At 33.3% G+C, this 72,089-nt stretch overlaps 4 protein-coding genes across 10 annotated transcripts; 2 read left to right on the top strand and 2 right to left on the bottom strand.

Moving 5' to 3' along the window:
• Positions 1–12,888: 12,888 nt before the first annotated feature.
• On the bottom strand, positions 12,889–15,205 carry LOC125056416 (tRNA-dihydrouridine(20) synthase [NAD(P)+]-like). Of its 3 annotated transcripts, XM_047659486.1 has the most exons (7): positions 15,073–15,205; positions 14,535–14,734; positions 14,326–14,464; positions 13,919–14,251; positions 13,479–13,766; positions 13,247–13,406; positions 12,889–13,176 (listed from the first exon to the last, which is right to left on the bottom strand). In XM_047659486.1, the coding sequence occupies exons 2-7, from the start codon at positions 14,686–14,688 to the stop codon at positions 12,895–12,897; spliced, it is 1,356 nt and encodes a 451-aa protein (XP_047515442.1). In that variant the 5' UTR covers positions 14,689–14,734; positions 15,073–15,205; the 3' UTR covers positions 12,889–12,894. The 3 variants fall into 3 exon arrangements, with proteins under 3 accessions (XP_047515442.1, XP_047515441.1, XP_047515444.1); XM_047659485.1 differs by lacking the exon at positions 15,073–15,205 and having other exon boundaries at positions 14,535–15,066; XM_047659488.1 differs by lacking the exons at positions 12,889–13,176; positions 13,247–13,406; positions 15,073–15,205 and having other exon boundaries at positions 13,578–13,716; positions 14,535–15,066.
• Positions 15,206–15,282: 77 nt separating this feature from the next.
• Positions 15,283–16,776, top strand: LOC125056418 (COP9 signalosome complex subunit 9). Of its 3 annotated transcripts, none has more exons than XM_047659494.1 (4): positions 15,283–15,389; positions 15,600–15,733; positions 16,312–16,384; positions 16,463–16,776. In XM_047659494.1, exons 2-4 carry the CDS (start codon positions 15,665–15,667, stop codon positions 16,498–16,500), a joined length of 180 nt encoding a protein of 59 aa, XP_047515450.1. In that variant the 5' UTR covers positions 15,283–15,389; positions 15,600–15,664; the 3' UTR covers positions 16,501–16,776. The 3 variants fall into 3 exon arrangements, with proteins under 3 accessions (XP_047515450.1, XP_047515448.1, XP_047515449.1); XM_047659493.1 differs by lacking the exon at positions 15,283–15,389 and adding an exon at positions 15,405–15,527; XM_047659492.1 differs by lacking the exon at positions 15,283–15,389 and having other exon boundaries at positions 15,399–15,733.
• An 879-nt stretch (positions 16,777–17,655) lies between these two features.
• LOC125056417 (transcription factor Dp-1) lies at positions 17,656–28,586 on the bottom strand. Of its 3 annotated transcripts, none has more exons than XM_047659489.1 (11): positions 28,202–28,586; positions 27,891–28,006; positions 27,561–27,609; positions 27,187–27,248; positions 24,201–24,340; positions 23,060–23,228; positions 21,460–21,672; positions 19,785–19,933; positions 19,374–19,456; positions 18,877–18,960; positions 17,656–18,052 (listed from the first exon to the last, which is right to left on the bottom strand). In XM_047659489.1, the coding sequence occupies exons 1-11, from the start codon at positions 28,248–28,250 to the stop codon at positions 17,895–17,897; spliced, it is 1,272 nt and encodes a 423-aa protein (XP_047515445.1). In that variant the 5' UTR covers positions 28,251–28,586; the 3' UTR covers positions 17,656–17,894. The 3 variants fall into 3 exon arrangements, with proteins under 3 accessions (XP_047515445.1, XP_047515446.1, XP_047515447.1); XM_047659490.1 differs by having other exon boundaries at positions 21,460–21,657; XM_047659491.1 differs by lacking the exon at positions 27,891–28,006 and having other exon boundaries at positions 28,202–28,585.
• A 472-nt stretch (positions 28,587–29,058) lies between these two features.
• LOC125056723 (EGF domain-specific O-linked N-acetylglucosamine transferase) lies at positions 29,059–36,872 on the top strand. The gene is made up of 8 exons (XM_047659997.1): positions 29,059–29,582; positions 29,718–29,808; positions 30,030–30,130; positions 30,260–30,436; positions 31,055–31,329; positions 32,490–32,824; positions 34,740–34,842; positions 35,837–36,872. The coding sequence occupies exons 1-8, from the start codon at positions 29,264–29,266 to the stop codon at positions 35,993–35,995; spliced, it is 1,560 nt and encodes a 519-aa protein (XP_047515953.1). The 5' UTR covers positions 29,059–29,263; the 3' UTR covers positions 35,996–36,872.
• Positions 36,873–72,089: the final 35,217 nt, after the last annotated feature.

The raw sequence follows: 72,089 nt of genomic DNA, 5'->3' as shown, positions 1-72,089 counted from the left end.
TGGCAACAAGCCTTAAAAAGGATGATTTTTACACTACACCAATGTTTAATGTTTAAATTGTATTATTTCTACGAAAATTGTAGACAAGTAAGTAATTAAGTTTAGACCTAAGAATGTGAAATGGAATGTTATGTAATGTGGCTGAATAATGTTTTTTTATTCTTTCTTTCGATTAATTATAATCGGTTTCACTTTATTTGTTGTTGCAAATTAAATAATTTAAACTATAACTGATAGTATCATTTTCTATCTTTTATATATATTTTATCATTCGAATGAGAATATAAACCGTTGATATAATATGTTGTGTGGGCGATATGATCTTGTACGTGTCAAGATTCAGAACAAGGTAATTTATTTAATTAATTGACTTAAATATAAACATAAACTAATAATAATAAAATAATATACATTGAAATAAATAACTAAACTTAACATAAACTAAAATATATCATTAAAAGGAGTTGCTTTAGGCAAGGTTCCGAAGATACTGGCAGCGTTCCCCCTTTGAATTGCTAGACTAATTCTTTGTCCGAGGTAGCTGCCAGATCTTCGGTCTCCTGTGATGTCGACTAACCTTTTTGAAATATCTTTAAAAAGCCTTAAAGCGCTAGGACCCCACGGACCAAGAGTCTTGACACCGAATGGGACAAAATCATATTCTGAGCCCAGACCCCTGTATTTGCAAAATTTTACAAGGTAATTGTCAACGTGTTTCTTGAATATTTATTTCAATTCCAATATTAACATATATTTAAAAGTTTAACATCTATATCCATAGACTATAGCTTTTAATTAATATTATTTTATACTTAGTTTAATCCAGTGTTGAATAATTATAAAACTTTATCGTTTTTAGCAATCTTTTTACGAAATGGCATCTAATTATGTTAAAACCAGCTTGAAAAGTAAATTCTATTGACACGTGAGCTGACATTTTATGATGTTCGATATATGGAGTTCATTCAATTTCTTTAAAACATGTACAGGCATAGGCCGTGGTATAACAATGCTGGCACCAATCCGAAATTTGACAAGACAATACAATAAACAAGGTTAAGGACTTGGTATTACCATATGACTACTACGAGTATCTTAGTCACACCCATTATACTGTCTTATCACGTATGCAGTCAGTTATGTTTTAAAGAATTAAAATAAAACGAATAATATAACTTTTCTATATAAAATATTAGCCATGTTGGCCTGAGGTAGTAGGTTCGGCTGTACACCAATAGACTTTCTATGAACGCATTTTACACTCCCTCGTACGGTGAACATTGTAAGAGAACTGGCGTGTTTGAGACCTAAAAACTGGACGGTGTCAGTGGCATTTAGGGCACAGGAGGTTGATCACCTAATTGCCTATAAAAAAAAAATATTACGAAACAGATACTATATAGATTTTTTTTTTTTTTTTTTTTTTTTAATAATCATACAATCAGTCTTTGCGACTATAAGTAGATACGTTGAGAGCTTTTTGACGTGTTAGGCGCTACTCCCAGCGGAGCCTGCCTATTCTTATTTAAACTCAGTCTGTTGGGTTGTCCTGATCAAAAATGTCTCGCCGCTTTTTTAGTCGTCGAGTAGTTTCTGGTATAGTTAGCTGTCCTGCTAGCTGATTGGGGTGCTTTTGAAGTCTTAGTTTGTAGTTATACCCATGTGTGATTATTTCCTCTTTTACCATGGGCATATTACGAAATTCATGGACTTCTGTAGTTTTGAGAAACCATGGGGTGTTTGATATTTGCTTGAGTATGTAATTTTGAGCTCTTTGTATTATTATTATATTTGAGGCACTAGCAGATCCCCAAAGCTGTATTCCGTATGTCCATATGGGTTTGAGAATGGTTTTGTACAAGAGCAACTTATTGTCAGTGGATAGTTTTGAATTTCGTCCCATTAGCCAGTAGAGACCCTTGTATTTGTGGTTAATTTCGTCTCGCTTTGTTTGAATATGTTTTTTCCAGGTGAGTCTGCGGTCTAAATGCATTCCTAAATATTTGACTGTGTTTTGATGTGGTAATTGGGTGCCATTTAGAGTGACAGGGGGGCAGTCTTCCTTTCGGAGCGTGAAAGTGACGTGCACCGATTTGGACACACTAACTGCAATTCTCCATTTGGCCAACCAGTCTTCTACCTTATTTAAGCCATTTTGTAGAATTTTAGAGGCTAGAATGGGACTTCTGTTAGAGGTAAGTAGAGCCGTGTCATCAGCGAAGGTGGCGATAGTAATCTCTGGGCTCTGTGGTAGGTCGTATGTATACAGTGTGTACAGGACGGGTCCGAGGACTGAGCCCTGTGGCACACCTGCGCAAATTTCGTAAAAAGCGGATGTGCTGGCACCTTCTTTAACTTGGAATAGTCTGTTAGACAGGTACGATTGTAGAATCCTATAGAATGTGTGTGGCAATAAGGATTTTATTTTAAACAAAAGACCCTTATGCCACACTTTGTCAAAGGCTTGTTGTACGTCTAGAAATGCAGATGAGCAGTATTCTCTCCTCTCGAGGGAGTTTCTTATTTTTCTACATACTCTGTGGACTTGTTCTGTTGTTGCATGTTCTTGCCTAAAGCCAAACTGATGGTCTGGTATGATATGCTTTTCTTTTATTATGTCCAGCATTCTGTGTAGTAGCGATTTTTCAAATAATTTGGACATTATAGGCAGCAGACTAATGGGTCTATATGAAGTTATTTCGTGAATCGGTTTTCCAGGTTTGTGGATCATAGTGACTTGTGATACCTTCCATAAGTCTGGGTAGTACCCAACTCTTAGGATTGCATTAAACAGCTGTGTAAGGTACACTATCACTTTGCGTGGTGATTCTTCGAGGACCTTTTTGTCTATTAAGTCATAGCCCGGCGCTTTATTATTGTCCATAGATTTGATATTGCGATTAATTTCCCGTGGTCTCACTAGTTTTAATGGTAGATCAAGTTGCAGGTCTTGGTCAATGATTAGTTCGATATCCGATTCATCTACATTAGGCCTGGGGTCATTCGGTTTGAATACATGACTGAGATGATTGGCAAAAACTTCAGCTTTTTCTCGTTCCGTTCTAATCCACTGCCCGTTCTGCGTTCGTAGTGGTGGCTTTTGGTGTAGTGGTCGAGCTAGGTTTTTGCAGGCTCTCCAGAGCGAGTAATCGGTTGCTTTTGTTGATGTCAATCCTTCCAGGTGTTTACTCAAGGCTGCTTCGTTAGCTTCGGATATTAGGGATTTTAAATCACGTATCGCTTTATTAAGCGCCGTTTTGTCATATGTCAGTCTACTAGTGTGCCATATTCGACGTAGCCTTCGTTTTTCTAATATTTTTTGTCGTATGGTGTCCGAGTAGGTCTTACTCTGTGGCAGACGAGCAGTGATTTCGGGCGTGGACATCCAGCAGCTTTCTTGGATCACTTCGGTTAGTAAGCGAGTTGCGTGATCAATGTCTGCTTCACTTTTTAAGGCAATTTTTAGGTCTAGTCTGTCATGGACCAGTTCTCGATATGAGTTCCAATCAGTTCGTTTATTGTACAATTTAAGGCTGTGTTCTTTGCTCAAGGCAGTTATTCCAATAGTCAATATAACTGGAACATGGTTTGTACTCGAGTCTAAACAAGTTTGTATTTGGTAAGAAAGTCTAGACAGGCCTTTCATGACGAAAAAGTCTATGACGTCCGGAAGCCTGTTTGAGTCAGTCGGCCAGTTGGTCGGGTCCGTCGTTGAAATCACTGTCAGATTGTTGTTATCTATACTTTTCTTAAGCTCTCTGCCTCTTGTTGTCGTTAGCCTAGAGGCCCAATGAACATGCTTGGCATTCCAATCTCCTCCTGCTATGAATCGCTGCCCCAGTGATATAAAAAGCTCTTCAAAATGTTCTTCTTTTATAGTGTGCTTGGGGGGGCAATAGATGGCGGATACATTAAACGTACCGTTTCTATCTATAACTGCAACCGTTGTAGCTTGTATGTAGGGTTTCTGAAACTGTGGTTGTTCATAATGTTTGATGTTTGATCTTATAATTATAGCTGCTCCTGCATGTGCAGTTCCATCGGGATGGTTTGTAGCATAAATATTAAAATTACGTAATGTGACTCTGTTATTTTCTGTAAGGTGAGATTCAGACACTAATAATATGTCTATGTTGTGTGTGTGTAGTAGTACTTCTACTTCTTCTAGATTAGGCAATAGCCCATCTGGGTTCCAGGTAGCTATCTTTAGGGAAGTCATTTGGACATTTTCGTGACTAATGTTGTAATTAAATTGATTAAAGTGCTCATTTGTTGTAAGATATGATCAAACTTTTCAGCTTGTTTGACTAACATTTCTTCAATTGTAGGTTTTGGTGTATTATAAGTATTCTGGTTAGATCCTATCACATCGGCGTAGCTTGATCGATAATTTCCGTGGTTAGGTATTTCTTTGTTCCTAGATAAGTGTTGTGGTTGTGATAGTGACTGGGAGTTTTTGTCACCAATAGGTTTATTATTTTCTAACTGTGGTAGTGTGTTCATCTCAGGTGCCATCTGTTTAGAGCTGCGTTGTCGTTCCGGATTATTATTATTTATCCTTGATGCGCGGGTATACTGCCTTTTAGATTTTCTCGATAGGATTTCTACATATACTTCACAGCCTTTAAAGTTCGCTGGATGGGCACCGAGGCACAAGGCGCATTTTGCTGGAGTACTTCGATCAGGCTTTGGACAGTCTGCTGTTCTATGTGCTTGCGCGCATTTCACGCAGCGATAGGGCCTCATACAGTAATTTTTAGAGTGACCATATTGCTGACATCTTTGGCATTGGACTATGGAGTTCCTTTTACGTGGTTCCTCTATAACGACCGATTGGTGGTTTATGTACTTTATACCTTTTATCTCTTTGTTGCTCGGACTTTGTTCTAGGGTTGCAAAAAATGTAGATGTAGGTTTCTTTTCAGGTCCATACTTTGCATTTATTATTTCTCCTATCACTACGTTTCCCGTGTCTTCCAGTGCTTCTTTTATTTTAAGGATAGGAGTTGAATAATGTAGGTTTTTGATAACCACTCTATACGGTTTTTTGTCTTTCCTGTTAAATGTATGTCCGATCAGTCTTTTTTCACGGATAAGGTCTATTATGTTTTTGTAAACCTCCACGTTGGCGCAATTTATGCGCAGCTGGTTTTGGTTTATTATTTTGTAGACGAAGTCGGTTTTGTTTACGGCACACTCCAGGAGTTCGGTAAGTTTGGCTAGGTCTTCAATACCATATAGGATTATAGGCGGAGGTTTAGATATCTTTTTAGTTTGTTCTACATCATTATTTGCTTCCTGATCTACTGGAAGGGCGCTGAATTGATTGGAAACTGGTATCCTATCTGGAGATGGTGAGGAAACTTTTTTCCTTTTGGCGTTCCTTAGTGTCGGTGCTCTCTGCCAGTTAGGAGGATTCTGTTTGTCTATGTAAATGTCTTTAGAATTTGTCTGCACTCTATTCAATAGAGCTGTCGGGCTTTGGATGTTAACATCTGCTACTGAACTTAGAGATGAGCTTCTTGGTCGAGCCAGAAATAGGCTAGGATGAAAGGCTTGCTGAACTAGCTTTTTATCCTTCACATTAGGACCAGTAGCATTAACTGGTAAGGGGGCCTGGGTTCCCACCCTCTTACAGGTTTCTTCTGCGAGTGTATCTTTGTTTAGCAAAACTTTGTCCCCCCCAGAATACGTGGGACAGCCTGAGCAAGGCTCAGAGAGGGATTCTCCGGCTACACCGGTACCCTCCTGGGGTATACTGTTTTTAGGTTTTGCTTCCATTTTTTTTTTGTGATTTTCTGTCAGGGTTGTCTTCCCTTAGTCAGTTGGTTCGGTTAAGGCGCCGAAGACTCGCCTTCGTTCTTCATACTTTGCTACTGCGATCTCGAGGTATTTGCGAATGGAGCTCGTAGCAGATCACAGCATTGCCCGGAGGAGACGGCCCACAAGGTAGAACTAGTGTGGGCCCATCCATGTACCACTGCGATAGTACAGAGATGGCGTGGACGTGTATGAAGAACTTTCGGTGCGCGCCTGATAGCCTAGCTCCATTGCCTAGGCGTGCGCTTCGGTATGCTTAGCTTTTTATAGGAGCATATTCCCTGACATAGATTATGCCCCACTAAGACCAACACCGACCCCCCCCGATACTATATAGATAATTAGAAAATTATCGACATTTTCCGGCAACGCATTTGAGAGCCTTCTGGTAATGTGAGTGTCCATGGGCGGTAGCACTTAACATCAAGTGAGCTTCCTGCCTTTTTTTTGCGTAACAAACGTTAACAAAACAAAATTAAGTATAAAAAAGAAATAGTAGTCAGGAAATAGTAGGAAGAATTATTTTTCCTCGGGCGTGTTTGATTGAACTACTTACAATGACTACTACTTTGCTATAATCGTAATGCTTATGTTAACTTTTAACGTATAAGTGCTATTTCCGGTAATAAATTAAACGATCACTTATGGCACGTCCCTATTTCAATTGGATTGAAAATAAATTGCCCAAATGCTAAATAATCCGGGGTTACAACAAACAATCTGTAGACATGACAATATGTCGACAATTAAGCCGGCGCAGGCGCACCTAAAGTATCTATTAACAAATGTATTTGCCGTGTTTGGGCTTGATCGTAAATCCCATGGAGAGCAGTTGGAACGTATCGCTTGTGATAATATATCATTCTGTTTTATATAGATGTGATCTCCGAAATTTACGAGATACTCTAATAAAATAAGACATAAATTGTTCGGGAGTTGAAAGGAAGTTTAAATAAATTGCTCTTGAGAGGAAAACACGTTAGATATTTAATATACTTAGCTGAACAACGGCAAGTTGTTTTCATAATACACCAATTCTAAGAGGATAATTATTTTAAATGGTTAGTCAATTTCCAAGTTTTTGTATATTCAGTACAAGGAAAAAAATTTCAAACATCGCATTGAAAGCGATATATCAATAACGTTGCAACTTTTGGCAAAGAAAATTAAAAACATGAAATACATGTTATGTTCTTAGAATATTCATGTTTTTATTTTAAAGAATTGCATCTTAGTGTGAGTCTTTCAAGCGAACGAAAGTAGTAAGAAATTATATATAATAAATTAGTGTAATGTATCTCCTATATGACTCTTAAGCCTACTTGATGAAGATTACTTGTTAATTTGATGAAATGGACTATTAGATATATTACAGCTGAATTTACGTATGTCCTGGTATAGGTAAACAAATTTGATAGATATGTCATAATATAACATCAAGTTTGTTTACCTATCCATATAAAATCTATATCATCTAAAAACACATTTAAAATTCGAATAGTAAAAATCGTTTCACCTCGGGGATGTTGAAATCACTTAAAAATGGTTACCATGGTAACAACGAGTCAACGTTCTATAATAAAACCGATAAAATTCAAATATCTTCGTTGTTCCTATCCTATCCTAAGGCTGTTTGTCAAATGTTTCCTACAAAAACAAGTAAATCTAAAGAAATATTCAGAGACATCATCTGTCTCCGAGAGCAATTTATTACCGTCGGACCGTTACGAAATCAGAGTGCCACCCGTGCGTAGATGTGTCTACGGCACGCGCGCCCTTATTTAGGCCCAATCACTTAACCCTCATTGTTTTTCTAAACAAAGCTCGCGATTTATTTACGAGATATTTGATTATGATCGGGCACGCTCCTTTAACTATTGAATATTATTAAAATGTAGACTATAGGGAAAGTCCAAACCAATTTTTCTCATAGCTTTCTTTCTAGTGAAAATTTTAAACATTTCTAAGCAGGTACATTGATAAAACACTCGAAACTCCGTCTTTGTGAAACGACTTGGAAACTTATATTATTTTGTTTTAAGAGGTTTTTAAACATAACTGCTTTCTTAATAATAATCACAGACATGGTAATAGCGGGCATTCTACACATATAGATTGAATCCATTTGATTTGATTGAAAAAAAGTGTCTACTTAAATGCTTTTTTTAATTTTATTTCGTATTTCCATAGATACACTAATATCCTCCTTCGATTGATGTATAATAATTCAAATTAGGTACTAAACATTACCGGCATTACCGGCTCTTACACAACTTTTATTTTTTTTTATGTTTCTACAATTTGTATAGATTAAATATTATAATTATAACGCAATGCTAAACATTCAAATTGCGGCAATTTATTTATTTACAAGTCCTTAAATACATAATCCATATATGCTGTATTAAAATATACAAGAAAATTTGACTTCACAAAACACAAACACTAAAACTATATTAGAACATAAAAATTTCCAACTAGGAAGGAAAAAATTCAACAAGCAAGCACAATATAAAAAAATAACGTAACTAAATAGAACCTTAAACCTCATTTAGAGCGTGATGCAGTATTTAAGTATACAGTTATTATGTTGTAAGAGGAAGGTAGCTTATTCGCTATTATTATTAATTAATAGCAAAGTTCCATTAATCTATCTTAGTTCGAAATTATAAAATTTATTGTGTTAATATTTTCATACAATATCAATTGAATATTTTTTCAATTTAAATATGAAACCCTATTGAAACGAGATGCGACATTACACAATATTCGACCCGCGCGTATCTATTGATGCATAAAAATTACAATAAGTGTCATATTCCTGTCATAATTTAATATGCACATAACAAAACAAAGTCCGACGGATCGGCCTATTGTTATTCCTGATGGCTCTAAACTGTCAAACAAAACAATTGATATAATTTAACAAAAAATAGCAATACAATATATATTTCAAAAACATAGTTTTACTTAAAATTTAATTTAATAAAAATTTCCTTTTTTTGCATTCGGCCTTTCATTGCGCGATGCTAACGCCATCTTCCTTTACATTGTAGAGGTACGATTCAGAATCGAGACAATTAAAGTAAGTTTTTGGCGCTAAGTACGCTTTCCGTACGTTATAAATGTATTATTTTCCATAAATGGGAGTTGTTTCTGTCACCCTTAGTTGACTAGTATTAACATCGTTTTTTTTTGGACAGACTTCTTGTTATTCACATACATTCACGTTTTAGGCAGCCCGAAACCAAAACGTTTAAGTTGTAATCTAGTCAATAACGTCAAATTACATAGAGAAAAGCGGTTTAACAACTCTTCATATTGGATTTTATTCACATCAGAATAGGATACCGATATTTTTTTTCTATTTACAAATATTATAAATACAGAAAACTAAAGTTGTACTTAAAAAAAACTACTTCAAAAAAACCAATTACCGGGTGTACACTCAGTTATGAAATAAATAAATGCTTAGTTGAAACGCATTATTTACTTCTAACCATGTTTTTTTTAATATGAGAACTGTCTCTATCAAGAGATTAACTAAATTCGAAATAATATGTGATATACGTTTGTTGAGAATATAATATCCCAACGAGCTTACTAAAGTATCTGATTATTATTACCTTAGTAGCTGTTCTGCCTTTTACTATGGGACAGACACATTTCTGCATCAGAACAAGTACAACTACCATAAAGGTAACAACATACTTTGTAATTTAGTACTTTTTATATTTTTAAACAGTAATCTCATTCCAATACGGGTTAAGTCAGGAAAGTTGTGGTTTAGTCATCAACTCAACTTTCCTTCAAAATCAGTTTTGTGGTTAGCGAGCACTCAAAGTTATTTTCTCTTGAAAATTAGCATTGTAACAATTTATGTTTTGGATTCCGTAGTTTTGGATGTATTTATTTTGAACGCTATTTTGCTTGTCCGTGCGCCTTAGTCATGATGCCTTAACAGTAGTGTATGTAGAAAGTCAAAGACTAAATTTGTATGAAAACTTTTCGAACGACATTTCCATACAAATTTAGTTTTCGGCTTTCTACATACACTACTGTTAAGGCATCTTGACTAAGGTCCAAGATGAACAATTAAATATTAATAATGATTTCTCTATTTTTAAACATTTGGGTTTTGATATCACAATAGAACTCATTATTATTTTTCGTTCTAATATCTAGAAATGTAAATATTAAACATAGACACAGTTTTAAAAAATTGTATTCGGGACTTGTTTAACGGTTAGCGTTAGTTCAGCTGTTAGACGCTGAGTTCATGCGTTCGAACCCTAGGACTAATATTTTATTTGTGCGCACTTGTATATACGAATGAAATATCGTATGAAAACAGGAATCTAATTATTAAGTCTTAAAACCAAAAATCCACGGCGTACCTGCCACACAAGGCTGCTTACCTACTAAAGATGATCAAGATCATGGCCACTGATTTTTTCTTATTTGAACTTCTGTATCCATTCAACGAAACATACCTAAAGTGTCACCCCACTTTAGGTATGTTTCATTTAATAATTTACCTAGTAATAGCTAGATATTACTGATTCGCCGGGAATTGAACCCACATTAACTACTATTCCACAGATGCGGACAATAATACATGGTACATGGTGAAACGATATAAATTTGCATAATTAATTACAGTCCATGCCACAGGAAGGTAAGACCTTTCCCTATTTAGTATAAATGTAATACATAAACATAATTTCTTGATGATTTCACACTGGCCATTTGAAGTTTTAAAATATTTTGGATAATAGACAATAAAAAGATATTCTGAGAAGCCAGAAGGCATAAAACGAGTTAGAATCGTGAACTGAAGGATGTGGCTGCGGTTGCGACAAACCGCAAACTATCCACCTAAATAACTCCGACGTTCCAGAAAATGCGATGAAGCTGAATAAAAATTATTGTTTTTATAAAAACTCTTAGGAGAATTATAATAGTAGATATATTTGACACATAGCCCGTTAATCGTTGGAAATTATTCAATTTTTTTAATGCATATATACTATAACATATAGATAGTATAACAGTATTCAGAATCGTTCACTAAAAGAGTTCATTTAGGCTACTAACTTACTACTTCAACGATAAAGATATCACAATATATAATTAGTGTCTATACTGTGTTACTTCCAACATCGACAGCAATGGTCCAAATGACTTTCTGTACCACGCGACCCCAAATTTGTGATTACAGAAAGAGCTTAATCGGATACAAAAAAAGCAGGGTTGGCTTGCGCAATTGGAATTTTCTGCGCAGAAGTTAAAAATCTGTCGTTAGCTTCTGCGTCTTAAATTGGTGAGCTTAATTGAATTTTTGTTATATAATTATAATAAAAAATCTTTTTTAAGATAATTAATAGACGTATTTGACTATAAGTGAATAACACGCCCAGACGTTGTTTTGATGTGTGTTGACTAATCCTACACCATGTGTTTTGCACTTGAACAATCCCATATTGTTATAAATAATTTTTACGATATAAATAAACGTGATATGCATTTTTTGCGTCACTAAAAAATGATAATGAAATTTACGGCAATAAGGCACATAGGCAGACACATTCGCAAGAACATGGACGTGTTCTTGTACATGCATTTAATTGTTTCTCTTTTTCGTAAAAAAAATTTTGTGCATAATTTAACGTCATTTTCAGACCTAAAATAAATAAGAGTATTATTATAGTTAGGTCAGAGACTAATATTAATAGAAAGAAATAGAAACTCTGATCGTGTACAGCCGTGATCGAATCTACGACCTAGGATGAGAGCCAACACTGCTTTCTGGGTATAATTAATTTGCCTAACATTTCACTGCGGTAATAATGTAAAAAAGTGAGGAACCAAACTATTTCATAAAGTCTGATCTTCACTCAGTCGTACGATACGCTTTACAAGTAAATAATACCTAATTAGAATTATCTATGTGAGTAGATATTTTCCTTACCAACACAAAATTTTCTTGTTAGACTGCACTAGGGATGTGAAAAAATAATCGATTATTAAAAAAATCGATTCGATTTTTGTATGCGATTTTTATATTTAAAATAATCTATTAATAATCGATTATTTTTATAATTGAAAATCAATCATAGTCGATATTTTACCTCCCGACATTATGTCTGGTCTTTTATAACCCGGACCTCGAACTATTAGGGATATTCGATTTACGACAATTTTTACAATGCGATACATTGAATCCAATTCTTTGAAGATGTATTGATATACTCGATGCATTGATGTTTTTTTGGAAAACATCGAAAGGATGATAAAACAAGTTAATTTTACAAAAACTCCAATGATTACGTATTAATCGATTTTTTATCCTAAAAAAATAATCGATTAATAAAAAATCTATTTTTTTATGCCGAATGTCACATCCCTTCACTGAACCTAGTATCCCTTACGTACTCGTATATTTCTGATTATTAAAATATAAAGTATTGTTGATTAGTAGTCATACTTGAATACACTTTAAGATAGTTTTCTGAAAAAACCTTTAGTTGAATCAAAATATTTAGCTATTACCTTTAGCTTATCGCTATTCGCTACCTGCGGCTGTCGTTAAGCTTAGCCACAGACTACACACTAAAATAGTATGTGTATGTCATGTGTCAAGATGTGTTCAAACTTCAAAGAAGTTGTCAGTTGACATTATTGATTATTTATACGCCTGGAATAGAAACGTAATTATTTACAATTTATTATCAGTATAAATTGCTCGATTTGAATCGATTTACCCTAGACTATGGAGAGCCAACATTCAATACCTGTTTTGCCAACACCTCAAAATATTTTAGATGATATATCAGATTCAGATATTATTCCATTACACGAAACTTTAGAATTAACGTTCAACGATGAGTCGGTACAAGAATCTTTTCAGTGTTATTCACAACTCAAAAGTTTAAGTGAAAATTTATGTAAACACAGTCAGTTAAACAGTGAGCTTGACAGCTTAAATAAAAAACTGTTGGAAAATGTAGAGAAAATGAAGAAACAGCAAATGCAGAATGACAAGGTGAAACAATAAAATTATTCGTATTTATATTATTTATTTATTATACTCCCAAGCATTATTAAATCATCCTTAGTTTTAAGACCCAAATAAAATAAGCAAACCAAAGCTGCACCTTGTTCTGCAAATTTTTTGTTCTTTTCCCAAAATGATGATGTATATTTTTTTCCATTAAATGTTAATATACATCTAAACAGTTTTTGTACTTGCTGAGTTTCATAAATTGGCAATTTGTGTCCATTTTTTCCAGCCCAACTATGCAGCTCCGACTTAGGCAACGTTGAATGTGTGAAACTAGCCCGGATAAAGCAAACCTAAAATAATAATTTCTTATTTATAAGTTTCACATACAATATTAATAACATTACAAATCAATTAGTTTACCTTCATTTGTTCTACATCATTAAGGTCATCATTTTCTAATTTAAGTTTCTTGTTAGGTGGTTGTAAATCATCTGGATTTACCTGCCACCTCCCACTTATACCTAATGTTTGGTACAATTGTTGCCTTTCTTTGCAGTAGCCATCCAACTCCCATATAGCACTATTTAGAAAATACTATAGTTACATTGGAACATAAGAATAGGAGTTGCTAATTTACAAATTTTTTACTTACGATATTTGTTCAAGTGTTTGGCAATCTAAAAACCTTCTTCCTCTTGGGGTTTCTTGTAAATCCCTTAAGATGTTTTGTATACAATATTTTGTATTAGCTGGAGGGTTATCAAATTCTATAGCAAGCTTGAGATAATCTTTTATAACTGTATCCATTGGTAATAAACCTTCTTTTCTAAATATAGAACAATTCCATTCTGCAGCTCTTGCTAGCATTACACTGGAGCAGCCTGTTAATTCTTTAAATTTCATAATATCACTATATTTTTCAATTTCTTTAGAACCTCCACTAAAAACATACATTAAATAGAAATCTGCATTATCTGAACAACCAAAGTTATTACTGTAACTAACAAATGTTTGTTATAAGGTTATCTAAAAAAAATATTTTAATGAAAATTATCTATTCCTATCTTCAATAATAATTTACAGAGAACTCACTTTGCAATTACTGGAATAGATACCCTACTTGAAACATATTTAATTGCATCAGTGTTAACGAAATGCTGTGGTCTTTCATATCTTGTCCTACCATGAATTGCTATTGCTTTGATTCCTGAATTGACAAATTTCTCAACCAATCTTAATGTGGCCTCAGGAGTTTCTAATATTCTTATTTTACAAGTGACAGGTATAGATAAATTATTTACGAGTGTAGTTAGTATATTGTAGGCTTTATCTGACTGTTCCAGTAAGGCCACACCCATTCCGCCTTTGATAGAAAACTCTTTAGGGCAGCCCATATTAATGTCTATAGCTGCCACATCAGCCTCCCTAAAAGTATAACAATCATTAATATTTAAAATTAATGCAAGTTATAATTATTATTATGACAATTTAATACATACACCATTTTAGCTACTTTTAAAGCTCTCTCTGCATCACAAGTCCCAAGTTGAAGAACCACTTTTTCTTTTTCTTCTGCATTAGTGCGAAATACAATAGTGCCATCTGTCTGGTCAATAAAGTCTACTGTTTTTAAAATCTCTGTAAAGAATGTTTTTTCTTATGTTTACCATATGATCTTTAAACAAAGATTTTACTTTCAAAGCCTTACCATTGTATCTTCTCTTCGAACGTAAAAATTTCCAGTCTATTAATTCCTCAGAATACACTATATCTGCACCATAGCGTAGAGCCAATAAACGCATAGGCAATGTTCCAATACGTACCATTGGCGCAAGTATATTCTTATTTTCATAGTCTATCATTATCTAAGTTTTCGCATACATAAACTAAATAAACCAAACCTACAAACTATAAGTATATGGTTACCGATTTTTTTTCTCTTTAATAGTAGTGTATATGAATTAAGTAAAGGAGATTAATTAATTATAGAATTACATAAGAATTTAAATAGTTAGGTATAGAATTAGAGGTTTATTAATTTAATAATTGATAATAGTAAGCGATAAAGCAAAATTTTGTGGTTATTGACAAAAACTACTTGAGAAAACACGTAAGTTATAAAGTTAGGCTATGATTATTTCGATTATGATACAAGATAATATAATCTAACGACTTCACTTATTTTAAAGATTAACAATGTATTCAAATTTTAAAAGTTTAAAACACCCTTTCGGCCTTTTGTTTACCTTTTTACACAGAACAAGTAGATATAATCAGGTAAATTTGGAATGGTTATAGTCTATAGATCAAAACCTGTTAGTGTTGGTTTATTGTATATAGTCTTACTGGCCTCTAGTTTGCGCAGATTTACTGAAACAGAAATGGATATTATATTCAAATTCTTTGTGATTTTAAAACATCTATGGGAAATGAAATTATACTGATCTGAGACAAAATCGTTAGCAAAACGGTCGAGCCTTAAAGTTGAAAATATACTTTTGTCTGGTTCTGTGGTTTGGTGTGATCTGTCAGTCTGTCATTGTGGATATATAGCTTACATTAGGTAGGTACTATAAGTAGTCTGCGCATTATACACTATACAGTAATTTTTCTTGACCATATTTCGAAATCGCATTATTGTATATGAAAAGAAACTAAAGATTTATATTTTTTAGTCTTGAATTTAAAGCGCTGAATACTAGTACTGTTTTTACTAACCTAAATTGTATATTCATAACATATTTTTATTACAACCACGACCTCTTTCGTATAGTACAAGCAGCAAAAAAGTTGGCTCATACGGTGGAATCAACACACATACCTTCTAATATTAAAAAGATGAAACCTACAGTAGCTGCTGACGAAATGTTTCCTGAAGGAGTTGGACCATATATGGACATGGAAGAGGTATATATACTAAAACCTTCTATTACTATATTTAGTCATTTATTGAGGAAGGACTTTATGTGTAATTTTGACTTCAATCTTTTAGAGATGGTTATGTGTAGGGCTCTCTATCAAATAATGCCAAAATGAATTGTATTTAAGATCTGTTACAAAAATATTTACAAATAAAGTAGGTAGAGAACCATTGATTAAGCTGTGCATGGTGATTTCATGTAATGGAAGATAATTTTTTTTGCTAATTACGTAAAGACAAACTGTTACATTACAGAAGAAAAGGAAGCATTCTAGAGAAAGGATCTTTTAGTTTTTATTTTTGACATTAAACATTCAATATCAGATATTTATCTGTATTTTCAACAAATTTAAAACAAAATGCTTTATGTTATATTGGAAGTGAAGTTAATTAAGTCTATCAGCACATTAAGATTTATCTCAATTTTAAATTCAGAAAGAAATGAAGTGTGAACTAATTCTCTTATCTATCAAAACCTGCATATTATATTGATTTGATAGGTCTAACTATATGATAGTTTTTCTGAAAATAAGTATATATCTAAATGGGTAATGTTTAATTACAGGCTGGTGGACCTTCCAATTTATTAATGGATTTAGCTGCAAATGAGAAAGCTGTGCATGGAGATTTTTTCAATGGTAAAATTTTAGTATTTATTTTAAAGTAATTCGTAGTTACTGAAAATATTATATTATTAAAATAATTTTTTCTTACAGATTTTGAAGATTTGTTTGATGATGACGACTTACTATAAAAACATGCAATGAATACTAAAATTGATGAATTGTCTATGTATTTCTTTACAGATAATAATTTATTGGAAGTGGTAAATAAATTACTTTTAGAACATAGTTATTGTAAATATATTAATTTTGTAATTCTTGTTCATCATAATTTACTGCTAACTGATAAAGTATTTAGCCTGACAATAGTCATATCAAAAGCATAGTTTTTATATTAAAAATTGCATTGTAGTATAAAAAACATAGAATTATAAATTTTTATAAGTAAATATAATAATTTAATCATTTTTCTGTTGTGTCATCTTTCATTTGTAATTTTTATTTTTCAATAATAAGTATCAATGGTGAAAAAATAATTGTATAAGAGAAATCTAACAGAGGCCAGGTATTCTCTATAAATCAAAGATTTACTTACTTTGTGATAAGCTCCTACAACACATACAACTTAGTTTCCATAAAAATCTGCTGGTGACAGGCACATAATAATTATTGTTATAAAAAAGATTATCATAAGTGGTACTATTTTGAGCGCAAAGGTCTTCCTTGGTATATTTAGTATACTTGTACAAAAAACAAATAATTAGAAGGTAAAAATAGTGCTATAGCCTCGTATAGGTATTACTAATACAGAATAAAATATATTGGCCTAAAATATTTGCAAGCAAGAGCACTTACGTTATTGGTAATAAGCTCCTACATCACGCTTATAGCTAAACTTCCATAAAAAATTGCTATCGACAGAGACTATTCTAAACATAATTATTCATGATTATTGGAGATAGAGTTAATCTATAAGTGGACTATTTTGACTTCATAGGTCATCTATAATTAGTATACATATACACTATACCTCTGTACACAATGGACGTGATGAGTGTCTAAGTGCAGAAACTGAGTCAACCAACCATAACATTATCCACAATTTACTTACTTTTTTATTAGACACAAAAGTGTTACCGACATAATAGTCTTTTAAAAAAGATAGTTTCAAGTAAGCTTTCTTCGCAAAGGAGTATGAGAACTATTTATCAAAAATCATCAATAGTTCGGTTTAACATTACTAGAAATTTTATAAATATTAACAGATATCTGTATACCTTTTAAACTAAAACATTTTTAGTGTAGTTATTAATATGTTCCCAATCACATGATAAATTATACTACAGTTAACATAGCTTATGTTTTTAATTTCTGTACAGTTTACAGATTGTAGACAAGGTCTTAAAACAAGATATTGTTGATGTTTACACAAATTTGAACAGGTTTTTATCTCATTTATGTTTTTAAAATACATATACACTGTACTTGGTAATCTCTCTTAGAGTTTTGTTGGCATAAGGGTAATTCATTGTGTAGTCACAAGACACTAGAGACATACAAAACTGAAATTGTATAAATTCATATATTAAACGTCAACATCACTGCTATCTTCACTATATTCATTGGCTTCTGTTTCCTGTTCATCATCATCACCTTCTCCTAATGTCTCATCTTCAACTCCCTCTTCTAAATACTCATCATCAAGTACATCACTCAGGTTATTGCTGAGACCACGGGCCATTTCTGAAATGTGAATTGAAGGTAATTGTAGTTTAACAGCTACTGATGTTTGAAAATGCTCCACTAGAAATATATCACATTATTATAGCATAAATAATATTTTTAGAGAACATAAACAATACTTTTGGGGGGCAAGGGTGGCATTTATTAGCTGTTTTACTATGATAAAGGTGTGCAAAGTCTCTTTAACTTGGGAAATTTAAACAAGTGTGTATTTTTACAATTTTTTTTTTATATACATAGATAGAGAAATATCAGTATAGTCTATTGACAGTTGACAAAACAAATATGTTTTGACAACTGTCAATTAGTGTGTTATACATTTGATAGTAAAGTGGAATCTCTATAATTGGAATGTTAAGGGAAATGCAAAAAAAATCGACTTAACGAGAACTTCGAGATGATTTAGTTGAAATGTCGACTACAAGAGGGTCAATTTCAATGTGTATTTTTAGATTTGTAGAGTTGAATTTGAATAACAATTCAACTAAGTATTGTAGTATATATTTTTAACATATTAAAACGAATTACATTTACTAATTAAACTGTACTCTAAAAAAAAGGTATGTATGCAAATCAAAAACAATAGATTAGAAGACCTGAACTTTGGATTTTATTACTATTATTTCGGGTAATTCCAAATAAGACATTATATTTTACTAACTACGACTCTGAGGTCTCCGTTTTGAAATTCGAGTAAGAGTATGGATATGTATTTAAGCAGAAGCAGAATTAATTAGTAGCAGAGTTGCATGCAGGGCCAATTTTTTTGGGCAGCAGATATAATTAAAATACTAGCATTTTGTATATAACATCGCTTTACTTACGTTCAACATAACATTCTAATGACTTTGGTACCATACTTTTCGCTTTATCGAGATTTTCTTCTGAGCATTCACCTTTATCTAAACCTGAAATTTTTTTTACCTAAATAAGCTCTAACACTCGAATATTCTTTGAAGTTTTATGCTAAATGTGGTTATCCGCCATATATATAAAATACATTAAAATGAAACTGTTAATATTGTGCCACCATAGAGTGAATCATGAGGTAAATAAACAAAGAATATATATTGAGAGTTGAAGTTGAATGTTGCGAGACATGAAGGTTGTGTCAGGTGAGCATGAAAACCTTTAAGCCCTGAACTTATTATTGCATGTAGTCTAGATAAATTTAGGGTCTAATTTAACTCATTATTTTAATCAATCTCATTTTAAATGAACTTATTCGAACTTACTATTTGTTAAGAAATAATACACAGAAATGTATCTGTAAGTTATAGATTAAGGACTGGTCTAGTACAAACTTATAGTCAAATCTTACCAAATAATAAATCCATTCTTTTCAATATATCTATATCATCGTGAATCTGGAACCTTTTGTTAAATTTAAACAAATATTCTGTCCTGAAAAGTACAATGTATCAAATTAAAAAGATTAATATTGTCACATTAGGCAATCATTTTTCAAAGGAGTTTTGTGCACATTAGGTGTTATAATTTAACATATCTTTAATTCAATTCTTATTTATGGCTTTTATTTGTGCCAACTGAGCACAAGGTACTTCGCCAGTGTCGTGTAGATGGAGAAGGCACGAAGGAGATTGATCGGAAACATATCTTAAAATTAGAAAAAAAAACATATTGATTCTATGACAACTTAATTCACATTACCTACGAATAACAGACTGTTTAATATTTATATCTAGAAAATAAAAATAAAACAGGATCTTACTTATCATTAGAGATACTACAGTCAATAAGTGCCTTATCACTTGTATTTACAACAATAAAAGGCAGATGTATAGCTGATGAAGGAGATGGTATAACACCTTTATTTTCTGCTTCCTTATTCCTTTCTATTAAAGATTTGAATGATATATGCTGTAATAAAACATCATATTAGCTTAAATAATAAATCTTTTTCTATCTATATATTTTTCACAAATACCTAGGTAACACTGAAAATGTTTAGTAAATGAAATACGGCTTAATGTTGAAAGTTGCTAATACTTTTATTGTTTATCGAAGTAATCTCCATTCCTCTCCACACATCGGTGCATTCGATGGAACCACTGAGAAAAGCAGTGGGCTCATTCTTCCTTAGGGGTCTCTTCTATGGCATTTTCGTACGCTTTCACCGCACCTTCAGGGCTCAAAGCGAATACCTCGAATTTTTTCTTTAGTTCTTGGGGATAAATGAAAATCGTAGGGCGCCAGGTCAGGACTGTATGGCGGATGACTCATTATCTCGACACCTGCCATATTTAAATACTCAACAGTTCGTTTTACGGAGTGCGCTGAAGCTTTTTCGTGGTGAAGGAGGATCCTGCTTTGAGGGCGCTGCTGTCGAATTTTTTCCAAGACAACAGGCAAACAGCGATTGACATACCAGTCTGCAGTAACTGTCCTTCCATCTTCTAGCACAACTGTCGCGAAATGACCTTTCCGACTATAAAATGAGACATCTTTTTTCCTTGATTTCTTCCGTTCTTGACCTTAGTTGGCCGATCCTATAGGGGAAACACCCACTGAGCTGATTGTCTTTTGGTTTCGGGTTCGTAGCAATATATCCAGCTTTCATCACCTGTGACGATGTCAAATACAGTATTTGAGTCACCGCCGTTACTTATCTAACATTTGGTGACACCAGTCCATGCGAAGGTGTTTGGTCGTCGGTAAAAGTATGGGGAATCCATCTGCTACCAAGCTTCCTGACGCCTAAATGTTCGTGTAATATTTATTGAACTTGACTCATACCAATACCTAGGCTTGCCCGTATCTACTGATAGGTCACTCTCTTATCTTCCTCTATCATGCGTCGCACAGCACTGATGTTATCTTCAGTAGTTGCTGTTAAAGGACATCCCTCACGCGGATCATCATTGAGATTGCTACGTCCACGCTTAAACTCGTTAAAGCAATAATTGTAAATAGTGGCACGAGATGGGGCTTCATTAAGAAATGCTAATCGCAGCTTATCATAGCTTGGTTGTTGAGTAAGTCCACAACAAGTCATAATAAATCATTGACCGAAATTTTTTGGCGTTAGGTTAATTTTCACGTAGTAGTTTTAGATTTGCCGCCAATTCACAAAAACAACCAAAGAGTTCTAAAATTGAAATTCAAAAAGTTTTCATTAGAAATATTTCTAACTGGCCAGTTCTAAACATTTTCAGTGTTACCCACATATAATTCTTCTTATATCTAGAATATAATGATTGTTTTATATTTTATCCTTACTCAGCCAGCAAATTTTCTACTTCTCAACAATATTATTCAAAATTATCAAGCAGTGGAATGTCACATGGCTTTCTTTTTTATAACCTAGCATAAAGCATTTTTTTAAATATAATATATATTTCAGCTCTACAAAAAGTTGATGCTTTTTATAGAAGATAATGACTAACCTGTAAAATCATTTCTTGTAACTGCTGTGTTTTCTTGCTAATTTGTTCCAATTTGGCTTGTTTCTCTTTTTCAAGGGTGGTACATTCCTGCAGTGAATTAGTGGGTAGACCTAACCACCTAATTTCCTTTTTGTCTTTTGATATTATGTTCATGGCCATTAATACGTTTAAGGCGTCATAAACACGCCGCCGAATATTCTTTTGGTCATATTGCTGCAAAGTAAATTTTCTCTGAATTACATTTTAACACAACAATTTTTATACCATCTTAAGAAAATATAAAATCTTGTTATATCAAGTTATTAATTTGGTAATTAGTGTTATTTTGTTATAGTTATATAAGTTATAGCTTTCCTGACTTCCAACATCTAACTGCTAAGTTTTTACTTATTATATTTATGTATGATGATGAAAAATATGGGTTGGAAAAGGTCCACAATCACAACAATCAAAATCTTTTTAAAGGAAATCGAAGAGTAGCGTCAAAGGACTAACCCTCCCCTAACCACTTAGAAGAGTGGCTTCATATCAAAACAGATTATATTAAATGAAACTGTTATCATCAACTTAGAACGAATGCTTGTTGCAACAAGGAACCCTTGCACTATAACAGAAGAGGACATAAAACGGTGGCAAGAACACTTTGAAAATCTCCTAAATATAAGTCATGATGAGGCTTAACATCATACTAGGAAGTTCAAAAACAACTAGAACCTTGCACGAGCCACAAACCACTAATATAACTGTGAGCTCTAGAATAAGGTACTTGGAATACACACTGTCACTACTGATCTTCTAAGGTGAAGCTAAAGCCCAAAGACTGTTGGACTGGTCGTCTTGAGAGTATGGGCAAAGGCAGCTATCGCTGGAATGACGCCGACACCTATTAAACGATGGGAAGTTTTCGAACTACAAAAAGCTCGCCAAATATCGAGGACCCTTGGAGAATTATTGTGATGTAACCCATTGTAGACCCACTGGATGAATAAATAAATTAATTTTTATTACGCGTAACTTTATATTACGCGTATTTTATTTTGAGCTACTATCTCTACCTAACACAAGGTGAGAACGAAATACGGAGACTACGTGCAATGACCAGATCCGCAGTTGAGCGTTTGGTTAGTTTGGAAAGACGAAAAAGACCAAGGTTTGCTTAATATACAGTCTTGTCTTTCCTATTTGTCTATATGGCAGGGAAACTTTGTCGCTAAAATTTGGAGACTGGCGAAAAGATAATGCGCGGGAAATATGGTGTTGGAGACGACTCCTAAAAATACGGCATTACGGACCAACAATTCCATCCTGAAAGAACTTCAAATACATAAAAGACTTTCGTGAAATGAACGGATATAGAAAATCTTTGGGCATATCTTAAGGAGGGGAAACGTGCGCGTGGCCGATCTCCAACGCGTTGGACAGATTTAAACTAGATCCACTCCGCAACAGTGCTGTCGAGATGTGGAGGATAGATCTTAAAAGAGTGCACCATTAATAAGAAGTATTTCATTCAGATCTTTTACAGTACAGTAAGCGAACTTCTTTCGACTCGCCGATATTTAAATATAAAAATGTATATAATCGAATATTTAATGCATACTTGGCTATCTGAGGACCCATGTATTCCCGTAGCAAATTCAAGAACCAGCTCATCTGCCACTTCGTTGTATGAGGTAAATCCCTTATTCCTAACTTTTTCACAAACTTTCATTGAAAAATGCCTCAAACCCTTTCCGACTTTGTCAGCATGCTTGCGCCTTTTTGTTGTGCTGGAAAAATTAAGATATGGATATACAACATAGACTATGTCCATTATTCTTAAATAGTCCTATTTCTATGTCTATCTATAACATCTCGTGAACGTTGCGGAAATAAAACTTGCTGACCAAAGTTATAAATTATTATTTACTCATTATAAATAAACGCCCAAATTTTAGTTAATGTTTTCTCATAATTATTTATTTTATTTTTAGTAAGCACTTTGCTTAAGGGTAAAATAAAAGTTGAGGCATAGTTTGACTTTCAAATGTTAAAATTTTCTTCCATACTTAAGTCGTAGTTCCCGCTAAGTCTCGGACGCTGAATCACACCCTATGGGACACGAGACAGATAAGAATAATATTTATAATAAATTTGATAGTGGTACTATTTTCAATTTCAAGGAGAATAAATATGTTTTCAATAACCTAAAGCTTTTTAGGTAGCATTAGAGTAAACAGGTAATGCAATAAGCATTATATATTGTAACAAACTAGTTGTGCTTCGCGGATGATCTGCGTCGGTTCGGTTGTAGGGTGATGCTGTATAAACTAAAACCTTTAAAAATGGAGAATCCCACACAAAAAATAGTTTTCAATGAGAGCCAGTAGTTTCCGAGATAAGCGTGTTCAACCAATCACACGTCAAGCGTATAACTGTATCTGTTCTCGGCTCTGTAGCTTCTGTCAGTAATAGACGTTTTTAGGTAAGTTTAAGTAAAACACTTAGAATGAAAGGTTCATTCTAAGTGCCTTGATTTGATTTCAATAACTTTTTTTGTTTAGTAAATCGATTATAAAACAGACATTAAAAATCCTTTTTATTCTACGGTTTTGTTATATATTGTATACGTTTTCAACTGCCTCTGCAAGAATCTCGATACACTATAATATTTATAATCCCACCAAAAGAGCCCTTTCTACGCTAAATTTTTAGGTTAAAACAAAGTAGTTTTTATACATATTACGTAATTATCTACTTACTATTCAGCAGGAGGATCGTTATCTGAGTCGTGCCTCCTACGTGATGCATGAGACATGTTGACAGTGAGCCTTTTCGCCCTTTTACTTGCCAGATTTTGATTTAATTCAGTGGGCTCAAAGATTATTGAATCTTTCCAATCCTGAAATACGGATAACGTTTAATTATAGTATTTGTAAAGTAATGTTCAATGTGAAAAAATATAATATGAAGGGAACGTTAAAACATAATAAGTCTTAATAAAGAGGTTATTAAACTTGGATGCGATTAAATTTTAATTTTTTCTTATTTTTATGGGGCTATCTAGCACTCGAGTCACTTTGAATAAAGTGATAACTGCGCCCATGGACACCTGCAACGCCGCGGACTAGCGGATGTATTGCCGACCTTTCAGGGAACGGTTCGCTCTTCTCTTGAAGGCCCCTAAGTCGTATCAGTTCGGAAATACCTCTATCGACGACGACCTTTATGTTCCAATTGGCCAAAAACTAGAGATTCATTCGCATAGTTTCACGGGTAGGTCATAAGCCAACCCCGATCGAAGGCTTTCGCAATGTTCAAACTGACCACCAGTGCCTCCCCTTTTTGCCCATCAGTGTGTAGTGAGGTAGGCAAAAAGATCACGGTCACGGTCAGCTGGTACCGTAGGAGCTGGCTATATATCTTTATAATGGACTCCACAATTGTAGAGAACAAATGAGCAATGGCTATAAGGTGGTAGTTGGACGGATAAGAGCGTTCACCTTTTTTAGGGACAGATGAATTAAGTCAGAGTAGGAGTGCCGGAAAAGACGCGTTAGAACCGGAGCCAGCTCTGGAGCACACGTGCGCAGCATAATCAATACCATCTGACCAGTACGACTTATGAATATCTAGGCAAAGAAGGACTTTGCAGACAACACGGAGTTGGAATACGACATTTACTACGACCTACGACCGAATTAACTATGGTGGTATATTCCCCTGGTCATCAAGTGTCGAGTAGGATCCAAAAAGAGAATCAAATCTCCCGAATAAGTGGTGGAAGTGAAATCTTGCAGAAATTCCCTTGTCTTGGGACTTTGCCTTGGCAAAAGACCAGAAGGCATGTGTTCCCGAATGGAGGCGAGCTAATCTCTCCCTCATTCTACCACTATACCAAACTTTGCCTTAGCAATTGCTCTTATGAAGGACATAGAGGCCGAGTTGTAGGCATTTTTAAGTTCGCTTATTTTTACATCACGTGCTGCCGTTTTGCAGGAGCGAATCCACTCACCGTGCAAAACGCGAGTACAGTAGAATAGACCCCTTGCAACACTTTAGCGCCGGTTTTCTGTAAGACAGGGTTATTTCCCCGGTCATGACTGCTCTTTCGGCTGATGCCCAAAGGCCTCATACAGCATGGCATTATAGTTCTTACCTAATTTAACGAAACGCGCAACCGTTCCAGCCTTCGTTCTACATTGTATTGCACACCCGCTCCGTTACTCGTAAATCCAGATAGGCATTGCTACCTTCGACCAGTGGTGCCAACTTTGGAGATGAATCAATATGTGCTATGGAGTGTACTTTACAGGAGGGTACTTTATACAAACGCACGATTCAATACAATTTATATTAAGCCTAGAACCGAACCCAACCAACAAACTAAACCAAACATGCGTGGATATAACTGAAATATCAAAAAGCTATAATACGCCAAGGTCGACATTTTATACTACTTGGATGTATTTTGTGATGCTTATTTGAAATGACCTCTCAAGCCGAGTGTACAACAAAAAGGGGTTTTTAATTGATGTTGGGGTATTTGAAGTTAGTTTTAGGGGGATCATTCTGTAGGAGTTGCTATACACTGCCTGCGACTTCAATGTTGAATTTTTGGAACGCGCGATCCCAAGGACATTAGCACGACGGATATTGATAGCTACATTGAAATTACATACAAGAATTCGCTTTCGAAAGTTACAGAAAACCTTTGAACAACACAATTTAGCAGACAGTACTATAATTTAAACAGTACAAGGTTAATTTAGTTATTATGAATAAGTGTTTAAATAATAAATGAGTTTTCTTTTAAAAACATCTGAATAAGCTATGCAATGACATTACAAATTATTTAAAAAAAATTTTTAACATGTCGTTACATATTTATTATACCGAGTTAGAGAGCTTTGTGTGTCAGTGTCTAAATTATACTGTTTGTTGTCATAGACAACACAGAAATCTTTGGCGCCAAAATTTTATATTGCGTTACAATGACGTCATATCTGAAAATAGATTTCGTTCCATTCTTAATTTAAAAAAATAACTTATTGGAAGAAACCCATGCAGACTGTTGTTCGCAAATGTAATTTAAACTTCAAGCTGGGTTTTTAGTATTTTTCACTTAGGTACCATATTACTGGGTATAGTATGTATCTATCTAACTATAGTCTAGTAAATTTAAGTTGAAACTACTAAAAGTTAAACAAATATAAACCTTAATATAAATAATTTACAATAAGTTAAACATCATTTATAGAAGGACATCCATCTCTTTGTCTTGGTGGTTACGCACCCGGCGAGAAACCGAAGATCGAAGGTTAGATTCTTGGCAAACCCCATAATTTTATGTACATAGTATAAGTAGTAAATCGAAAACAACGAATTCGCAGATGTTTGGGAATGCGTGACATATACTTAAATAAGAGGCAGAAAGTCAAAGAAAATAATTCAAAATAGTAAAACTTATTATAAGTATATTGACTTATGTCCCTATATACCTACCATTTAGGTACTGTGTATATGTACAAATTATATTTCATACATGTACATACTGTTGATTATTTCTATGTAACCAAAAAAACTAAATATTTCAGTTCTAGTGAGACTTATATAAACCATAGTTAAAGTAGAAAGCACAGACAAGTCACTTACTTACAAAAACCATAATTTTATAGCCAAATTTCAACAAAGTGATGTGTTCATGTGAGTTATGAATATTATCAATGAAATACAAGTTCTACTCACAGTTACAGTTTCTTCTGTTGGCTCTAACTTTATGTTAACTTCTTTCAGGGGCAATGTAGTTTCTAAAAACAAAAATTAATAGCATTTCAGATTATTCCTCACAGAAAGGGATCAGGGCTGAGAAATGTGTTGTTGGATGATAATAGTTTTAAAGTATTCTAATAATCTTTACAGACATGAAATCAAAATAAATACTGTGGCTCACATTCTTTATTTCAGAAACATTCTTTATCAGCAATACAGTACATACTATAATTAAATGTATATTTGAAAAACATAGTTAATGTTAATGAACACAGAATCTCGAGGCTTAATAAATTGAATAACTAAACCATGAAACTGACACCTGGCATAAATATCTTAGGTGAACTTACTTGAAGATAATAATTGTGGATCAGTTGAAATAACCTGTGCTACTTGACTCTGCAAAAATAAAACAACAATACACAAATTAATTTAAATTAATAAATGAAACTGAGACTGCATTTTCTTTTCATTAATCGGTAAATAATAATAATTGTAAGCAGATAAACAGCACTTGTAGCCAGTAATAATTTCATAATATTTGCTAAAATATGGAAAACTTAAATGAATTTAAATAAGGTTTTTTTTTTAATACTGTTGTTAATTATTGTCTATTTTTAAAGTGTTAATATGTAGTCATTTAAACTACATTATAACCAATTCATATATGATAAACTTGCCTGTATACTCTCTTGTATTTGTGGGGCTTTAAAAACTTTCACAGGGGTCTTTTTGAGTTTTAACTGAGCAAGTGGAATGTTAGAACTTGGCACTACCTTTACGATTTGACGTTTTCCTAAAAGTTACAGAGCTAAAGTTAAAAGTAAAATATTTTTTGCATATTATAAATGCTGATGAATAATTAAAAAAAGTTTTCCGAGCTCAATATTTTGAATGGAGTAGATATTACTGAATTTTCAACAAGATTAAATGATTTAAAAGAATTGGCGGCACAATGTAGGGTATGGTAGCGACTTCAATTAATACTTACCATTAGAGTCTTTAATAACGACATTTACTACACTACTATTTTGTGACATTCTTGTTTAAGGCAAGACATTTGAAATCGCACGTAACAATGCCTAAATAATAATTAGGGCAGAAAAGCTTTACAAAAAATTAACTTGCGTGGTCAAAATGGCGACATTAAGATATATATCGAAGGTCAGAGTAAGCAAAAGCCAATGTTCTTGGAATAAAAAAAATACACTTAGCCCGTTAACATAATTCACAAATTAATGCAATGTGAGAATATAGCTTAAAACAAATCGTTAAAAACATTTGCTACTAGAAACACTTGGAACATAAATTATGACGACTTAACAGGTACCTATCGAGAATACAACTTGGTTGGCGCGCCGGCTGTTGAAGTTTACCAGCTGATTGGATGACGCTGACCACAAAGTATAGATATTATTATATGCTACAGATAAAGAGCATTTGTTTACATATTTTAAAAAAACCACGCACCTTAATAAACACGAAGCTTTATAATTTTTTTAATATTACAACAAAATTATCTTATTTAAAGTTCAATTTTTTTCAGTTTAATTGGTAAATTTTTTTGAGTAATTGAGATTTTTTTTTAGTTTGCTGATCATGAATGAGTATATTTTTAACAGTGCAATGTGCATACAGTTCTATTTTCATTTAATGTCTTCATACATATTATACATACGACTATATACCTATAATTCAACTCCAAATGTTTGATTTCCATGCAGTTTTATTTTACATGTGTTGTAAATATTTTAATGTTATTTAATACATATATAAAAAAAACACTTAATATTAAGATAAACTGTGGTATGTTGTATTGTCACAACGGACATAGTAATCTGTGTAGTGTCAGTTCGCGACGTTGCCATGCCAACTGGCAACCGCTTTGTTCTGTGATGTTGTTTTTCTATTTCAATTTTTAACCACACTTCAAGTATTTCAACTTTCAAAACATTTTACGATGGACAAGTTTTTTAGGCTACATTTATGAATTACTTTAGAGCTAAGAGTGAAACAGATTGTTTTAATTACTTTAGTGCTGCTATTATCAACAATGTTATTAACATCACTTATTATCCTTCTATTCTGGAATCACAATGCATCTTCCTTTAATTTAGAAGATATAAATTTGCCGTTGGAACATATCCCATATTTCTTTAATTCATTTCCTACTTACGCTGAATCTTGTTCGAAGGACGTTAACTGCCCATATACGTCATTACTTACTAAAGAGGCTTGCTGGGGCTATGATACAAGCAATTGTATAAAAAATAATTCTTATCATGTGCGCCCTCGTTGTCCTGGAGATCACAAAGGTTGGGTTAAAACGAAAGAAGCTCAGTATGAAACATTTTATACACAGGCAGACTTTGGTGAGATATATTAATACCCTGAATTACAATGGTATCATATATGTATAATTATTAATTAAGAAGTACTAGTTCTTTACTTTCGCCAGCGATGTGAGGGTGTGTAATACTTATTAAAAAATACTTTTTACCATACAGGTTATATAAAAGAACAAATTGATGAGCTTATGGTAATGTGTGAAGCTTCTGTACCTGATGATAGTTCTCTTGAATGCTCAAAATATTTGAGGTAAGAAATATTTGTTTGTGTGTAGCTTTATAATATACACAATCTTATCTTCTTTCATAATTTTCTTTCTCTGATAAAATATTGCAAGTTATGTATTGATGCAGATTTGTTTCTCTGATTGTAATCAAACAGTGCTAAAGCAATATACACACAATACGACTTATAGCACAGATGTAGTATATATACTTTATTATAGGATAAATGTTTCTGTAATTTTTTAGGTTCTGTAGAGGGAGAAATCTTATGCTTAATTTTACTGGGCTCATTGGTCGTGGAGATAATTTAAGATACAAAATGGATATCTTGGGTCCTAGACAAATTGGTAAGTACTTAGTCTAATTTGCATTTTTTTTAGGGTCACATTTTTTTATGCTGCAAATTAATAGATATACTTTGCTTTAAACACCATTATTACAAAAGAAAACCTTAACATAAGATTTTATTTTTTTAGGAGGTCATTGCAATTTTTATGCAGACAGATTAATGAAGGAAGCTGAACACATGAGTGCTCTGCAGTCTTGGGGCCCTGAGTTTATTAATTTTGTGAAAACTCCAGAGAGACCAATTACTGACGGGAAGTGTGATATTGTTATAGAAAAACCAACTTATATAATGAAATTGGATGCAAGTGAGTTTCTGAACACTACAAATATTTTTAATTGGACTTATTATAATGTACATAAAAATATTTTTATAAAAAAACTTACTAAATATTTAAATAACAAACATTTTGTCCTTTATGTGAGGTGTAAAATTAGAAGGAAGACTAAAGAAAATTATTGAACTTATAGAGCTCATATTTTTATATTATAAAGCATGTTGTGTTTTAATGGTTGGATTTAAAGTGCTGAAATAATTAGATACACACAAAAAACTTACTGATACATACATTTGTCAGATGTTTTTAAATTACTCCAATAATGGATAATATTATTTGAGTAACTCAAATTAGTTGTTTGGGTAAATTTATAAAAATAACTTAAGTAAAAGCGAAAATAGTGACAATGAAGTAAAAGTTGTAACAATTGTATATTACTAAAGTTAATTCTCTAGATGCAGAGATCTTATGACAAACAATTGTAAACACACAAATCAAAATTATAGATAAATATAATATTTAAAGTTACTGTATTTAGAAATATAAAAGAATTACATTATGCATCAGGCTATACTAATGGTAAAATATGTGAAGGGAAAAAACTTATCATAATAATTATGATACTATACATATAATTTTTTTTTTCAGCTGTGAACATGTATCATCACTTTTGTGATTTCTTTAATCTGTATGCATCTCTGCATGTCAACTCGACCCATCCATCAACATTTTCTAGAGATAATAACATTCTCATATGGGAAACATTTACATATACATCAGCATTTAAAGATACATTCAAAGCATTCACAATGAATCCAATATGGGATTTGAAAAGATTCCGAGGCAAAGTTGCATGTTTTAAGAATGTTGTGTTTCCATTATTACCTCGCATGATTTTTGGACTGTATTATAATACGCCTGTGGTAAGTTGTATTACTAATTTATGTAACATGTGACGTGTTTAAACATATGTTTTAAGTAATTAACTAAGGGTCTATATTTATTTTAATATATTGTCGGAAGAGATGTCTAAAAAACCCTAATCCTGCAACTCCTATACAAGTTGGTTTTAATAAAGACGCTTTGTTGCACTAATAGTTTTATTAGTTTATATGAAACTAGCTGACCTGGCTAACTTCGTTCCGCCCTACAACCTTATAATATCGTTGTTACTTCAATTTAACTTATTTTAGGATTTCATTAATGTTAAGTATTACATTAATACAACTCTTTTGCAAATACAGAAATGTTTTATTGCTTGCCATTGCGAAAGAAGAATGGCAGTTTTACACATTAGGCATCTTCTCTCTAGCGTCAATATGGCGATACTGCATGTTAAGCACTTTCTGATATCCAACATCTTTTGATCAGGATCAAAGCATGGTTATGCATCTCCTCATTCACCTCAAGATCGGAATTTCTTGAACTGACACGAATTCGACGTAAAATGATGCGTAGTTTTGTCAACAGATGGCACCATATGGTTTTTGCATTCGTAAAATTAATTAATTAATTTACTGTTATTCGATAACTTATCCGATATTTTATTGCTTATTCTGCTATTCGGGACGGAAACATATCCAACAAATCAAAAACCATGGCAATCGGTCCAGCCGTTCTCGAGTTATAAGTATTGTAACAAACACGACTTTCTTTTATATATATAGATATATAAATTTACATGCTATTCTTATTGAACTTTGATTAATAAAGAGCCTAATTAATTTAAAAAAATACAATTGACTAGAATTTCACTATAAAAATATTTGATGATAAAACTATATTAAATGACTGTAGTTCTCAATTAAGATTGCGCTGCAAGTTCTTTAACGGTATTTTGTTACATAATTATGACAGTTGGTTGGCTATTCCAATTAAGCAACGTACATCTTTACGGGTTTAAGAGATTTTAGATGTTAATTTATGTATATGAAATAATTAAATTACGTCAATTGCCTATTAGTTCAAGAACTTGGTTTACCTTTACATTAAAAGCTTATTTTTAATTAAATTTTTTTTATTATATATAACTTTAGGAAGAAACTGTTGCATTTTTATACATCTTAATAAAATTATGTTACAGATATATGGCTGCGAAAGGAGCGGTTTATTTCACGCTTTTTCAAAGCATATAATACATTCTTTAAAAATACCATTACATGTACGTAAAAATGATAAAGTAAGAGTGACCATACTATCGAGAGGGACGACTTACAGGAGTATTTTAAATGAAGAAGAGATAATAAGAGAGTTACTCAAAGTGAAAGGGTACCATGTGGAAAGAGTGGTGTACGACAGAAATGCACCATTTACAAAGCAATTAGAGATGACGCATAATACAGATGTGTTTATAGGAATGCATGGAGCAGGATTGACGCATTTACTGTTTCTGCCTGATTGGGCATCAGTTTTTGAAGTGTAAGATATTTTTTTTGTCTATGATATGATATCTTTTAATTAGACAATATTGCTTTGTTATTAGATATTTCTCTAGCAAATTCTACAATCTTTATGTTTCTTTGTTTTCTTTTGGGCAAAAATGTTTATCAAAATGATTCAGCATGCCATTAAATTAATTAATTCTTTAACTGTCCTATTTCTTTTTATCTAGTTTTGATAGAAATATATGTAATGACGAACGTCAAAACGATTCTTTATAGATTTATACATAGAGTATCGAATATATAAAAATATTCTTAATGTTTTTACTCAAACAGAATAAAGTAAAAAAAAAAATATTATACAAATCAATTTCAGGAAGATTATATCAAAATATCCTTTATTTCGCAATGTGTGCAATTTCTATTTCTATATACTCTATAATATGAAAATTTTAGCTTTTCTGTGGATATGTTCGCTTGCACGTTTGGCGCCATTAGTCATGCAATATTTTTAAAAGCTACTCCTTATTAGGTTTCGTTAAAAAATAATTTGTATCCCCGGGTTTTTGTCCATATTGTCAGATTCCTAACGTAATTTGCGTAAACAGTTTTTTCGTAAAATCGCTTTTTAGGACGATTAGGATTAGGATTTACTTTATCGATATGTACGCGCCTTAATAAATTCGCGAATTGAGGCCACAAACAAGGTAGCAAGTGTTGCTTATCACGGCTGTTCCTCAGGAAGCTGTAGACTATTTTTGTCGGTGTTTTGACAGTACCAAGTTTATACATCCTAGAAGCATGACTAAAAAAGTTATGCAAAACATTTAATGAAACTTGCCTGTATCTACCGAAGGATCGAACACTGCTGTTGAGACTGCATGTTGCACCACGATGTATTTAAAAAATGGATGCGTGTACTTATGTACGATGATACGTGTTCAGTTTACATTTGAAAAATTAAATAAATAAATATTTATTATTATTCTCTTACATATAGGGTATGTTCCGATATACACTGCGACCACTGTACAGAGTACTGTCAATTTAGTATACTGTGAAACCGTTTCTCTATAGCCAGCTATACTGGTTACAATTTAAAACGGAACGCAGTCCAGTATACTAGTCAGCTTCGTTTTTCGACACAGTTTTCAAATGAGTGCATCAAAGTTTTTCAATTCAACAAGAAAAACTATTATTGGAGTATTATCGCATTAAAAAATCTATATTAATATTAACTGTCAATTGCATTAATACTACAAAGAAAGTAAGTTAGAATTTTAAATGTTTGTTATTAAACTGTAAGTTATATCAGCCGTTAGGCATTCAAGTGGTTTTGATTGATCACGTGATCAAAGCACTGCGAGTACCTTACCTCGAAAACGCCAGTGCTCGCAGTAGAAGTATAGCGGGGATTTGTGACGTCATATATTTCCTAGGACGCTGCGGCTGTATACTGCAGTCCATAGCGGAACAAATTTTTGAACAGTGGGAGCACTATACAGTACTCGCAGTGTATATCGGAACATACCCTAAGTGTAACATACATTCTATTATTATTCGAATGTTGTTTTTAAGTTATGTCCAATGCCGTAGCATCTTCCGTGGGCAACTTCATTATGTTAATTTTATGTCACGATGCGCGCGCATCGTAAAATCTCACTCATCAATTTTTCATAACGCGCGTAAAGAAGTATAACTTTAGAAAATTGTTACGGCTATCAAACAATTTAATCACCTTTAAAGGCAAGGCCTTTATAGTGTGGGAGTTTACTGATCATAAGTTTTGACCAAAATTATAAATATCTTAACTGTTTTTATTACTGACATTTGCATGCCTATTTTAATATGGTTGATTTTTTATTAATGAAACAATCTGAATGTACCACTTTCGTTGCAAATAAATAATTTATTTATTTATATAATTTTACGTTTGATTAATTAAATTTCAGTTATAATTGCGAGGATCCCAACTGTTATTCGGATTTGGCAAGACTTCGTGGACTTAAATATGTGACGTGGACGGATAAAAATAAATTAGTACAACAAGACGAAGTAAGTTCTAATTAAGAATCCTTTTTTTGCTGTGTGATCACGTACACATACTTAAAACTGTAGAAGTTTTGCATTACAATAGGATCAGGATATATCTAGACAAAAGCAATGTTGGCCTAGTGGCTTCACTGGGCGACTTCTCCCTGAGGTCGTAGGCTCAATCCCCGTAGGGAACTAATGGACTTTCTATGAGCGCCTCTAACACTTTCGTACAGCGAAAGAGAACATTATTAAACTGGCATGTTTCAAATAAAAAACTCGAAAGTCATGTGTCAGACAGAACGACGTGTGTTTTTGTTTCATAGACAAGTAGGCTGATCACCTACTTGTCTATGAAACAAAAATCATGAAACGGGTGCAATCTGACGCCAAAACCATATAGCGCCACTGAATTATTATTACTATATCAAGGCATTTATATAAAGCCTATTCCCAAAACATTCAATTATATAAGTGTATAAAAATATACATAAATAGAAAGCCATTATATACATAATTAACACATAAACAAAAAAGCACCAAATTCAGTGTTTTTTGTTTGTGTTTTCAAAATTCAGGTACACAAAGATAAGGTTCTTTCTAGGTAAACGTGTTAAAATATTTAACCTGAATTTTGATGTGAAACATCTATAGCTTCGTAAAACCAATGTTTGGAAAAAAATAGTAATATTGATTTTGTTCATATTTAGTTCCTGTCGTAATCTATTTTATCCATATTACTTTTTTTTATGGCTCTGGCACGGTTTGTGCATTAGCCAGCGTCAAGTATGAGATTTTTAAATTCGACCGTGTCCTCCATGTATGGTTTAGGCACTCGCCCGGTACCGCACAACCCTCCCAAAGGTCGAGAACAAATTTAAATTAAATTAAAACTTGCCCTCGAACTGGGAATCGAACCCGGTACCCCTCAACTAGCTGCCACTTAATAAGACCGCTAGACTATGAGGCCCCCATCCATATTACTTGTTCAAAATAACTGCATTTTTTTTTTCAGGGACACGGGCCAGGCGGTGCGTCTCATGCGAAATTCACGAATTATTCGTTTGATGTGAAAGAATTTCTGAGATTGGTGGAAATATGCGCCTCGTACGTGCGACAACGAGACGATTTCAAGAATTTTATTCACGCATCGGTTTCTCGCGATGAATTATAGAAATTGTGTATTAGCTCTTCGAATGTCTTACGTTTATGAAACTACGGAATAGATGTATGCGAATTATGTGATTAAACTGATTTATAAAAAGATTTCATAGATTTTGCATACGCTTGAAATGAAATAGCATTTATAATTATCAAAGCGGTCTTTATGATGATAACAAAGAGCTTAGTGATTTTAAAAATATATAATTTTTGCATTTGTTAATAACGTTTTAGATTTTGGAACGAACATGTAAAATTGAACTTTGTGTCATAGAAAATTGAACTTTATATCTTGCATACAAATGTTTTCCTTAAAATCGACACGAATTTTTAAAAATTCTCGCAAATACTTAGTACTTTAATCAATTCACATAAAGTTCGTTACGTATCGTTCAAAGAATTCAATTTCTAGAAAAATGTTCTAGCATAATAACCTTAATATGTTTAATTTAATTCGTGCTTAGTAATCTATGATAACACTGCGGTACTAATTTGAAAAATGCCATGTTACTAGTGCCAATAAAAAAAATGTATATGTATACTTATACATTCCGTTCACCTTATGTGGACATTCTAAATATTCTACATTACTGAATCTCTTCATTTTACGATCTGGGGGTTTGGATAAAAACCCATGGTGCGTGGAATTCGTTTATTCCTGCTGGAGTTCTTGCTCATTATCCGTAACCGCCAATCTCATGCTGCGCCTGAAGCACACTCGTTCTGAAAAAAAAACAACAACAAGCACTCAGAACACAGTATACCCGCAGTAGACACAAGTCTTGTGACCACAGCACTGAATTTAAGTTAGTAGTCCAGTCAGTCAAGACAATTAATTCATTATAATTCCAAAAGTTTTCAAATTTTGATGTAAGGTCGGGAGTGGTATTAAAACAAACTATAAAATTTTGCAACCTGCTCTGCGGTCCGGAACATTGTTAAAAATGCAATAAATGATAATTTGCTCAGTTCTTGAGACCAAAATTCCAAAAGTTCTGCAAAGTTGGAGTGGTGTTAAATATATTATTTTACATCACGTGTCAAATTTGCAACCAATTTAAGTGTACGGAACATTTTTTGTTATTAAAAATTAATGTTTTTCTTTATTAAACTGAAGGAAAACGTTCCAAAAGTTCTGCAAATTTGACAGATATATCGAAAATAAAATAAATAACAAAAAATGTTCCGTACACTTAGGTTGGTTGCAAATTTTATACGTGATATGAAATATTATATCGAAAACTTCCCCAAGTTTGCAGAACTTTTGGAATTTTTTTCACGACCATACAGCAAAAATTAATTTAATTGCAATTTTAACAATGTTCCGGACTGCGGACAAGGTTGCAAAATGAGATTTATTGTCGTCCCAATGTACCATTCACTTGACCGAAGTTTGAAAACTTTTGGAATTATTATCAAATTTTCGATTTCGAATGTCTATAATGACTGGTCTATAGGCCCTTGAAGATTCTTCGCGACCGGAGTACTCACCGCCAGCCGACACCTCTCCAATCCAATGCACGATTACTGCCTCAATGCAACGCGTGTGTCCCCCTATGCCTATACGCACTCGTAATATTCCCCCGTTGCTGGATCTCTCACTCCCCCAGGATCCCCTGACCTTAGACCTAAAGCCTCATCCTCTTGAGCAAGGACCACGCTTACTTTTGATGATACTTTTTTTATTCCTGTTCGGTTCATGGAGTCTCCACCGTAGCGTTAAGTTATTCCGATAAATGGAGTGATTTTGATTGAAAATTATATTATTTTCTAGAATGAACTTTCGAATTTGTCAACACGCGACTACTACGAGTATACTAGTAGAATATGGCCTTTACTGCCGTCCGTAACAATAGTATGGTTAAGGTCCGTCAGTAACATTTTTAACTTAAGATAATATTAATTCTCCTAATTTTGTGATACTATGTTAATAGAAATCAATATCTGTATTAAGCTTCTAATGAATAAGTTAAGTTAAAGCGTTATTTCTAAAATATGTGATTACGAATTTAATAAAATGCTTCTGAATGTCATAAACTTTTTGTTACCATATTTCTTATCTCAACGAATATTTCTTATTATAACAGGTTCCTGACATGTAACAGTTTCGGTCTTTTAGATTTTTACTCACGAAAATCTAAACAACCAGTAATTAAATTGAAAAAATATATATTTCCAATTTAACAGCATTATGTGATATCGGAACTATTCACCCCTTTTTTGTTATACTCATTAGTAACGTAAAGTATTTTGAAATACATTTTTAAAATATCTCTTGTAAACAAACGCTTCTGAAAGTTCTACATTATCGTATAATGTTACCCTCCCAAGAGAAACATTTTTCTGGTCTTCGAAATTTTGAGTTGATGGAACTTAATAATCATTCGTATCTTTGCCTACTATATTTACACGTCCTTGCATACAATTATACATAAGATAACTACAAATCATAGAGCAATTTAGAGAAAATTAAATATTATTTGCATGGTGCAAAAAGCTTATTTGGCTAATAAGCGATCTCTTGGTGTAGACCTGTGGGAAAAAAAATAGTTCATAAAGTCTGAGGAAGTGCAAAAAGTTTAAAATGAAACTAGATGAGTTTCTCTAATTACACATTAGCCACGAGGTAATGCTAATAGTATTAGAAAAAGAAAATATTTTTTATATTGCAATTAACCGTTTATTCATTAATAGCCCTAATCAGCATATAATTTCATAACACTCATCGCGAAAAGAACGAAAGTATGAAATCGAAAGCAGTATACATATATGTTTAAAAAAAATGAAATATGTATTTTACCGCAATAATTGTTGGACTGATGGTAGTTATTAAATTTATTCAAGTTTATAGTACTCTGAGTCTGAATGGGGCATGATACACACATTTCTGCATGTGTTTTTATGTATTTTCATGGTAATTGTTGTTATTAGTTTTCATCGCCCTCAAACCAAAAACAAATATAGTTCTGTCAGGAATGCAACCCGGGATCTCGTTATTCTATGTGACATCTTCACTTTTTAAACATATTTATTTCATATACAACCTATTTTACGGACATAAAATAATTATACGGAATATTGTTAAATACAAACTTTCTCAAGCATTTATTATATAAAAGTATTAATCACGAATTTGTAAAGGATATTTCAGGCATCCCAAATATTTCGAATAAACAAATTACCTTTAGTGACTTTCTTGGCGTACAATAAAGAAATCGTAAAACAAAAGTAATATTTACAGACTGAAATTAATGAGCGCTGCCCGATCGGCCTGAGGCGGGCTTTTTGGACTTATTCAGATCGTATCGTTAATAAGAATCAAACAACTAATTGAAATAAATCCACCTTAAGTCGAGATCGAATCGCGTATTTATACATCTATATTTATTGATTTTATTGAAAATTGACTTTGGAATGTATATTGTTTTAGTTAAGTTAATCTTCTGTATATATTGCGTGAATTTGTTGCAATTATCGAGTTATGTAAACTCGACTTTTAATATTATTTACATTGGCAGTGGTAAAAAATTAAATAAATTTTAGTTTATTAAATAAGTTTTAATGTAATGCAATATCCTTAAATACACCAAAGAAATCAATAATTTGTATTTTATATCGGGAGCACACATCTTTGTAAAGGCAGTATGCCTGGTTGGAGCGTGCGATTCTTAATACTTCCGTCCTACTGCGGTCCAATATTTGTATATAGAGCCACAGGATTTTATTATTTTTATTTATTTTTAAAAAATTTTTTAGCAAATCACACATATTGAACACTATATGTACAATATGGATAAAAACACCCAGTACAATGTTTCCTAGTGTGTTTTTTGATGAGTGGTATCGAGCATGGTGGTCAGTAATGCGAGGATTGCGCAGATTCATGTCGTTGATAGCGATCGTAGGCGCCGGCTATTATTACTATTCTCTATATTTATCAGTACTCATTTACTTTGAATCGAGCCCTCAGTGAGTTTAGCATTTTTATAGGTTTTATCTTGGATTTTATTAAGTTCTTAGTAGTATACGAGTACCGTGCTCCAAGACACGAAGTGTTGACGATTTTATCCAATTAAGTATTGATTTTTTTACAAAATTATACACACTAAATATGTTACGTTCCGTTAAACTTAAATACTTTTTTTAATTAAAATAATCAATACTTATCTAGTACACATCACATGATTATAATTACATATTCTATATACAAACTTAATAATTTATATAAAAACAGAGATATTACATAGAACAAAGATTATTATTCCCTCTATTTAAGAGATAAGTCCAAAAACCTGACGGGTTGTGAAAACATTTCATTTTGCATTGATATTTCTTCGTAATCGCCCGAGAATCACACCCAAGACCTCCCGATTGATACACACACATGACCAATAAGTCAAATAAATGCTAGCTGAGTGAATGTTGAAGCCTGAGAAAAACTTATTTTGCGGCAGAAAAAAAAAATTTGCAATATAAAATCATTTGGAGATGTTACTTTTATCCATATTATTTCTATGTTTCATACGAATTGGACGCCAAATTGGAGGATAAGCAAACTACGACTGCTGAAAAAACAATTATATAGTCATCAGATCAGATCATACTACATATTGGGAATGACTTTAGATAGTAAACTCCAGTGGGGCCGACACATAGAAGGTCTTTCGAATAGGCTAAGTTCCGCAGCGTTCGCAGTAAAAAAGATACGCGATCTTACGGATGAGAACACAGCAAAGCTTGTTTATTTCAGCTATTTTCATAGTATTATGTCATATGGTGTTATTTTGTGGGGTAATGCAGCTGACATTAAATCGATATTTGTAGTGCAAAAGCGGGCTATAAGAGCGATCTGTGGGTTGTCCCCACGGGAGTCGGTCCGAAGCAAATTTAAGGAATTACATATTTTGACTCTGGCAAGTCAATACATTTATGAGAATATTTTGTATGGGCGGAAAAATATAGATATCTTTAAAAAGAATAGTAGCTTCCATAATTATAGTACTCGTAATAAAGACAAAATTAGCGCACCAACCAGAAGGCTGCATAAAACGAGTAATTCTTTCCAAGGCAATTGTATACGTTTTTTCAACAAAATCCCTAGTGAGATACAAGCGTTGTCAATAAATAAATTTAAATCGTACATTAAAGTAAAACTACTTGCTAAGGCTTATTATAATATAAATGAATATTTAAACGATCCTAGTGCTTGGCTATGAGTTGCTCCAGTATATATTATAGGTAACACGACTGAATCTCTCGGCTGCATTTCCAGACTCTGGGGCGATCGTCAACATCCACGACTGTTTTAATGTAAAGTGGGAACAAACCGTGATCCATGTGGTATCCAATTATTTCAGTATTATTATTATTTTCTTATGTAGCCAAGTCCACATTTCAAGGATCGTCATGCTCGCTTAAATGTCATTGCTTGTGGCGGCGTCCATGCGTCGGGTTGTCTCTCTCCCTAAAATATGGCGAGGGGGCCGATGGCTGGCCATGCGTCATACTCGTGAACGGGTGCTACTTGTGGTGACTGGTCGTACTTGAATTCGTGTATGCGGTGATGTTAATTATTTCGACTATGTGTTTGCGTGTTGTTCCCACGAGAATGTAAGTGTGTGCTCCTATTTCACCATGCCTCCTGCTGATAGGGGACAAGTCTTTGTTTTTATTTATGTTATTATTATTAATTACTTAAAATGTCATGTGGAACATGGTGTAATGGTTGCAGCTCCTTATAAACGTTGTGTAAAAAAAAAAACATGGCGATTAAAAAGAGTGGCGGAGAGTTTATTGCCAGTTCTTCTCTTCCGTTCTACGCCCTTGATTTGAGAACTGGCAGTAAATGTAGAATTAGAAGCATTAATATTTATTTCTTTAATGACGAATCACAAGTGTACATTGTGTTACCTACGTGAATAAATGATTTTTTAATTTGAATTTGAATTTACTGTCTGGTAATTTTTAGTTTTCAGCTCTCCCACTTGACATATCAGAAATATAAAGCAAAACAGTTTCATCACTGTAAACAATGAGCGGAATATTCCTTTAACTATAGAAAATGTACTATATCGTGATTATTTTGTGAAGTAACAAAAGTGTGAAAATATCTAGTAGGTCAAGAGGATTAAACACCTGTGAAGCTTTTTAACCTGACAGAGTGATTAAGGTGACAAATCGCTCGATACAGAAGGTAAAGACAAACATTCTTAGCTCTTACAAAAGCAACAATAGTCATCATCAATTACAGGCAATGGATCGGGCATTCGTCCGTTACTCCACTAGGGCATTCCCACGGCTAGTCGTGTTGCCGGAATATGTCCAAGTAATGTCGATAGAAAATTGTTTCTGATTGCATTCGCTCTCTATTTGTACCATTTATCTTCGCTGTTTATAAGAATTTTATAGACAAAGTACAAAGTCATTGTTTGGGATAAGTGACGGGTTTGATTTCGAGTCCCATATAACCTAGTTTAAATGTTAAATTGTTTTAACCTCAATACAGTATGCAAGGTGTAGATACATACTTAGATTTTACTTAGACGCCGTATTTTACAAAACAGTTGCGGATGTCGAAATTTTGAAAAAAACCTGAACTTTTATGACTTCTTTATTTCTAACAAAAATGATAATTACAGCAAAAATGAAATAACTGCAACTGATATTTATTTAACCTAAATCATAGTTCGATAACTTACATATTATATTACATTACGTAATTGCCACTGATTATGGTACCTAATCCACGTGGTGACAAAAATGGTCAACCCATGCTTACCAAAGTTATCATACAAAGCGGATACTTCTCAATCGAATATTTTATTGCAAGATAGTAATTATGCATAACGATATGAACCGTTGTTTTTACGATGCTATCGACAAACCGAAGAGAAATTACTCCGATGAAAAGATAATCTCTCGCAAACCGAATTATTGATCATTGATAGGAGGCGTGCAAACATGTCTTCTCGATTCGAGTTAAAATCACGCCCAAAATATAACTCGACTGTTTGTTTTCAGCGATTAAAACTGGCAATTTAATTTCAGTGTCGTGATCGTAAAGATTGTTGAATAACGATGATTATATAAGCCATAAATTTATTCCGCATTTTGAGGCAGCTATTTATGCCATTAAGTTTTAAGTTAAAGAATTTTAGTGCAGTTTCTATTACAATGATTAACAGAGCTCTTTAGCCAATGTTTACCTAGAATTTAAACGCTTATTAATGATACTGGCGAGCTTATTATTGTTGTTGCAAGTCTTCGACTTTTCAAAATTTGCAAAGCTTTTTATTTACTATAAGTTGTAACAGTATTAACTATTGCTGCTGAAATCTGAGCGCTAATCATCTGGCCTGTTGCTACTCAAAATTGATATGTTATTTCCACACCCGAAGTAGATTTGGGTTACGCCTTGGTGCCTCATTTTATCTCTCGGTCAATAAATATCAGATTAAGGTGCCGCTATTGTAGCCTTCACGCACAAACTAGTACCGTGGCTTTCAATAACGGTTCGCACTATGCAGATTATCAGTGCGCCGATAACCGCGACGTGAAAGTGATAGCGGTGACACGACGGATTGTGGAGCCACTGAGCTGCAGCACTCGAAGGTTCATTACTAAGTAGATCCTTTAATGATAACACAATAGTAAGGAGCATGGAATCTCTTAATAATAATCTAAAATTCCAGTTTATTAAACAATAACTAAATTGATGTACCTATTTGTAATTGTAAATAGTAAATTAACGGCTGAGGGCAACAAAATTAAGATTTATTTTCGATCGTTATATTATGGGTCTGTGTACTGATCAAAATGTGTTTAATTATTACTTTAATAAATAATTTTAATCGGTTAAAATTATAAAACTGTCCTGTATTTTTCGTGCTGCACAGTAAGTATGCACATTTTCTGGAACTATGAGAATCAAATCAATCATTAATTTTAATGATGTCGGTACTCAACCTTAGTTAATTATACATAGGCGTAATGCAATTTCGCCAAATAGTGTTAAATCATCAACAAAACATTTTGTTAATATCAAAGTTGAGTGACGACGTGTTTTGTGCAATCCAACTTAATGTAAATCACACAAAAAGCAGTGAATGACCCAATGTGTCAAGGCCTACAGAAATCAAAATTACTGAATAGCAAGTAGCACAGACTATAATCACGCAAGGTCGGATTTCTGTCAAAAATGTGATGCATTGCGTATTCTGATTGTGATTGTCAGCTGTCAACGAATAGGAAATATAAAAAAATAACTATAGGGACAAAAACGTGAAAGATTTTATAAAACAAGAAATATGGCTTTGTCTCCTCTTATATTAGTTTTTTATATCATACAAAATGTGTATTAATAAAAAAATAAAAACATATATTTCGAAAATAATTTGTTAAATTGTCTAAAACTGTTATTGGTGGGAAAGAGTGGGACTGGATAAAACTCCACTAACATTTTTAACTAAATACGTTTACTGTCGTTATTGTTGAGAGTCCTAAGACCTCCGTTTAATGGATCATTTTTAAGCAAGCCTGTAATACTTATATCAAAACAATTATTGATTCAACCTGTGAACCTTAGACCTCTGGGTCTCTACGAAGCTACTGGGGTGTCCTGTGCGTAACCACAGGTAAATTTCCGCATTTGTTGTGTATGTAGGAGAAGATTTACACGATTTATTTCGAAATGCATTAGTAGTGTCATATTGTTCATTGTCAAGTGGCGCGGATTTACGAGGCTTAGTCGAACTTGTTAACTTTCACCTCTGTTGATGATTCACTGTTAAATATTGGATTCTTAAGATATAAATATTTTAATATAGAGCGGATTTGTCGACGGTATGGAAATTTGAAAAAAGACACCTAAGTTTCTAGACTAGAAAAAAATTATAAATTAAATGTTAGTAGCTATACACTTCGGACAGCCTTCTATATCTCTTAAATTCTCTATTTGCTATATTGTTATTGCACTTTGGTTCGGATAAATTGACTTGGACGACCACAATATGGAGGTCATCGGCTGTATTCGCGGTATTTTTCTTTTGTTTTCTTTGTTTTTTTGACAGGTTTTATTCTCGTTAAAATAAAACAAAACAAATATTGACATAATAATGCAACTCGATTAAAAAACCATGATGATGTTAATGGCCTATTATTGTTTTGTCGGGTATCAATTATCAAGTAACTAAAGGTGGGAAAGTGAATACCATGAAGGTGATACAGAAAAGGAAATGCGTATAGGCAAGAAGTGTTACGATGCTTGCAAATGATCTAATAGGATAAATGGCTTCAGGCAAAACGTGCTTTATGTTTTAAATTGAACGTCAGCCTATCGAATTGCATAAATCATAACAGTTCAATTATGTATATGTAAAGGTACTTTATTAGAACTAAAAAATATAAAGGCGGAAAATCACAGGTAAATTCAAAAACACTCCACAAAGGGAGTTTGAAGAGGAAGAGGGAGTTTGAGGAGGGACCAAAACTGAATGAAGGAAAGGGTTCTATTGAGTTGTGGAGGAAAGAAGATGTATTCCTCCAACCAAAGAGAGGATCTTCGACCAGTTTAACCACTAACTGGCCGGCCCGTAGTGGTTAATGTCGGGAACCTCTATATATATCATTATGGGCCGGAATAACTTCGTTAGCGCGTTTCAGGGTATAACAGTGACTTCTAAATGTCGCTACAGATTACAATTTTAAGTTTTACTGACAAATAATATGTGATAAAACCAATTTTTGTATCGCGTTACAAAAATTCTTAAAAGATTGTCGACATCGATAAGTTTTCTTATATTAAGTTCTCTTGCATCTTTCTATCAACTTGGAAATCTTAATTTTAACCCGTTTTTGCCTATTTATTGGAAATATCGTGATCGGCTAGACAGTAGACTGCTTCAATAACGGACGGCTAGACGTATTCTCGTGTAAGAACGACAATAATAATTAAAATTGACATGTAAGCCATAGTAAACATCGGCGCGGGCGCACAACACATTAATTGCTAGATGGCACGCGACAGCCGCAGGCGCCCGCCACACTTTTTGCCCTTAGATATTTACCGCTAAAGTCGACTTCTCGTCACATATGTGATAACACAGTCTATAGAGTTTCTTTATAATTGTACAAATTCTTGCATAGAAAGTTTCCAAAAAAATTTAAACTTGTAAGTTTTGAGAATAATAAAACACTATTAGTAGAAAGCTTGAAGTAACTGCTTCAATGAAATAAAACTAGCTAGCTTAACTTCTATAATCTTTGCCATTAGTTTAATTACACCGAAAAATTTTCCAAAAGCATGTAAGTATGTTTATAAAAAAAAAAACAAGTTCTAGCTAGGATAAACATTGTATTAATATCGTGTATTAAAACCTAAACATAACAATCATCTATACAGTATTACAATTTTCTTAACCTAAATAGTAATAATAAATAAATCAAAATTAATAGCAAGAAAATTAAAACAAATAAAAAAGTTTGCTCCCTGTGGAAGTGTACCTTTATTACCAAAGGGCCATTTTTTTAACATTATAAAGAGAAAAGATTGCATAAATAGGCTCCGAAACTTTTTGAAAGAATTAGAACCCTACGTTATCCCTGATGATATGTTCATGTATCTATATAGCTATAGAATATTTATGAAGAATATATATTAAGCTATAGCGCTTTCATGCAACTATATAAAGCGCAAATTCGGCCCCACATGGAGTACTGCTCTCACCTCTGGGCGGGGGCTCCCCAGTACCAGCTCCTTCCACTTGACCGTATTCAACGCAGAGCGGTTCGAATCGTCGACGACCAATCCCTTTCCGAGCGGCTTGATCCTTTGGCGTTGCATAGAGATGTGGGGTCTCTCTGCATCTTCTACCGCATTTACCATGGAGAGTGTTCAGAGGAGTTGTTCGGATTAATACCTGCAGCTGAGTTTCGTCATCGGACGTCGAGGCAGAGTACAAAGTATCACCTCGACGTCCGCCGTTCCACAACTGAGCGTTTTTCAAGGCAGTATTTGCCGCGCACCACCACTTTGTGGAACCAGCTGCCCATTGAGGTATTTCCGAACCAATTCGACTTAGGGTCCTTCAAGAAAAGAGCGTACCGATTCCTGAAAGGCCGGCAACGCACTCGCGAGCCCTCTGGCATTGAGAGTGTCCATGGGCGGCGGTATCACTTAACATCAGGTGAGCCTCCTGCCCGTTTGCCCCCTCTTTTATAAAAAAAAAAAAAAAAATGATGTTTTTGGTAATTAAAAACCTAATCTAATCAGGTTACATTTCCTGAACATAATTTTTAAATACATGATATTTTTAAGTAAACTTTCCAGCATAACGGGTCGTTTCTCACTTCATTACCCTTCGAGGCGTCAGTGGTCAAATAACCTAGCCTTATTCTACCTGTTTGAGGCTTGTAAATATTTTTCTTTACATATTTATTATATGACAGTGTTCCAATTGGAACTATAGTTCCTTCCAAGATTTTGTGTGCATTGAAAAACACTAGTGTGTATTAAATATAGGGGGGAAAACAATTGATTTTCGATGTCGCGTAAACGTTACAGTATTAAACATATGGGTATATCAATAAAGTAATTTAAAAAATATAAACCGACCACAACTAAGAAGAAGAAATGTCAACTAAAAAAAAATATATTATTTATTATGTACATAGAATTGTCTTTTTCAAAAGTGCATACATATGTCATAAACTAAGTAGCTAGGGAGGTAGGGTTTTTTAATCACATGTTTTGTGGACAACCTTACATTTACGAAATTTAGATCACGAGCTAATCTCAAAAGATCATCTTAATGAAATGTCACATACAATCCTCTTTATTGAAGTCGGTTATACCAAGGTTCTAGCTAAACAATGTCTAGGCACCCTTATTTAAATTAAATGTTTTTATTCCTTATTACCATTTTTGAGTTTGACTTAAAAATTAAAAATTAAACATTAATTAATTTCTATGCCGAAGGTTAATCACCTTATATAAAGAATATAAAGGAAAAATACGTAGAAATATATCTTCTCCGGATTGTGGCTTCGAATAAATATATTATTTTTATTTAAACGTATAGTGTGTTTAGTTATAATCTCTATCAACACAGGTTCCTTTATGGCCTACAAGTTAGCAAAAGTGGGGTTGACCTAGGTTCTAACAAGACTTGTCGTATGTTTGGATGTTATCTGTGTTTTACGGTATTGCCAAAGGTTTTGTCAGTTCAGAACTGTATTTCGTAATATCCATGATATCTGTGGTTCAAAGCTTTAGCCTCCAAGACTTGTAATATTTTTCTTATTACTGTCATTTCAACGAAAAAAAAATGTGTTTTCTAAAACTTTTTTCATATATAGACTTATTATATTTGACATGTTTTAGCTTGCATGGCAATAATTATAGACTTATAATATCTGACATGTTTTAGCTTGCATGGCAATAATTAGGAGTAGGTATATATTTTGAGGTAACTTTATATATGCTAGGTAGTTTAGTACTAATAAAAATAACCTAAAAGTTTTTATATCACTTTCAAATTTATTCTTATTAAAGCGTCCAAGAGATCTGCATTTTCTTATAATGCATACGGGATTCCCGCAAAATGGAGTTAGAAGTATGCCTAGCCGGTATTTAATTAAGGTAATCATAATTCTTAAGCATAATGAGCTTACGGTTAAGCGTTCCTTTTGAATTTCATTGCACGATTTCCGTCAACAATTCTGTTGAACAAAACATTAACGTTTATAGTTTTTAAAATAACTCGTCAGAAACCACCTGTTTTAAAGCTACACAAAATAAAACAAAATTGCTGTATAGTACTTATGTAGTAGTAAAAATTTAAAAGGTCGAAACCTTATGGTTTGTTTCGTCGCATTGAGAATATTTTGATAAAAATGTTCGTAGAATCACGTAGATCTACTATCTATCTATCACAAGAAAATAAGCATTCCATAATGTCTTATGGACAGGTTAATAATAATGTATTTATTTGCAATAAATGTCTACGTCTAGAGAGTTCTCTCGGAGAGATCAATTTATCTTTCAAACAAAAAAGTGGGTCATACAAACAGATAAATAAGTACTCGGCTTTTCACCCTACTGCTCAATTTTACTATTGTATATGAGTTGCATAAACTGCAGACATATTTCCCAAATAAATGTTTTTTCGACATTATTCCGGTCAGTAAAGTATCTCTATACCAATTGTATAAATCCTATTGATATTAGCGTATTAAAGTACATATAACGCTTTTATTACATACATAAATGTATATAAAACTTAATACTTAACTATTTAAAATACAAAGTTACATAAAAAAAGAATAACAAAATAATATATTCGCCGATAACATTTCCAAGAAACCATGATTACTGGTTCTCAATGTCTTGCCACAGAACAATGAACTTAATTTATGGATTCAAATTTTAAAACGTATCTAAAAGGTGTTGCCTATTTATGTTTATCGTGATTTACGCGTATATCTAGGAGCTATAGAAAATAACAATATACTTCTTTAAATGGGAAACTGCTTGTAATTGACGCAAGTTCTTTTAAGTATTTGTCTGTGGTTTTGCTTTTTCTCTTGCTGTATATGAGCGAAACAAATTCGATTGCTCTTTCGGTGTTAAACAATGAAGGATTTTAACCGTCAGCACAACACGCAAAATATAGTAAACATTTTGAATTCAACCAATAATTTTTGCATAGCGGTCAATATATGGAAACAAACGGAACTATGAAGAAACATCGTTAGAAGGCTATGTGTATGGAAAGTCATTGCATTCGAGCTGCGAAAAAAAAAATATCTGGACAGCAGAGAAAACCTATCTTCGATATTAAGCCTTGAGATTACGTTACGAATGATAGGATTGTATCCTTCAGGTAGAAACATAATATATTAAAATATACTTACGTACCCTCTCTGCCTTTCAAGCGTCCATAAACGTATACACAATTCACCTGAAGCTCAATAGCTTTAATTTTCAATAGTAGTAGAAAGCTTTTGATAGCGATCTCCGCAAAAGGAGCTATTACACTTGTGTTCGCTTCTAATATGGACACGCGTGAGAAATAATGGTTTATTTGTTGTATTGATTTGGTGCCGTAACATTGTGTTGTGTACTTGGAGGTTACAGGATAGACCGTACCAATTTACGGGTCACGAAGGAACACTATCTGGTTCTCCTTATAATTGAATCCAATGGCGTGGGACTCGACACGAAATAAAATAGTCCATTTTCATGCAATTGTTGATCGCGAGTAATGTGCTGTGATTTCCATATATATATATATATATGCCATTCGCATAAGCGTACCAAAATGGAACAGGATTCATTGATCAACTTAATGGTTAAATGTACACATTGAATTGAAACATAATTGCTTAATTCTAATCATTTTTTGAGAATGCAATTTAACTTTTAATAAAATAAAAGTATTATAAAGTATTTCATAATACATGTTAAAATAAAGGTTTTTTAACACTACATACAAATTTTCTTATTTCTTCAACGCAACGTTGTGATTGAACAGAAAGGCTTAAAAGGGAAAACGAACATGTTCATATAAGCTTTACTCAGCTCGTTTTTGCAAACCATAGTGTAATATAATATTTAGGTCAGACATAAAATGATATTGTCTACCCAGTCCGACAGTAGACAGCGCCACGTAAGCCTTTTTTGAAAGTGCGTCGGCGTCGGCGCCGCTACGCCGTTTTGCAGGTGCGCGCTTGCGCAGATTTGAGTTTTACTAGCTATAATTGTTATATTGGCACATAGTATTGTGTACTAAGTACTAAACCTACAACAAAATTAATATTAATCTCTTGATTATAAAAAAAATATGATTTTGTAATGATATTGTTTAGTTTACCTTCCCCATAGTGCAATATGTAAATTGAACTTTACATGTTCATAATTTGCTTTGTATGTAGGTTTGAATATGTGATAATTTTATCACATTAGTCACAAATTGCAAATGTAAATTATCTTAATAAATGTTCGAGTAAATTCAAAATAAATATATATTTTTATATGGTTTATCAACAAAGCTACTTTGCAATCATGACCATATTAACGACTGTTTAACCCTTTGTACCTGCCTTTAATTGCCTGCCAATTCAGGATTTAATGGTCTGCGGGGACTATTTTTCCGTAATTGTTCAAGTTATTGCTCCAAATTTAGATAAAGCGTGCGTTTATGGTGATCACAGTAAAGCATGCGCGAAACGACCGGCAAAGGTTAAGGGCATAAGTCCACGTGGGAGGTGCCAGTTTAAGAAACCTGAGATCCAGTCTTGTTCACAAATGGCGTCTATATTCATTGTTACATTGTCCTGCGAAACAATGTTATATCAATTTATCATACCTATTACGTAGACAACAACGTAACAAAAGAAAGAAAGCGATAATGGAGCTAGCAAGTTAAGCTATCAAATGTTAAATCATTTTTATTATTGATAATGTTCTAAAAATAAGTAATGTGTAAAATGGGTGAATGTGCAAAAAAAGAAATGAGATTCTAGCGAAGGTTATTTTTATGTAATGCCTTTAGACATTCAATAAAAATAGAATAGCATTTTTGTAAGCGCTGATGTTAGCTAAGCTGTGTGTTTCTAGACGCCGTTTTCAATGGAATAAGGGACAATGTAAGATTTTTCTAAAGATGATATCAAATGTCTGAGCTTTCAAAATATAAAAAAATACGTTTTGATCAACTATAATCATGGGTTCATAGAGTATGCATTTCAAACCAAGCTGAGAATAACCTTTTGAAAGTAATAAAGAAAAATCTTTCTGTTCCATTACACAAAACGTTACATTTTAATGTTTGAGGAAAACATAAACCGGAAACTTGTCACATGTAGCGATTTACGCATCTCCAGAATTGCGTAGTCGTAGGGTATAATTAACATAAAACGTAAACAAGATAAAACTAGGGATCAATGCTTCAAAATTTAAAAAAAATAAAAACAGCTTATTGCGATGAAATTATACACAGATTAGTATGAATACTATCAACATAACGAACAAACATCGTTCGATAATATATTTATTAAGTTCAGAAGACTTCAAAATCGGTCGTTCCCTTTTAAATGGAGGTTAATATAACAACAAATAAATGCAACACATTTTGTATCAACGACTGTGAGTGTTCTAGAAATATCTTTTTAAGATAATTTAAAAAAAAATTCGGCGTTCATTTAGTTAATCGAAACCTCATTAGTTAGAGTATCCGCAGTTGGTGGTTCAAATTATTTTTTAAATAGTCCTAAGAATTCAACGATGGCTGGTTCACGAGGACCTGACACGAGGTCGCTATATATATATATAGATACCGACCAGGTCAGACCATATATCGGCTAAATATCTTTAAGCGCTTTATTATTAGAAGCCTGGCTGTGGTCCATGTAGCATATTTAAATATGGAAGTGGATCAGCTCTCGTCATCAAATATCAAGTGGCGATTCACCACGGTCCTAATTCCGATAAATGATTTACAACTTGTTAATAATACGGCACGTTTAAGCGCAACAATAAATCAAGATCAGACCTCAGAGGCTCAGACGATAATATTGATTGTAATGCTCTGCTTTACGCAGGAAAAATTTATTTCGTAATTTCTTATAAGATTCGCGATGGTATATATCGAGAGATCTGAACGCAATGTAAAGGACGTTGTTAAATAACGTTACGTTACAATATTACGTTAAATAATATTTATTTCTCAGTGTAAGATGTTGGTATAACGGGTCTTGCGGAATTCGGGAATCACGACGTTAAAAGGTAGGTAAGGAAAGTTTAATAATTTTTTATTTACTGCCTTTGTAGAAGAAGGTGCGTTGCATCACTCAGAATTACTATTATCACCAAGTGTCATATAGGATTAGGATTTTAGTGGTCTTATTCAGGAGTAAGCGTCAATTTGTCGAGTATTGCTGTCACTTGTATCTAGTTGCAAGTGGAACGAGAATGATAAGGACAAAGATAGACGTTATTAGTATATGTCACCGTAAAATTGTAAAAACCGTTAGATTGTAATCTATCTCGCGAGATTGTAAACTGTCGAAAGATTGTGAACCTCAACGAACTGCTTACAAATTAACGTATTATTATTCGGTAGTTATATGAAATTGTTGGGAAGTAAAATTAATCTGTAATTGACCAAAGAAGTTTGAATGATAACTAAGTTAGTGTAGTACAATCTACCGAATAATAATACGTTAAATTGTAAGCAGTACGCTGAGGTTCACAATCTTTCGACAGTTTATAATCTCGCGAGATAGATTACAATCTAACGGTGTTTACAATTTTACGTTAACATATATAAAGTATACGTTTTCTACCATTGATAAAATGGTGTATTATTAAAACAGGCCGCTAAACTTCTTTCATATGATAAAATGTATCCAAGTATTTAGTATAATCGGTGATTAGTCAAATCAAAATACGTTTTAAAAAATCTAATTTACTATAATGACTTGGTGAACTTTAATTGATTTCAAAGTGGTTTTATTTCACATGTGGTTCAGTCATTACGGCGGTGACAGATGGTGGTAATAAATACAATTTTAACACGGTTACAAGTGAAGTATAAGATATATCCATGTCCGAAACAATTTGTAACGCAGGTGTAATTTGGAAGATGGGCGTTCCATACAATTGTTCTTTGATTTTGAGAAAGTATATCAAACATGTTACTTTCATCAGACTCATACTGAATGTATAAGACATTTTCCCAGTCGTTTGTTTCATTGTTGATGGCGGTTTAAATATGTACTAGTATTTTGATTTGATTTTGCGTTGTACTCAGCTTTAGTGCGGTGGGATCCAGTGCAGTTATCAAAAAGGCATCATCGTGATTCGCAAGCTGTCCCGGTACTGCGAATTGCGTCACTTTTTTAAAAGTTCCTTCTTTTTCAAGTCGTCCTAGGTTTTCAAGATGACTTTTATTATCAAGATATTCGGTGTGCATTAGGCAGACACATTTCTGAAACCATTTCGTAGATTTTTTGGAGCATGTTAACGATCTAGCGATGGAGGCTTTCTTTGCCTAATATTAATATTTTGCTGAGAAACAAACCCAGAGACACCAGGTCAATTGAGATAAAATATTATGAAGAAGAGCACCCCTTTAAATAAACGTAATAAAAGATGTCTCAAAGAAAAATGGTCCATATAACCTGTGTGAGGTACCTGTGCCCGCGATTACTTAGAAGGTGGAACAATGAGGTTTGCGAGACGTGTGCCCGCGCCGAGCTCCGAGGTCACTGCTCTGACCTGCGCGTGGGCGCGCCCGTTTCCGCCCGCGAAACCAAATCATTGTTCACAAAACTAATCTACGATATAAACTCATCTCGTGAACTGCTAACTCTTAGCTACCGGTATACGTGGTAATATAATGAAGTAATGGAAACGGGTCAAGTAGGACCAGGGCGCGTTCGTGATCAAACTTATAAACTTGGTTTTAAGATTACGTCCATAAACAATAATTGATTACACGATGGCCAGTGCATTTTGTCTTTGGTATACACAGCTTCTTTAACATAATAGTTTTACGCGTAATTAATAACATATGAAGAATAAACACTGCTTTAAGCAAATTCTAGAATAAAGCTGGAGCGATTATTTAATATAAAATAAATATTAAGTAAAACATCTCATATTCAAATACGCCACATATTTGTTAAGCTAGTACATTGTCCGACAATTAAAAAATACTTTAAAATTTATTAGGTCAACATATCACATGCTTAAATTATTTTTCCGGTTTCATTGTTAATGTATGCATTGTTCTTTTCTGTTGCAATTAATAGTTTACAACCATTGAGCAGAAAGACCCGTTACATTTTTAAGCTGATTTAAGATTATGTGAATACGAAAGACCGCAAGAATCTAGGTCTAGGGTCTGCCATGCGATTTATAGCTCTGGTATTCGTATTATAAACATTTTTTCGTTATCTTTTTCTTTTTTTGCGACAGAGGCGCAAAACTAGCTGCTGTGGTCTCTGGTAGGATGACCAGCGCTGTGGAACTATCTGCTCCTCAGCATAATGCTGAGCCAGGGCCAATTACAACCACAGCACACACGCATTACACGCTTAAAACATACCTTGTTCTTTAAAAGAAAAAACAATGTAATCTTTTATATATATAGATTATTAATATCTTGTGTTAGTAATAAATGTTATGTCTATGTCTATGTCTATGTCTACTACTACTATGTGTATGTCTCATTTTAGCTTTATTAACAAATGAATTAAAATTAAATTTCCCTGAATTAAATTGTCTATGAAGAATTAATGTAGTAGAAGTACTATTAGTGTGTGTTATGGAAGAGATGGGATCCCTAACACAGGTATCTTTTACTTATAAGGGTTCTTATATCTAACAATTGTAATGCATATGTACTTATAACGAATGAGCACATTTTTATTTTTATTATTTTTTCTTCTTATAACTTGTACTATATAATATTTATACAAGTAAATTATAGCTTAGTTGGAATAACTTAATAAATTAACTTGACTTATGTATACTGGATTACTTATTAGATAAAGGCATAGGTTCAGCTATATATAATTCGCACTCACTAGGAATGTATATGTACAGAAGTATAAAAAACCTATTAAACATATCCTTCAAGATAAGGGCGTTCCAATTCCTAAAATGACAGCAACGTTGTTGCGGCTTGCAGTGTCCATAGGCGACGATATCACTTAACATTAGATGCCCGTTTGCTCAATAAAAAAAACCAGAATTTATATAAATACGACAATACAATGATTTAAGTATTTACAAACTACATACATCAACGCTACTGGGGCGAATACGAAAATACTGGTTCCTTTTATTATTTTTAATCCAACACACTAGCTGAAAATCTTACCAGCGCACACTTATTAATTACGATAGACACAGAACTACACACTCTTTAATTGATACCATAAATAAAAATTACGATTAATATAGAACTTTCAATACAATATTACCGTGTCATACAATTGTAGGTGTTTTATAACGTGTAAAAAAATAATATTCGTCTACATTTACTTGATACCGATCGCTGATTTTGCTGATAGTACAACGTGACTAAAGCTTCTACCACCTACCAAAGCTTAAGAACTTTCATATGCCTTTCCTGTATGTACCTACTACAATACAATATTTTTTGGCACCGCACTATTGTATGCAAATGAAGAATTGAATGTTTTCACTGCAGCAAATCACGAATAACGGTTCCTTAAGTGAGAATTTGTTGGGCGATAATAAAATGTATATAATTATTATTAATGAGCCTTTTAAGCGTCAAGTTGTGACGTTATAGCTATAGTATATATGGTAGCCTAGATTTTTTATATTAACTAATGTTCACTGTTTAAAAGAATACGGACCTATTTCGCTTGCCCATAAACTGAATATTTTGCTGTTACTACTCTCGTTTAGCCTTTTTTTAATAAACATAGGGGAAATGGTATTTCCGCTTTCACATAGAGAAGGAGGGTCGTATAGGAAAAACCCAATAAACCACCTCAGGTCTACCGCACTGCCGAACTCAGAAAATGAATTATTGTGACCATAATAAAGAAAATAAAAATAAAAGAGTAAAATGTACATTTATGAATATGATTGTTTGTGAGTAGAGATAGGGATTACCTCAGCATCTTCTACCGCATTTATCACGGGGAGTACTCTGAAGATTAGTTCGCTCTAATACCAGCGGCTGAATTCCATTTTCGGACGTCGAGGCAGAATAAAATTTCCATCCATTCCGTCTTGATCTCTCGCGTTATAAAACACAGAAGTTTGTAAGGCACTTTCTGCCATTCACCACCTATTTGTGGTACCAGATGCCAGTAGAGGTATTTCCTAAACGATATGACTTAGGGGCTTTCAAAAACAGAGTGTATTATTCCCTGAAAGGTCGGCAACACAACCGCTAGCCCCCGGTGTTACAAGTATTCATGTAAGTTAAGTGACCTGCTCGTTTGCCTCCAGTCCCATAAAAAAATAGTTTTGGAAGGAATAAACAATATTTTAAATAGAATTTTCTTCAGCATTTAATATTCTTCCTTAGAAGATTTCTAACTAAAGAAACATAAACTAAAGCATTATATTTAAATAAATGACTCAATAAGGATTGCATTACATAAGAACCTCGAATATTTTACAAGTGAAATGTAAATTTTTAAAGCTATCAAATATATGCACTCACCACAACATTAAAGAACGAAGTTTAGCATTTTGTGGCATCTAAAATGACAGATTGCTTTTTAAGTATATGGTGAAACGTAAAGATGATGTAATTATTACGATACGAAGTTTCTAAGGTACGGAATTCGTTATTATTCCGACAAATATGTTTGTGTAGCTAATCGTTTGGTGTTTCAAATGTTATATTATATAATTGATCTATCTTTTATTTAACAGATTTTATCTTTGCTGCTTAGAGAAGTCGTGAAAACTTAGAAAACGAGCATGGTAATTAAAAAGAAGCTTTACAATACTTGGGTAATACCTGTACTAACATATGGATCCTTAACTTGGGCGCCCACTAAAGTGCAGCTTACAAAGCTGGTGTGTCAAAGATGGAACGATGTATGATACGGAAGAAAAGAATAGATAAAATAAAGAATTCACCATTAAGAGGAATAACTAAGGTAACAGATGGCGAATTTAGAATATTAGACCAGATTAAGAAAACAGCAGGTGGTACATGGAAGAGAGTGGCATAGTGCAGACAGAAATAACGAGATTACTAAGAGGTCTTTGCCAAAAAAGGGCAAACTGATGTCTAAAATGAATGAAACGAATTAAATATAAATATATTTATGTGTAAAGTATTTGAAAAAAGCTTTTATGATTATTTAACAGAAGTGATACAAATAAAACATTAATTCTGATAACAATTTATAACAAACATAATTTAAAACGCCATAATATATCACGAGCTTTATAGCCGGCACTCACATTGACGAAATCAAATTAATACTTCCGTCATCATTAAATAACGAAGAATACTCAAAACCATATCGTATTTAATTAAGCATAGTCCGGAACACTTTTAAGCATTCTAAATTGACTTTTATTCAGGTTTCTATAGATGTGACAGTAGCAATGACTAGAAACTGATTAATTTAGCGATTGCGCTCACTTGTCGCCGGGCGGCGCGTCACGCCCGCACCACTCACTTGATATGATCTACTTCATCGACATTGTCACGACGCTTTAAGCTCGATCTAAAAACTAAATGGAAGCTGTTTATGCCATTAGTTGGTTTTATTGTTTAGCGCCGACCCAGTAAAGAATGCACCTTGGGTAGGAATACTTTCGAAAATCAGAATTTTTAGGGGCTTATAGAATAATATATATTTTTAATTGTGTTAACAATAGCTTTTAAATGGTCCCTTACTACTAGATATTCAATAAAGTGGCGTTTACGAATAAAAGCACTAGGCTATAGGCAGATTTTTTTTGTGAAATCCATACTTTAAATACATTATTTATTAATATTATTCAAAGATGTAAAGTCAACGTGATAATACGTAAAGTGATTGCAAAATTCCTTAATATTTTCTAACTCAACACATGCTAAACGTCACCAAATATCAAGATTTTAACAATAAATTATCCAATATATTCAACTTAAAGCTACATAAAATATTTTAATATGTTATATGATGATATATGATGCCATTTATAATTTGTGACCTTTAGAGTGTAATGTAGAGCAGATATTAGATATTAATTTAGAGCATAGAATATTTTAACGGTTTAAAGATTTTGTCGCCATCATCCGATTAATGTTCTTTGTGATGGAGTGCTACTCGCCGGAGAATGTTAAGTGAACTTACAGTTAGTTTGCTTGAAGGTCTTGAGGTATTTCTGTGACTAAGTAATTATGTACTTATTTCTATGTCAGCCGCACGCTTTTCACCTTGTTTTTATAATGGAAAATTAACCAGTGGTGCTACAGCCTTTTTGGTCTGGGCCTCAGATTTTTGTATCTGTTTCGTGCCCATTTGCCGTGATGAGTAGGTGTTTGGCCTTCTCTTCCTGACGCACGACTTTTTGAGTCTAAGTCATACCGGTTTCATTACGATGTTTCACTTAGGCAGAAAGTCCATTGTTGCACAGTCGGGGTTCGAACATGAGCCATCAGACATGATAGTCGCATGCTTAAGCCAGTTGGCCATCACTGCTCTTGCTCTTTTTTTTATAATAAGATAAGGCCGGCAACGCACCCTCTAGCCCTCTGGTATTGAGAGTGTATAACTTAACATCATGTGAGCCTCTTGCCCGTTTGCCTCTGTTCTATATAAAAAGAAATATGCGGCCATCACTTCTTATGGAACTATACCAACGAAATGCTAGCAGAGTCCAGGCAGGTGGGACTCAGGACCGACTACAATGAGACGCATGAATGGAAAGGATGCAGGAGACCAACAGATCTCTTAAATAAACAATAAAAGTCAGTTATATTGAAACGTTGTTTATATTAATTATCTATGTGTATCAGTAGAAGAGCAATGTTGGTGGCGTTCAGCGTGCTCTCTCATCCTTGAAATCGTAGGTTTGAACCCACGAACACACGAATGGACTCTTTGTCTATGTGCGTCTTTAACACTCGCTCTTTAACGGTGAACATCGTGAGGAAACCAGCAAGCCATAGGCCCAACAATTCGACGGCACAGAAGGCTAATCAACACTACTAGATAAAACAAATGATTACGGAAATCTGAGGCCTAGATGTATGAAGTTGTAGCGCCACGGTTTTTTCTCTCTACGTGAATAAATATATTTTTAGCCTTGCACCCATACAAATACATATGTATTCGTAATTTACAACTACATAGTAATAAAAAGATAGTCGACAGTATTTTATCAAGAACAACTTTAATCTTTCTTTTTCCGTTAAACTATCACGAATAAAAAATAACATCTTCATTGATTGATGACCTTTCTAACCATTCAAACGTTTATTACCAATACTGACAAAAATAAGTCATTACAAACCTATAATAAAGATAATAGCCGAAGAGTGAACAAAGAATGGTAGTGTAATTTAGTTTGGTGTAGTTGTGTACCCTATTCTGTGTGTAAAGTGGCTATTACAGCTTGGTATAGCAACTACGGTAAAACAATCTAGTACAAAAAGTTTAGTTGCTAATATGGTATTTTATTCTAATAATAAATCTATCTATATACAGAATTAACTAATTCTAATGTACGCTATGATTCTTATATCATCACAATTATTCTCCTATATATACATCCAAACGTATAACCATAGTTGGCTGTCAAATATTATTTTCCAACTACAATGTTTCGATGACGTTACGGAGATTAAGACATCAATTGTAATCAAACAGTAAAAGACAACAATATATAAACTAATACCTGCAGCTTAGTTTCATCATCCGACATCAAGGAATACAAAATACCATCCGTATCACCTTGACGTCCGTCGTTCCACAACTGAGCGTTTCTGAGCAATTTCTACCGCGTACCAGCACTATGTGGTAACATAACATCAGATGAGCCTCCTGCCCGTTTGCCTCCTGTAAAAAAAAATACTCTTGATGCAATCTTCGTTTAACTTTTCTAGTGATTAAAATGGACTAAATTTCCAGACGATAGCAACAGCCATAGTTATAGAATTGGGGGGCAGGTTGTTTGGAGTCTCATATCACATGACTTCGTGGGCGGTGCCGTTTTGACTTTTGGTAATTATAGTCGGACACTTTAGATGAGTATTAGACGAAATAGCTAATTGTGTTTCTCTATTTTGAAATATTAAATTACTTTAAAGATTATCGTAGTAAAGCTAAAAAGCTTATAATATCAGACACACTTCGTAGTAATGAACTAAAAATTCAGTTTAATCGTGAACATAAAGTAATACGTATACAATCGGACAAGAGTAAAATTCATGGCCAAGATTTACAGCTAAAAATGATTTCCATATGGCAGTCACCGACTTTAATCTTACCTTAAGTTACTAACGATTTTCAAACATAGCGCATGCATTCGAACCCAGGTTAGGCTTTCTTTGTACTGATAGTGATTTCACTCTTTTTTTGTGCGCTTAGCGCACTTGATCGAACTATGAAAGAAATCATGACCATGATGGGTATGAAAGTGGCATGACTTAGATATTATAATCGACGTATCAGGTATGTCGTGTGGACTGTTTCCGCACTTAGGCGCCCATTTCGTCCGACGTACGTTAAGTTCTGGCTAATTTAGCTAGCCTAGCTCCTTCCAGAAGCCCAGAAGTTTCCTGGGTACTTCTTCACGGAGTAACCTCACTGCTCCGAGTATTTTGTTCGTTGGGAAGCCACAACATGTTGGGTACAGAAGGCTATGAATAACTTGCCTCTAAACTCTTAAGAGACGAGAAAGAATAGTTAAAAATTAAAAAATATGTATGGCCATTTTAATATTTAAATATTCATTGTATTTATCTGATCCCCTAACGTGCATACGGGGGCGTGAGTTTGTCGCAATTTGGAGTAGTTCTAAGCACATCTCCCCCCTCAAGGCCCACCTAAACTTGTATATTTTATATTTATGTGACCATACTTCTCTGTGCAATAAATGTTTTATTACTTAAAATAGCTATACCTTAAGAATTATGTTCATAAATTATGTTGATTTATCGCGTATTAATAGAGTTATAACATTTAACGTGTTGATAGATTATTAAGTAGTAATATGGTAATTTTCAATTGAAAAGCTGTGGCCACATGTTAATGAAATCGGAGTCGATTATAAGCTCAACCGGTTAAAACTATTGCTACCGGACACAGCTATCCATGATTATATTCAACAATACGTAGTTTTAATGTCTTCGTAAATGTTCGAGAGTCATGTCTGACAATATATTACAGATTTGTTTGTTAATTTTTAATTATTGTATTGATATATTATATAAACATATATCTATAATATATCTCACTCAAGAGAGCAGTGTTGGCCTAATGGCTTTACCTTGCGACTCTCATCCCTGAGGTCGTTGGTTCGATCCCAGGCTGTGCTCCACTGGATTTTCTGTCTATGTGCGCTTTCAACATTCGCTCGAATGGTGTGAGCTGAGGCGCGTCGACCCGTGATAACAATTGTTTATATAAAACATTACATAAATGTCATTTTATCGATTTTTTTCTGAAATGGTTTACTTGGCTTGCGATAAAATATATCGTGTAAGTTTCAAAGTCATGTTCTATATAAATTTTCGTCATAAAATGAAAACAAAGTGTCAAAAATTGGCTATGTTTGGATTTTTTTTCTATCAAGCGTAGTTATTTAAGTCGTGTATCGATCTTTCAAAATGGATACATAAACTACTCAACTCCACCATATATTTTTTCCAATATCCCTACTTCAAGAAATGATGGTTCAAATTTGAAAGAAACAATGTACTTTTTTTGGAGTTTGGCGACCAGATCGGTCCTTAATACTCACTCGTATGGTGAAAGAAAACGTGAGAAAACCGAAATGTCAGGCGCAGAAGGTTGATCACCTACTTGCCTATTAGATATAATTATATGATAACGATTATGAAAAATACAGAAATCTGAGGCCCAGCCATAAAAGGTGGTAGCGCCATTGATATATCTATAATCTATGTCACTCAATGTTGTTGTTTCTTTTTATTTTTTATATAACTGTAAATAGTTGCAAACAAATAATGTATAAATTTTTATGTATGTAATTTAAAAATGTAGCAGAAATATAATTGGTATATTCCACCGTCATAAAACGCTATAATGCACTTTAATTTAAATGCTTATTTAAGCTTAAGTAGGCTTTAAGTGATTCATTTTAGCTAATTAGGTTAAATTTAAGCCGCTCTCTTACCCGTGTTAATGGAAAGTATCAATTTGTAATTTTGCTAATGATTATAAAGATCAATGTGTTTGATTATCACGCAGGTTTATGTATCGAATAGTAGATAAAAAAAAATCATATTCTAAAGCATAGTATTATTAAATTCCTATTTCTAAAATAACTAAGCGTTGTAACATAGTTAAGGATAACCTTGTATAAACAACAATAAATTCAGTATAAAACCCTGCATACTTTTCCGTTTCCTTCGACAAAGGTTTCTAATGAAATTCATTTCCCTCAACCTCAAGTACGTCAAATCTAAGTTCATAGTTATGCTTACATAATCTCAGTATTTCTATTGTCATTTTGTACTTCCCTTATCTCTAAAAATACTACTTTCTAATTGTTATTAATCATTTCATTTGATATTCGTTCAAAATATCGCCCATCACTTTTTATAATGCATTCTAACATACCTTGCTTCTATTAAGAATCTTTGTTAAAGACCATAATATTAAAATGGCATCTTTATAATGATTAAAAGAGGACATTTGAAGCATAGCATATGAAGTTTGCAATTACCAGGAAATCAGTACTGATTTAAGATTTCATAAAGAATAATTTAATACTAGAACGCGGCGCCACGTCTGTATAATCAGGTTAGGTAGTCTATACTATTGTAAAGGAACTAGTTTTATCTTCCAAGAACTGAAATTGGATCTCACATTCATCTAATTTACTAATTTGGAATTTAAAACGGGTTACACACACATATATAAATAGCGAAACTATAATCTTTTACATATAATGATTATTTTGGGAATTCTCTATGAGAGACCGCCGCGTTTGTCGGCGGGTAACTATGTAGCTTAATATTTAATTAATGACCTAATAATGTATTCATTAAATAATTTAGATGACTTTTAAAAATATGGGAATACGTTACATTGTAACATATCGTTACTTTCTAAATAGAGCGAGCTTTTGATTGTAAGACAAAAAAGGTCGTTGCTTTGGAAAGCTTAGACTATTGAATCAAGTTTTGTGTGTTTAGTAAAAGTATTGAAGTAATGGTAAAAGTTTAATAGTTCAGTAATTTTTATCAAAATCATAATTTATTGATGGATATAGTAGTCTCCCTCAGACCACGATTGTAAATACACGCTACTTATGTAAAAAAATTAATGTAACGTTTATGAAGTTTAATTTCAATTTCTTGATTTGCGAAAAATATTAAACTGACTCAACGCTACATTCTTGAAGGTACAGCGAGAAACGTAACGGGTTGACTATTAAGGTATTTTAATTCCTATCATAAGTCACAATCTCGTTGTCACTGTCAAATCTATCGAATTTCATACAGAAAAACATTGATATACAAAAAACCCAAGATGCACAGTCTCGAATAAAAGTAACGCTCGAAAGTGTCCCGAAACACTATTTCTGTCCCTTTCTATAACAGTATGTCTATAACAGTATATGTTACAAGCATATATTATTGCAAAATCAACCTTACGCGAATTGCTTAAAGTTGTTATTACAACGCAGTGTATACGTACTTACAGCAATAAAATTTTACGACCGACCGTGGTCGGTAGGACAAGGTATTGAATGGAGTCGAACATGACTTTTTTATTTACAACTATTATTTAACATAATTTTAAATTTATCCGACTTTTCGGGTGCTTTACAGCGTGCGTGGTCACGGTGACTGAAGACAAATGTTAAATAGTTGTAAATTTATAATAATACATAACTTTAATCCGGTTAAAAAGTTTTTTTCTTTAAATTAAAAAAAAAATGTTTAATTGGCTGCCTCCTGACCTACACTTTATATAGCGTAAATATATTTGTCAAAAACTACACACAAAAAAGTTCAAAAGTACATAAATTTACTTATAAAAAAAACACAAATAAATAACATCGACTCCACTTATTAGACGCGAGACTATTTGAAATGAGCGCACAATTTAGAATGTTGCGCTCATTTTTTGAGAACGTTTTTTAGACGTTGATTGTGCATCTTGGGTTTTTTGTATATCAATGCAGAAAAATGGTTTCACAGCTCCTGTAACTAGATTCTTGTTTGAAGTTTGACGTTCCTACTGGCCTTACACACGAGTTCTTTTTTCTACCAAGTGTAGACGTTTAAGACGACCCAACACGGTCAAAGCTTACTTCTAACCAGGAAGAGACAAACGCTATGAATTTACGAGGCATGTAAGCAAGCAATGTTCGGTTATCATATTACGTTCCGGCTTGCAGCCGCAGGTAACCGTTGCAGATTGCGGTCGAATGCAGCAGCTAGCTCATACGACACCCTACACTAATTAAACAAGCATCGACACGTGTCGGGTTCGCGGACGCTTTCTCCCGACACCCGACCTCTCACGTCTGTGGTAAAATTATACAGGTAGCAGTAAAGTGTTCAGATTGATTATTTATTGCGACGTAGAAGAGTCTCTAGTTAAAGCTATCGTAAGAATGGAAAGTCCTCTCGCGCCAGCTTGTAATGCATAAAGTCCTGTATTATTGTTTTGTCAAAATATACAGCGTCTTATTTGTAACTAATTAACGTGAAATAAAATAACATAACCTTTTTAAATTCTGTAGCAATATAAAATAGCTGTTGAGTTAAGCGTGAAGCTATGAAACTAGAACATGAATAATTTCTTGAAAAAAACAGGACCGACCAACTGCAAAACACAAAATTTCGTATAGTTTTTATGAATGTCGATTGTCATTGTTGTAAATAATATACTCGTATTTATTATACCGTCAAATGTTGAATAAAAGTCACAGATAGCAATTCGGAATCGATTCCAAATATTATACAAATAAAAGCGCGATAGCGCATAAGATGTTTTATTAAATTAATAATACCTTAAAACAATTTCTTTTTATTAAACAATAGGAACAGATAACTAATTACCAAAACGCAGGTATTTGTTTCGGCGTCGTTTGACCACCTGTGTCAAATTAACAATATATTTTTTGCGTGTTTTATGACTTATTGTTATGAATTTCATAGAACTGATTTTTATTATTTTTAAAACGCACTTTTTTTTGTAGAAATACGGTAATAAAGGTATCTTAAAATTTAAATACAAAATCAGCCATAATTCAGTCAAATGTTATTTACAGTTATAAAAAGAGTTAATTCTTCCTACAGTAACTTTAAAATATGTTTAAAAAATCTATAGGTAATAATTGCATATCATAAAGTCTGTTCTCGTTTTTCTGAGAGCCGAACATATATCCTAGACTAGGAGTGATTTTTGTATAAATTACGGTGGTAATAACGTTTAAGATAGCTTTTAATTATCATAAGGCAATCTTACAAACAAAACTAATTTACCGCGACGATATCATCGCATTCGTTCCTTGTTAGTAAAGGAATCTAGAAAAGAGAAAGCGCTTAAAGGTTATTTTTCGTTTATTTTCCTTGTCCTGGATAAACATAATCGGTGTGTCGTAACATTTAAATATCAATGAATTTAATTTTCTGAGAACACAATATTTCATGCAAATGAACTGATGTACATATTTCCCTCATACCGTAATTGCGCCTGACATTGTGATCGATGGGTGAGTTATATCACAGCCTCGTACTTTAAGAAGCTAATTTGATATTTAATAAGACAATGCATCAGATTTATTTAATTGATGATTTGTTTACGCATTAAGGTGACATTATATGAATGTATGTTTAAAAACGTCGACATTATGGAAACCAAAAACAATGCTGATAAGCTTGTCTATAACCACATGATTATAATTATTATATTAAGTTGTCAGACCGATTAATAATCAATAATTATTATCTACTTAGATAGTTTATTTATACTACTGAGGCAAAAAGCAAAAATGGTAGCGCTTTAAACACTTATGTTTCAATTAAATATTGTATAATGATATATACATATCAGAGCTTGACGTAAAAGCAGGGACATACAAATGTTCGTGTATTCATTACCTAAAAACGCAATCAAAAGAATAAATACCGTTTTCTAAATAAGGAGGTGTACCTGTACCTTTTAAGCGCCATTTTATCGACTGGTAGATTTAGATCTAGTGGCATTTAAGTGGCTACGAGGCACTGTCCGTGAAATTGATAACGCGCCATGACATTAGCACCTATAAGGTAAAGAAACTATTCAATTTGTTGTGCAAACTTAAACACTTTGGAATTAGCGCGTATATGTCGCAGCCAACTAGCTTAATTAGCCGTTCAATCAACAGCCTAGCCTCTTAACTTAGCAGGGCAGTTTAGCGGCCTGAAAAATATTCATCCGTAGCGTTTGTTACAACATTTAATAAACTGGCTGGGTAATGCTTATGCCATTCGTACGATAGAGTGACCATGTGACAAATATAAAAAAGATGAAACATCTGACAGGCCGCTAGTTAAACGGCGTTGTTTAGTTAAAAGGCTAGGCTGTTAATTGAACGGCTTATTAAGGTAGTTGGCTGTGACATATATTTTTGAACTATAGAACTCAAGACTGAGTTCAGTCTTGAGATCTATAGTTAGGGATCGGGGTAAGTACATTGTCTTGTACAATAAGCGTTTTTCTTACAACCCGAGTGAATTTGTTTGCGGATAATTGTGTCCATCACCAGACCAATAAGTTTTTGGTACGATATGCATATATGAGTATTCGATTTCTCTTTAACAGGTGTTAGAAATTCAAGGAATACAATGTTGATTACAAAAACAGTTTATTGCGACTTGTTGATGGTCTATTAATTAGTTAATAAATGATCCCGTGCCCGCGGACGTTATAAACAAGATTGATGTCGTCGTATACGTGTTGGAAAACAAACAGTACAAGTATACAATATTGCTCTTATAAAACTCAAATGGTTTTGTTTTCAATGTTATTTATTGTATTTGACAGTTTTTTAACTTGAGAACCGGTACTCTTCAATTGTGTCAAAATTATAAAGACTAAATGTGACAAAATGTTAGGTTTTTATTCGTAAAAAAGAGTCTTCCACAAAGAAAAACAGCGAATCGTTATTTATAGCTTTTTTAATTAATAGTTTTACACTTAATGTTAATACATGTAAATTATGTTCACTATAAAATAAAAAAAAGCCTTTATCCGGGTTGCATATATCATATAGCAGTTGCTATAATTTAAGTAAGTTTATTATGTTCAAAACAACACTGAAGGAGTGAAGGCCTCCTCCAAATTCTTCCACTTGTCTTTTTACTATGTTCCAATCTTTCCCCGCTATCCTTCATCTTCCTAGGTTTCTGTTAGGCGTCCTCTCCGTTTACTGCCCACAGAGCTATCTATGGCTTGGTATACCAAGTAAGGATCTTTTTGACCCATCCGTCATCACGCGGGCAGTGCGACCGGCCCATTTCCACTTACATTTTTTGAGTGTGATATTTCTCTAATACTTCGTATTACGCTGTCGACTTGGTCTTTGATTTTCAACCGAAGAATAGAATTACACTTTACGCTCATGACAATGAATGAAAAACTGAAGACTTTCTTGGTTGGTCGCGTTTAGAGAGTAAAACTCTTTTTGTGTAGGATAGCCCATTTATCGAGCACTATTTAACACTTTAAACTTTTGGACTATTTAACATCACACTGTCATCGAATTAACTCTGGTACAATAGTACAACTAGTTTTGTATAAAGACGAACGTTTTACAATAAGTAATTGATTCGAAGCTCCGGAGCTACTTATCATAAATCATTTTAATACAAGATACCTGTTTGAATGTCGTTTACGATAACGTAGGTTGGTTCTACATGAAATACGAGACGAAAATGTTCGTTGTCCATAAATCAAAACTATAAAACAAATTCAAATGTTTTTACGTAAAGTAAGTTTTAATATCGTTGGTATATTTGGATCGAGCAGGTTGTTCAGCATTAAATAGCTAACAATAAAGCTAGGGCGCTTACGATATCCTGCACAATTTAAAGCACATAGAAATAAAAATAAAAGTATTATAAAGAAAATAACAATATGGTTTACCTAATAAAAGTGTTCTACCTTCAGAAATGCGTGGGTATGTCTCAAAAACTATTAAACTGGATTTGATAAGACTTGGACTGTCACCTAATTTGGAATATCTGATTTAAGTCAAGGATCATTTGTCAAAAGTAGCATCACTTTAGTTTACGTATAATTTAAGGACTAAAGGTCGGCAACGTACTAGCGAGCCTACAGAGAGTGTAAGTGCCCACTTAACATCAGATGAGGCATTTGCCCGTTAGCCTCCTGTTCTATACAATAAACAAAACGCTTACGAAATTTATAAAAAACATAAATAGATGTTCAATATTATCTAATTCCAACCATACACTACCAGTAAATCCGTGCAATGTTTAAAGTTTCAAATTAACTATCCGATTAAATATGTTTGGTTACTCAAATATGTAATTAATAAGGAAATAACAGCTACATTGCAAATATACATCCTAAAAATGGAGTCCGCAAAGGCCAATAATTTTGTGGTTTAAAATGTCCAGTGACAGCGGAATTAATCTACAAATGTTGATTGTGGCCAGTAAATCACGGTGTTTATGAGTCATTCAAGTCAACGCGTGGCCCGAGACCTCAGATTTGCTATCCTGATTACAATATATACCCTTTGTACTTTGATATTGAAAGATAATTTGATTCGTAACTAATGCCCGCGATGTTTGCGTCGTCTTTAAAATCGACTGTTCTTTTATTATTCAAATTCAGTTCTAAAATGAATAATCTAATAAAGGCATTTATTAAAAACATATGTTATTCAGTCTTGAATATAAAGTCAAGACTTCCTAATGTGACCTCTAATTAATTTCATTAAACTTAAAAAATAACAATAAATAATAAATCAGTGGCGCTACAACCTCTTTAGGTCTGGGACTCAGATTTCTGAATCTGTTTCATGATCATTTTTAAATCTAATAAGCAAGTAGGTAATCAGCCTCCAGTAGGTACCTGACACACGCCATCGACTTTTTTGGTCTAAGACGGTTTCCTCACGATGTTTTCCTTCACCGTTCGAGCAAATGTAAAATTGCGCACATAGAAGGAAAGTCAATTGGTGCACAGCCGGGGATCGAACCTACGACCTCAGGTATGAGAGTCGCACGTTGAAGCCACTAGGCCAACACTGCTCTAAATAAAAAAATAACAATAACTTACCTTAAAATAGAATAACAAAAATAAATTATTAAAAGGAGTCCCTTAAGGCAAGGTTCCGAAGATACTGGCAGCGTTCCCCCTTTGAACAGCTAGACTAAATCTAATAAGGTAGCTGCAAGCTCTTCGGTCTCCTGTGATGTCGACTAATTTGATAAACAACGAAAAAAGTTTTAAATAAAGTTTTAAGCAGCTTTAATTTAGCAAACATTTTTTAGTTTTACGGTAACGCACTCCTGAGGCTATCAGAGTGTTCATCTCATATCACTTAACATCAGAGCCTCCTGCCCGTTTGCCCTACGTTCTATAAAAAAAAGGGTGCATGTACTTATGTACGCGCGTAAGAAGTTATACTTCTTCGGCATTATTAAAAATAGTTTTTGATTGCATGCAAATAATTAATTACAATTAAATAATCAAAGACTGGAAAAGGAGTCATTATAGTCAATAAAGTTCAGTTTACATTTGAAAAATTAAATAAATAAATATTTATTATTATTCTCTTACATTAAGTGTAACATAAATTCTATTATTATTCGAATGTTGTTTTTAAATTATGTCCAATGCCGTAGCATCTTCCGTGGGCAACTTCATTCTGTTAATTTTGTGTCACGGTGCGCGCGCATCGTAAAATTTCACTCTCATCAATTTTTCATAACGCGCCTAAAGAAGTATAATTTCAAAAATGATAACATATTTTCCATTAATAAGCGATTAAATTCAGACATCCATTTTATATTAAGTAACAAATTATAATCAGACCCTACGAACAAAACAAGTTGATAACTTCATGAATATTTAAGTGTGAGTTAGTATTCACTTGTTCGTAGCATCGTAGGATGGCATTTAAATAATTGATCATATACTAGAATTACAAAGTCTCTATTGTTTATTATGTATGTTAAGTATATATGAACTATTTATAGCATTAGTACCAAATTTACATTGAAAATGGTAATGTGATATCTCATGTTTTCCTAATATAATAGTATATAGTATTCATTTGTCATCTAACAGGTAACTTTGAGAGCGCTGCCAAGAAACCTCGATTATAGCCAGCAGATCAAGCGACCCAAGTAGAAATGGATAGACCAAACGCTCCAAAGAGAGAGCGAAAAGCCCAAGCATACAGTTGCAGATGAGGCACAGAGAGTCGAAAAGACTAGGAGTGAGGTGAAATATGAGAATGAACGCGCGTGCGTTGGAGACTCAATGTGGATGCCCTCTGTCAGTCATTCATTTGTAAATAGATAGTTCCTTCATTAAATGTTAAACTAATCTATTCTTTAGCTATATATTATTTAGGACATTAAGTACTTGACGGAACAAGTTTTGCGTACCAACTTCGATAAGTAACGATTCAGTGTAGATCCACTTCAAGGCCATGGAAAAAAGGTTATGAGCTGCTCTTTACCACCCATTATTGCCATATCATTTATTAGATCAGCATGTAGGTACTGTTCTACCAAATTTAAGTTATCAGATGTACGTCCCACGATTATAACGCATATGAACTTTCACACTATTAAAATTCATCATCACCTATTAGGCTCGAATAAAACCCTCACGAATCAGTACCATTGTTCCGTCATCGAAATGAAAGTTCTTTATTTGCATATTCGGTATTCATACTATCTAGATCCATATTGTATCGCGATGGTACGGAACTTACTATACTCATTTTTAATGTCATATGTTATACATGACATATCTATTTGGATCTAATAATTGATGAAGCGACATTTTAATACTGTAGCAGATAATATATGGGTATTACAGCTTTCATTTCCTTACAAGAGTTGCCTGGAAGTGATCCATTTAGAGAATAGGCCCCTTTTAATCGACTTAAAACTACTGAAGTATGAGGTTATATTTTTCTAACATTAAAAATGAATGTTTAATACTTCATGATAGTTAGCATATATTTGTAAATAACATACAAAAACGAATATATTGTAAATAAAACAACGCCAACAATTAACCTGTAGCTAATTTTACAACTTTATTGTGACTAGTAAATTTTACGCTGCATTTATAACATTAAAACAATTGCTAGTTGACAATACAAAGAGAAAGACAATTTGTAAAACATAAAAATAGCTTCAACGACCACA

The sequence above is a fragment of the Pieris napi genome, chromosome 15 (genome assembly GCF_905475465.1).
Source record: "Pieris napi chromosome 15, ilPieNapi1.2, whole genome shotgun sequence".
Classification (NCBI taxonomy): Eukaryota; Metazoa; Arthropoda; class Insecta; order Lepidoptera; family Pieridae; genus Pieris; species Pieris napi.
This window is presented reverse-complemented; position numbering and strand designations above follow the sequence as displayed.

What these genes read in the sequence shown, in the direction of transcription:
- LOC125056416 (XM_047659486.1), bottom strand. Translation starts at nt 14,688, where the DNA reads ATGATAGACTATGAAAATAAGAATATACTTGCGCCAATGGTACGTATT. An exon ending in TTAAAAGTAGCTAAAATGGT is followed by an intron (nt 14,252 to 14,325) that starts GTATGTATTAAA and finishes TTATACTTTTAG; the next exon opens with GGAGGCTGATGTGGCAGCTA. An exon ending in CAAACACTTGAACAAATATC is followed by an intron (nt 13,407 to 13,478) that starts GTAAGTAAAAAA and finishes TTTTCTAAATAG; the next exon opens with TGCTATATGGGAGTTGGATG.
- LOC125056418 (XM_047659494.1), top strand. Translation starts at nt 15,665, where the DNA reads ATGAAACCTACAGTAGCTGCTGACGAAATGTTTCCTGAAGGAGTTGGA. An exon ending in CATATATGGACATGGAAGAG is followed by an intron (nt 15,734 to 16,311) that starts GTATATATACTA and finishes GTTTAATTACAG; the next exon opens with GCTGGTGGACCTTCCAATTT. An exon ending in GCATGGAGATTTTTTCAATG is followed by an intron (nt 16,385 to 16,462) that starts GTAAAATTTTAG and finishes TTTTTCTTACAG; the next exon opens with ATTTTGAAGATTTGTTTGAT.
- LOC125056417 (XM_047659489.1), bottom strand. Translation starts at nt 28,250, where the DNA reads ATGTCACAAAATAGTAGTGTAGTAAATGTCGTTATTAAAGACTCTAAT. An exon ending in CGTTATTAAAGACTCTAATG is followed by an intron (nt 28,007 to 28,201) that starts GTAAGTATTAAT and finishes TGTAACTTTTAG; the next exon opens with GAAAACGTCAAATCGTAAAG. An exon ending in TACAAGAAATGATTTTACAG is followed by an intron (nt 19,934 to 21,459) that starts GTTAGTCATTAT and finishes GTTTTATTACAG; the next exon opens with CATATATCATTCAAATCTTT.
- LOC125056723 (XM_047659997.1), top strand. Translation starts at nt 29,264, where the DNA reads ATGTTATTAACATCACTTATTATCCTTCTATTCTGGAATCACAATGCA. An exon ending in TGTATTATAATACGCCTGTG is followed by an intron (nt 31,330 to 32,489) that starts GTAAGTTGTATT and finishes ATTATGTTACAG; the next exon opens with ATATATGGCTGCGAAAGGAG. An exon ending in TGGGCATCAGTTTTTGAAGT is followed by an intron (nt 32,825 to 34,739) that starts GTAAGATATTTT and finishes ATTAAATTTCAG; the next exon opens with TTATAATTGCGAGGATCCCA.